The sequence below is a fragment of the Halichoerus grypus genome, chromosome 13 (assembly GCF_964656455.1).
Source record: "Halichoerus grypus chromosome 13, mHalGry1.hap1.1, whole genome shotgun sequence".
NCBI lineage: Eukaryota > Metazoa > Chordata > Mammalia > Carnivora > Phocidae > Halichoerus > Halichoerus grypus.
The window spans coordinates 33221923-33294011 of NC_135724.1; positions in this window are offsets into that span (position 1 = coordinate 33221923).

A 72089-nucleotide genomic window follows, 5' to 3' on the forward strand; every position below is an offset into this window, starting at 1 on the left:
ATATACCTGTTCACCAAAGTTGATTCAGATACCACTTTGTTTCAGATGCCATCCTGTGTACCAACAATTTTCAACAGTGATCCTCGTCAGGGACTTCCATTGACGGTAGCAATTATGATTATAGGCTTTCTATCTGCAAACTCTTTAATTCATCTCAAAGAGATGTTCCAGGATCACAAATACAGCAGTTGAGAACCGATGATAAAAAACTATTTAGAACTCTAGGAGCCTCCTTTATCCCAGCGTTGCTGTTCACCCACAGAACAGCCAGGCTGACATTATCCTCGGGAGGCATATTAAGGTAAAGATTAATTTTGCCATAATAGCAACAAAGGTAATTGGGAGTACTAAAGAGAAAAATCTGACCATTTCCGCGGCTCTGTTCTCAGGGTCTACTCTAACTCTCAGTACATTTTTGGATATTAATTATAGGGTGTAATACAAACAGAAGAACCTGTGGGTAGAAGGAGGTCATCAGAATAGATGTATTAGAAATTTCCCTAACTCCAACTATCTGAAAATACCTCTCCCAAGGGCACATCACTGGTCTGCTCAGTCTGTTACTGCATTGTGTGATGTCTGCCATGTTCTTTAGGCCTTTCTTATTTTATCTCACCCGCGTTAAGTTGCATGGGGCCTGATTGCTGCTGTGATGAGCACGGCCAACCACGACAATGCCATGTCTGGGATGATAGGGCTAACTCCTACTACTTCCACACTCACTAAATTGTACAGTCCCTCATCTGGGCTATTTTCTAAGAGAATAGGGAGATTGTCCCTCTTTGTCACATTTCTGCAACATTTCTCATGTTGACTTCCACAGGATTGCTGGTTCCTCATATGACATCAACAACTCTATTGGCTATACTCAGGCATCAGGTCATGGAGCTAAACAAAGTTCAGAAGTCATGCTGCCCTCTCTGTTTTCCTCTTTCCCTGCTCCTTACTGCATTCCCTCCCCTTACTCCTCAGGGGCCCATGTGCAAATTCCCTCCCTACTTCAGTCAAAACTTAGGCTTTTGAGCCTTCTGCAAATCAATTCAGATAAATGAATTGTTGTTATTTGAATCTGTTTGTATAGGAGATTGAAACTAAAGAGAAAATGAGATGTTATATTAGCAATGGTTTCCATATAGCTCTTTGTTGCTTACCAGCTAGCATGTGTAATGGGCATTTGACTGAGACAATCAGATGGGATATTTGGAAGAGCTAAACGAAGTGATTGATGTGATACTTGTGAAAATTAAAAGGGAAAACTTTAGCATTTAGAGTCAGGAAACCTGTGATCTAGGTACAGCTCTGCTACTAACTAGTTGTGGGACCCTGGGAAATATCATTTAATTTTCTGGGCACGAGTTTCCTCTTTCTATTAAGTGTACGAAAATGTAATCTCTCAGTCACTTCCAGATTCTGCTTCTAGGAGAATAAATTGGTAGGCTGATTCTTTGGTACCAAGCAGAGATATATTTTCTAGATGCATCCCCAAAGCCTTGCTAGGTCCTAAGGGGAAAGTCCACAAGCAGTCACTAAACCAGTTTTTAAGGAATACCTGCTTCAAGCAAGGCCTTATGCAAAATGCCATGGAAAATTCAAAGGCTTTTAAGACATGATCTTTCCTGTAAAGTGATTTTAAGAGATAAAAGAATCATGAATGTGATGAAGACAACATGTGACTCCTGAAGCCAAATGAGTGGAGTACACTCATCTGTGCTTTGGTGTGATTGACAGGAGAGGCTCTGGGACTTGAAATTGGACACAACAGGATTCCAGGTACAGGGAAGAGAGTGAGCAAATGCATTGGTGGGAAATTATCAACAGAACAAGTTGGTGGTATGCTAGCTGGAGGTGATTTTTCAGGAGAAGAAAGTGCAGTTGTCTTGTGGCAGTCAAAGAATTCCAAGGGAAGACATTTGGAGTTCATTCCATTCACCTAACAAGCAATCAGAGGATTCTGCTCTTACCATGGAGAGTGAACAACTGTATTCTCGAGATAAAGATTTCCCTGTGAAGATAGAATGTTGATTCCTTATTAACCTTTAGAATCTGAGGTGAAGCTGAGAAAATCTGACTTAAAAAAATAAAGCAGTGACATCACCAGAGTCTTTTAAAAACATCTATGAATGTCTGTAGTTTGAAAAAGCTCATGGGGGGCCTCTTCTCAGGCAGGAAGAGATGAAGAAACAAACATGAATATAAACTCTACATTTGGTTTGTGCCTTGAAGCCACTGGCATTAATTAAGATTCTATGGCTTCCAAACAATTATGACATAATTAAAGTAAGATTCTTTCTACAGTAAAACGATAAGAAATGACTTTTAGAAACCGTGGGAACCATTAAAACGGCACATCAGTATCAAAATGAGCAATATTTACTAGTATTAGCACTATTAAAATGCCTTTTGAAGACAAACTTGGGCAATTATTACTCAGAAAAACTCACATTTGGAGATATAGAGCACTGATAATTAAATCCCACACTCTATATATCTCTCTTTTTTGTGTTTGACAGAACAGAGTCTTTAAGAGAATCTATTTTAATGGCATTGAATTAGCAAGAAATTCAAACAGAGAAAGGGCACTTAGCAGGAGGTTGGTATTCAAGGAGACACAACTCTCATTATTATTATTATTTTTATTATTATTCTTACTCTTTTGGAGGTGCTAAAGCTCCATTTGTGGGATTGGTACATGCACAAGTAAGTTCAGCCTCTGGCTCATAAACTTTCTCTAATGGGTGTAGCACACCCTTAATTAAAATGGACAATGTGCAGCTAAGCTGGATGATTATGCAGGTCTAATAGATGGAGCACTTGAGACTTGGGTCATTGGTTCGAATCAAATGGTGAGCCTGTGTCCAGCTGATCAAAAGCATCTTGCAAAATACAGTCAGGGCTTCGAGTGAATTTTAAGGTTTTGAATGTTGGAAAGGCAAAAACATCACTCTGATTAAAGATAGTTTCAACAAAGATGAAACATGGCTTGTTTTCTTTCTAGTACATGTGAGTTTGAGCACAAACACAAGAACTAGGTACGTTGGGGCGGGGAATAATTAAAGTGAGAAATAGCAGACAGACAGTGAAGAGTCACTTGCTTTTCCACTCAACTGGATCATAGGATTCAATCATGGTGGCATGTAGGACAGATTTACTTAAGAGAGAAAGGGAACTCAAGTATCACTTGTAGCCCCCAACCACCATTTCCAGCATTTTTTCCAAAGACCATAGTGAGTTTGTTTCTGAAAAAGAAAATGAATATATTTCCTCCAGAAATATTAATGTCCTAAAATATATATGAAACATATAAGATATGAGCAGGAAGGATGAAAAGAAACCAGTGTCATTCTCAAAAATAAAGATGAAAGGGATGAGCGAGATAACATACAAACTACCCCCAGGGCCCAGTTGTGAAGTGCGTCCCTGTGTCAGAATGTTTCTATTTTTTTTTTTTTTTTTTGTCTGAATTAACTGGTCCAAACCATTGTGTATACAGCTACAATTTCCATTATACTATACAACATGGGAAAGAAAACACATTTACAGAACCATTTTCTATAGTTTTAAAGGAAATAAATTCTCAAAGTCACCTAAGACCTCCAAAGTTTTAACTATGGTGGATTTTAGATCATCGTTTTCTGCACTTTAAGTGTTTTTAACTGTTGTCAAAAGATGGCTAGACTGTAGCGGAAATGGAAATTTCAAGAGGCTAGAATCCAAACAAAGGGGGTATATCTCATTCTCACCTTTCAGCAGGGAGGGCCAGGAAGGTAGCAGTGCATGACAACTGTGGTGGAGGGTTGAAGGTGCCCTTACTAGAAAGCCAGGTGATAGATTTGAAATTACGATATTGAGTACTAGAAAAATAATCCACACTTGATACCATGAATTTTCACTCTTCGCATGCCATCTGCATACATGTTTTTCTACTTAGACCATGTCAAAGATAAACAAAGTTGATACTAGTGTAGTGGTAAGGACAGATTTTAATCAGTAATCTGCGATAGCGTAGTCGTAGTCAGGGAAACAGAACATTCTGAGTGCTATAGAAGCTTCAAGAAAGTATGAATTCCAAGTGGGATGGAATGGACCAGCAAAAGAGTAGAACATAAGGGATCCTAAGATATGGAAAAGGCAAGGCTGCAAGCCAATAAAACAACAAGCAAGAAATGTGTTGAGGCAGAAAGAAGATGGGTTTCACATGGACCAGTGTCTCCTTCTCACTCTTTATAATGTTCTGTTTCCCTGACTACTGAACCCCCACCCACCCCTCCCTATTCCTTAACTGTCTCTTTAAATTGCCCAGCCATTGGGTGTTATGCACAAACAATGAATCATGGAACACTAAATCTAAAACTAATGATGTAATGTATGGGGATTAACATAACAATAAAAAAATTAAAAAAAAAAAAAATTGCCCAGCCACCTCTGTACATTGAAGTTGAGTTCAGTTCACCCTGGACTCTTCTCCCTATCCCAGACTACTGATTAAAATCACTAAAATAACAACGCCCCAAATTTCAATGACCTAAACTTACAAAGGCTTACTCTTCATTTGCCCAGAGTTTCTAGCAGATCCTGCTTTCCCCAGGGCAACTGTTCTCCATGTGAAAGCCCAGCTTTGCACTGTCTCCATAGCCACTGAGGCAAGGGAGAGAATTATACAGGAGATTCTTGCACAAGAAATTATATATTTCTACCACTTCTTACATTTTATTGGTAAAAGTGAGTCACAGGGAGATGCCAAGACCAAGGGTTTGGGAGAGGCTGATTCCTTGAAGACTCAGAAAGGGGAGAACCAGAAATACTAATAATCAGTTCTAGTATTTACACTTACAAGAACCAGTATCAGACCTCAAATAGCAGAAAAAACACAGTCCTTTATGAAGAGCACGAAAAGCCAAAAATGCTGATGAAAATATGCCAGAGAAAGAATTTGGAGGCAAAAATACATATCATCTGATTTTAATAAGCACAGTTAAGAAATACTATTTTTAATACAAATACTTCGTTTATATTTTAGAAAGCAAAATCAAATGGATTATTACATTGAGGGTGAATCAAAAATGGGGGGCATATCAAGGGTATGAATAAGAAACTAAAAAAAAACATGTTAACAAATGAAATAAGTGCGACATTTGATAAGAGCGAGGCTGGTTGCAAATTAAATTCATGAAATAAAAAAGAAAGCTTTATGGAAAAGCAGAGTAGAAAAAATAGGCTAATTAGATGGTAACATAGACTTGGGATGAGCAGCATCTGACAAGGAAAGATAAGCAAACACCTTGAATTATTGAGTGTATACAAATCAGCATGTCTCCACTCATTCCTGTCAAGGTTACCAGGAGTCAGACAAAGAGATGAATGACACACACCTTCATTATTTAGGCCAGTTCTCCACTCTGGCTGTAGGTGATTGGCTTGCCCAGATAAACCACTTAATGTTTATCCCCAAGCAATGGGTCAGATAGCAATTTATCTCATTTGGTCTCTAACGGAACATAAGAGAGAGACAGAGAGAGACACAGAGACACAGAGACACAGAGAGACAGAGAGGAAATTGCAAGCTCTGTTATCCAACATCTGAATTCTGAGTCAGACTGATCTTTCACCACTAGCTTGATTGAACTCTGGCTAACCTTTTGCCTATTTTAAATGTTAAAGACATTTCTATATATGTCAATTTGGTCAGCAAAAATATCTAAACGTGGAATGGGGAGTGCCTTCTGGAGAGCAGTGAACATCATTCTATTAGGTTGTTTTTGACATAATGTCATGTCCCTGGAATAGCTTAAATATAGATTATTAAAAACAGAAGTGTGTATCCCCAGGAAACAACCTTGACGAACTGATTAATCTAAACACACTGAATATTTCTATGGCCAAGTCAGTCATGAATGATGTTGCTTATGGGTCACCAAATAGTGAAATAAAAATTGAGAATTTAAGATACTTCAAAATATACAGATTTCTGGTACCATTTAGGCTAACCATCCCAGTTGGTACCTGCATTTGTCTTCCTACTTTTAACCAGATATGTTGGCTTCCATATTGTAGCAAGTGGGTTTGCCTAATCATTTTTTACTGTCCTGCTAAAATATTGCCCTTTGGAATTTTTATCTACCTTTACTTTTAGCCTTAACAATTGTTCTGTTTGGATACTAATCATAGCTTCCTTTGAATTTAAGGGTGTTTTGTGACGTTTGTTTTAGCGAGTGGCTCTTTCTCAATTGAGTGGAAAAACCTGGTCGCGCCAACAATGAATCATGGAACACTACATCAAAAACTAATGATGTAATGTATGGTGATTAACATAACATAATAAAATTAAAAAAAACAACAACAAAAAACCTGGTTGAAGAACCATGTTTTCTTCATGTTTGTGCCCTACCCCTGACACAGCATCTAACACAATGCCTTCTACATCATAGGCATACCACAAAAGCTTGTTGTAGTACATCGACGGTTGACCCCATTGTGCATAAAGCCACATCCTGATATTCTCATAACATATATATACCACCATTGAACCACTTTTTCCCCTCACAAGACTGGTTATTTTATCCTTCTAAGGACATCTCAAGCACCTGTTTTGAGCTCATTCTCAAAATGGAGGCAACAGAGATACAAATAAAGAAATCTCTACCACTGCTCTAGAATGAGCAGGTAAGTTTTAAGACACAGTAAAAGTTAGAAATCAGGAAAGGCAAAAATTTAAAAGCAGTAAAATATGTGGTTCATAGCATATCACAAACACTATGGAAGGTTACTCAAGGAAGAAATTCATGTGAGCTGAACAGAAATTAGAATTCTTGACAGTAAACCCTCATTTAGAGACTCTGATCTCAGCCACATAGTTCAGAGGCGAATGTCAATGTTTAGCTACGCCCAAATATGTAAAAAAATTAACATCTGCAAGAGTATTCAACTATGAGGGAAGAAGAGAACTATTTTTGTTAAGATTATATCTTTCATATTCATTTCAAGAAAAGAGAGCAGAGAAGGTTTGTTCCACAATTTCATGGGCTACTTCATGCCAGCCACGTGGTGGCTTATAACTAATTTTTGCCAGGAATTCAGAGTCTAATTGACATGTAAATGTACACATAGGAGCTCAAGGAATCTCTCCTGTGGCCAAGAAGACTAGGGAAGGACTACTTTTAGAAACAGATTTATCACAGTCTAAACCATAAGTCCTGTATCAGTTCCATCTCTCCCTTCCATGATGGGACCTGGTGAGCTGTAAATGGTATAAGGCCTAACCTCGCATGGGCCATCATTCCAGATCTCTGAAAATAAACACTTTATTCTCTTTCTTGTGACAACTTTCTTAATACCGCATTTGGGGGGAGGGGTGGCTTATAAATAATGGAAATTGATTTCTCAGACTTCTGGAGGCTCAAAGTCCAAGATCAGAGGGCTCACATGGTCGGGTTCTGGTGAAGACCCTCTCCCTGGTTGCAGACTGCTGACCTCTCCTTGAAGCCTCATACAGCAGAGAGAAGAGGGCTAACACTCCATTTGGAGGCAGTACTACCACAGTTTGAAGAACACATTTTAGAATAATTAGACTAATAAGCATTGTCCCCCAGTCACGGATTTTCTATAAATGAGCAAATTTGTTTAAGTCACAATTTCTCTTTAGAATTAGGAAAAAAAAATGCTTGCACTTACACTCACATATATTTATAAACTAGGTCTGCCCTTCAGATGAGATAGATACATCCTGCATTTTTTTCAAATAATCAAGATAAAAAGCAAAATTGTATTTTAAGTAAAATTAATATATGTCTCCGTCTTACAAACTTTTGTCATGCTGTCCACCCCGGACACTGACACTGCTCTGGAGACCTTTCTCTGCGTGTCTTTCCTCCCTCCTTGATAGCGGGTGCTTGAGGGTGGGAACTATGGATTCTCTGTAACTCTTTATGGAATGCCATCTCCACAGCAGCACCAGGTAAATCCTTGTGGAATGAACTGATCCAAGGTGGACTGTGGCCTTGACTGATAAAGTCCTTGATCTAATTTGGTTTTCCTTCAGACACAAACAAGCAGAATGAAGGAAGCTGAAAGCACTGCTTTGAGTTGAAGAATGCCTAGAGCAGAGAAGACAAATTAAAAAATGAAATTATCACCACACCTCCAGCTGTTTCTTCCTCACCTATGATGAACCTTGGCTTAGAGAAGAAAAGTTAAATGGAATTTTTACTCCTTTCAGTTTGTATGCTCCAGTATATGATGACTAGTTTCTCACTGAATTGCACTCCGGCTTTGCATTTGTTTTCGTCTAGACTAACGTGTGTCCAGGCAGCTCTTAAAATAACCTGCTAGTCTGTGGCAGTTGGTTGTAGTCCCGTGTGACTGCCGTGGCCTGGCCACTCCCTAGTCCTTACTTCAGCAGTGCTAGTGGCCATTGGCCTCATCTGGTGCTCAGACCTACGATCGGTAGAATCCTGTGGAGGAAACCTAGTGGGTGTCTGATGTGAGGCGAAAATGTGTATCCTACTGTGTGTTCAGTAGGCGACATGTCCGTGTCCTCACTCTTCCAGCTAAGCTCCAAAGCTTCAGGGAGGAAGACAATGAAAGCCCATGCTGGTTTCCGGGGAGTGCACAACACCCCTCTTCCTTTTAGCTGCTCTTTTGGTTTGCTGCCCCTTGCCTTGTTCAAGCTGCAAGCTTCTCTGTAGCTTAGGTCAGACATGCCGTGCCTCTAGCCAGCTCCATGATTAGTTCCCATCCTTCCTCTACTCCTTTGAGTGGTTTTACTTTTTCTTAACCTGAAAACCTCATGCAATAAAAGCCTACTTTATTTCGTGTAACTTATTTGTGTAACTTTTAATGAATTGGGTTCTGTATGCAAAAATGCAAAAATAGCTAGAAGAAAAAAAAACAACAACAAATGAAAACAAAACAAAACAAAACAAAAAACCCAGCACCTACTTTTTTCCAATTAGAGCCAACAGTTTACCAGCATTGGAGCACATTTCTGGCACCAGCCAGCCTGTGTTTGTTTTTATTACCACTGTGCCTTGTCATATAATATAACAGCTTTTTATTTTCAATGATATTAACTGTCTGCAGGGAGAAAGAGGCAGAAGACCTCTCCAGGACCTGAGAGTCTTATAAATAAATGAGTTTTTTAACCTCTGCTGTAATACAGATATCTTTTCAATATAATATTAAGACCCTTTGTGACAGAATCTGTCATTTTAAATACAAAAAACACTATGCCCATGGAATAAAAATACTTACTTGGCAGATGAAAAATATTTTTGTTCCACTTTTACCTCCTGTGGCTGACAATACAGAATTCTTTGTTGTTCTATCCTGCCATAATCACAGGGAATAAATGAGAAGGTAAGACATGGCCAAATCATAATTAGGTGGGTGCCAGCCAATTGATGGTAAATCTCAGTGCCAGAAGCTCTTCGTATGCCTCATCTCTTTAGTCCTCCCTGATCTCCATCAAGGAGTATGAAATAACTGGATACCTCTGGAAATACTAAGGAGTTCTAGGAAATTCCATATAAACATGAAAAACATAATGAGCATCTGTAGGATTATAACTTAACTCACTTCTTAGTCTTTCAGAACATTTCTGGTTAGGAGCAGAATCCTTACAAAACACAGAAGATTCCTTACAAAGACCATAAACCTTAACTGACTACAGCCTTTGCTGGGGCATGGGATTGTCAACATTGGGTAATTTGGCCATTATTAATAATTAGACATTTTTTGGACAGTTATTATGTTCAAAGCCCTGTGCAAGATACTATTGTGAATATAAAAAATATCCTTGCTTTGAAGAAGTTTATACCAAAAAGTTCTTAATAAAAATTAATACTCACAAAAATGTAAATGTATTTCAAATTTTTATAGCAATTCAAAACAATATTATATGTGCCATGCACTGCCAAATGGTCAGTACGAATGTGTGTTGGGAATTCAGAGATAAGACAGACCTGTGAAGGTCTAACGATTAAAAAAAAAAGGAAAGAGAATAGTTGAATTATAAGAATTGGAGATTCTATGTATGAAATGACCATTACAGATGGACCAGTTAGCATACTAAAGGCATTAAGAAAGTGACTGTGTGTTCAGATACAGCGATTAGCTTGACAAAAAGAGTAACAACTGATATTTTTTTTTTTGCTAAAACTAAAGTGTATATGAATTCAATATCTTTTGAAATTATTATTCATGATATCCAGGGAAGTAAATAGGACTGATTTAAACATCTTTGATCTAATTATCACTGAAGGAACTGAGGCTAAGGTATTTTAAAGGACATTCTCAATAATATAGATGGTGGTAATGCTTGTTCTAGAAGATGGAACTTCTGATTTCTTATTATTTTTGTATCTAATACAATGCTATTCTAAATGAAGAACGAAGTATAATAATAATAAGAGGAGGAAAAAGAAGAAGAGGAAGTGGTGGAGAAGGAGGGAAAAGAGGAGGAAAGGGAAGGCCAAGAGGAAGAGAGTGAAACAATCTTGGATTGTTGGAGACACAAATCTTTGAGACACAAAATAATGTCAAAATCCATTAGCTACAGTGATGTTCTGGAGGAGAACACAGGAAAAAGGAACCAAAGAGAATCTATTAGTTCTTTCCTTGTTCCCTTTTTTTTTTTTTTTTCTGGTTTCACAGATTTGTACTGCTGGCATTAGCTCTTTTGACTAGATGTGATGAGAGCTTGTCTTTGGTCCACTCTCTTTCATTACCTAGGAAAGGAATAAACACGAAGTAGCTATCAATCATTGTTGCTCAGGGATCATACCTGTAATGTGACTAACAACATGGTATTTCAGCTCTTTTTGCTAGGACCCCAAACCAGCAGGTAAGTCAATTATTGCATGTCAACCAATGAGACTCCTGCATTCATGTGCAAAATGGTCCTCTGCTCATTGCAAATGAACAGATCTCTAGCAAAGTCTCTGAATGATTTCAATTCCTACCAGAAACACTGAATATCAAGCAAAATCAAAAGCAAGAGGCACATAACACAGGTTGTATATAATTCTCCCTTCTGCCCTTTGTCCATGTTGATCAGCTTCCCATAGGGCATTAAGTCCCTTAATGAAGTGAAATCCCCTGTTGTCTGGAGGCTGTGGTGTATGCTGGGTATACAGTCAGAGTATCATGTATCTGAGTTCTAATCCTGGCACCACCTCCTATCCAAGTGGTGGCCATGGGAAAATTATTTTACATCTTTATGTTTCAATTTCCTCACTAGTTAAATGGGTGTAATTACAATGCTCATCTCCTAGGGGCACTTAAGGATAAAAGGCTGTGACACATGCACAGAAGTAAGAACAGTGCTTTATATAGCGTTAGCCTAAGTTATTATCTGCTGTTACTATTTGGTTGCAGCATTTGAAGACACCTATTATAGCAAGAAGAGAATGGGATGGACTAAGGAAGCCCGGGATCTTCTAAGTCTCAATATCCTCATCCATGACCAAAATAGGAATGGTATTTCTTTCCCGACTGTTAGTCAGGGTAGACAATACCAAAGTTTTGTTAAGCACCAAGCCTCAGTGGTTTAACACAATACATGTTAATTTCTTGCTCTTTTAAGAGTTCAGGTCTTTGGTGGGAGGCTTTCTTTGCTGTGATTCATGGCCCAAGACCTTCCATCTTCCAGTTCGCCTTCGTTTATGACTTCCACAGCCTCTCAGTTCTGTCAGTGGGTGGGAAGAAGGAAACATGCAGACAGATTGGTTGGGGAAGTGTGTAGGACAGGTTGTGAGCAAACAGAACTAAGAAGACAATCCAGCAACTTCTCCATATGACTGAAGGATAATCTCAGCCCAAATTCCATATTAGTTCCTATGGCTCTGGGGTTCTTAAGACTAATAAAAATGGGAAGAGGAAGAAATACACTCTGGGAGCCTTTATGTTAGCTTTTTATTTAGAACCTGGTCATTTTGGACAGGACTATTCCTATAGGAACAACTATTTTTAAGCACCTCCACGAATTCTTTATTCTAAGGGAATGTTTAATTAAATTACTGAAGTTGGTAGGAACCTTAAACCAATCACCCTGCTGAGCCACCAGGACGGATGGGCGTTCAGGTTCACCCTTTCATTTTGCAACAGCTATCACTGCCAGGCCATCTTTTCACATGGACACCATGATGGTGGCTCAAATCTCTCTACACACCCTTTAGAGGCCAAGAACTGCTCTAAGTACTTTATAATTATTAGCCCATTTAATGCTCAGGACAACACTTCAGGCTGGTACTATTGAGTTTATACCTTTCTTGCAGAAAATAGAGCCCAGAGAGATGTATTAATGTGTCCAGAGTTACACGGAACTTAGGAGTCAAGCTGGGAATTAAACCTAGGCAGTCCAGAGCTAGAGCCCATGCTCTTAATCCCTCTACCATTCACCGCCTCATGACAACATCAGCTATTTATCCTAGTTATGATGCTAAGATATAGACAGAAAAAGGCTTTTATCTCTTTATTGCTCCCTTAAATTATTTCAAAACCCATGTTAAGTAAAAGTAAATAAAGAGTCTTTTATGTGATAGCTCTGATGAATCCGTATACCATGCCCTTCTCCTCCCAGTTTTCTCTGCTCCAGGTCAAACTGATCAAATCTTTCAACCATGTTTCAAACAGGATCAGGATCATGCTTTTGCCATACTGTTGCCCCTTCGTTGTCAATGCCACTTAAAAGGTTGCACCAAAACACAGGGGGAGGAGGAGGAGGAGGCGGAGGAGGAGGAGGAGGAGGAGGAGGAGGAAGAAGAAAAACAAACTCTCTAGAAGCAGTCTGACTTGGGACTATTGTCTCCATAGATCTGTTCACTAAATCTCTCTCTGTTCAGGTTCAGACGATATTCCTTTGCAGCAACTATGTGATACCGAATTTGCATCTTGTGGTTTCTTTTATAGTCTGAGAACTTTGTGGAGGCATTGTCCTTCATCCTCTCCCCTTCTAGCCCTCTCTCACCCATTCTTACTTTAAACATTTTTCTGAAGAATCACATCAGATTTTAATTTTAACTTGGGACATAAGGCCTTCTATGACAGGCTGTATTTTACACCCTCTGCTTGTATAAATGCCTAAATGATTCTTTTACTGCAATGACCTTTTTAAGCTCTTATGTTATTAAAACAGGTTTAAATAACTTTCTTTTAATTATTGTACTCAAATATAATGTAAAACCCAAGCTTATTTTCAATAGCTAAAATTGGAAGGATGTTTTAAACCTGTTAAATTTGGCCTTTAAAAAAAAAAAGACAATCTGCCAATTTTCCATTATTCTGGGCCTCAGATTGAATGGGTATTTTAAATCAAGTGTCCTGAAATGTCATCATGGACTGGGACCAGAACATGTGGGTCTGTGGCATGGTGGCTTACTCCTTTGTCAGCCAGAGGGGAGGGGAAAAGGAGGGTCTTGAAATGCATTAACTTGTTGTAAATATTCCTCTAGTACACAAATCCTGGAAGATGAAACTGACGGAGATTTGTGAAACCCTGAATAATCACTTTCTACCCTTTATCTGGTTGATTTGATTGGATTACTATTTCAAAGTTGATTTGCAGCCTGAAAAAAACTAAATTCTTCTATTTATTTAAACAACCAAACCAAACCAAACAGACACCAGGAAGTCCAACTAGTACCAGGAAGTGGTAGAATGAAGTTTGCCAGTAGCTCCTTCCCTGATAACCTTATGCTCCACCCTCATTTCATTCCCCTGTTTGGCATCATCACACCCAGGGATATTCTATTTATATTTTAATGCTTAACTCCCTCTAGAATTATCTCTTCCTGTAAGGCTGGGAGATAAAGACTTCTGCAAAGTCATTATCAGGCACTCACATTCCTGATTGCCCCTAGTTGTCAGTGCCCCCTTTAAATGTACCCAGGCCTCTCAAAAAGAAATAAAAATACTCTGGAAGTATCTAATTCAACCAGAATAGCATGAGTTTATTGTTTACATACGTCTGTTCACCGAGTCTCTGTTCTTTCAGCAAAACTGTACATTTCATTTTTAGCAACCGCTTGATACTGAATTTGTTGCTTATATTATAAATTGGGAACTTTCTAGAAGCATTACTCTTCATCCTCTTCCCCTCCCTCCATGCTATTACTAGAAAGATTAGGTTTTCAGATCAATAAAGAAGCTTTACTTGTTCTTGTATCTCCTCTCTACACCGAGCAGGGTAGGCACCAAACATAAGCTTTTGATCCCAGTATCTAGGGAAACTTACCTCCACATATTAGAATGATTGGAAATTCTGCCAATCACGTTTTCCATTTCTGTCCAGTGGATCCCTAACCTTCTAACTTTTCGGAGTCAAACAGTATTGGATTTTAAAAATCCTGCCTCTCAATAGATCCAAACTCTCCTTGACACAGGTACCAGGGAAGACATCTCTGACCACCTCTCCTCACCAAGTACTGGAACGCGACTCCTAGTGTCAGTTGTTTTATAGACATTATCTCAAGTGACTGGCAGACAGTTCCCCTCATTCCACTTTCTCAGCCACCAGAACAAAAAGTACATGCAACAAGCCACAGTGTTTGCACATCACTTCTAGAGTTTCCATAACACAAGCTCCCATTTTCATTTGCAGTAATGAGAAAAGCTCACAACAACAGTTCTTGCCACTTCCCTCCTTATTGTTCTTGTTTGGAAATGGGCTATAAAACTTTACCACCTCATCATTATAGATCACTTTAAAAAAATAAAATAAAATAAAATAAAATCTAATTTACATTTTGTTCCGACTGATTTTCTTGACTGACAGTTGTCCACAGCTCAGTGGCTGCTCTGTTCAGTGTACTTTAATTTTGAGCTTTCAAGTATTTCGGAAGCCCATTCAGAAGTAAATTCTCAGAGAAAATTGAGCTCTGTCATGGATGGATTAGTACTATAATAGTTGGTCACATATCTTGCATGAAACCTTTCAGAAGCAAGGCAAATGAGAAGGAAATGAAATTCATTTCATACTTCTTCAAGCACGCTAAGAGACTTTCTCTCCAAGTAATCTGTGAAGTAGCACTGGTTTATTGGAGGTTCGCATAACTACCATTACATTATACCTTGTCACAATCTCATGTATTGGGTGACTGCTTTTTCTGAACGGATGGTACCTGCAAAGTGCTCTCTGAAGGCACCGAACAGCGAGTGTCGTTTCTTTGATCAAAATGTATAGGTCTAAGGAATAGCATAAATAAAAGTACTTGAGCTAAATTGGAACATTATAGGTCAGAGGTGAATGAAATCTGAAAAGCAGATATATGGAGGAGTCATCACATTTGCTTTTTGATATATTGATAAGCCAGGGGACCGAAAAGGGAGGGTGACTGGAGGAAGGGGAGACAGAGAGAGAACTGTTGTTAGCTATACCTCATGGGAAAAGCAAAGGCTTTATTGCTTTTAGTAATACTGCAATATGGTGTTTGGTTACTTTGTCAATTGCAATAATGCCAGCATTTCATTGGAAATTGTGTGTGTGTGCGTATGTGTGTGTACAAGTATACTGCATATCATTTTAGCATGTGATAAATGCTTTGTGTTATCTAACAATGACATATTACGTTAAAATATTAATAGGAACAGAGAATGGAAACCTGCATGAGAATTTTATTTTGATTGATCACTTTTTGTTTTTCAGCAATGTTATTTCTTTAAGGACAACAAAACTATAGAAAAAGTGCAAAAGGTCAATTACTAGTTATTTTTCTCTTATAAACAATGACAAAAACAAAAAAAATGGTGTGATTGATTTTCTTTTTTCCCCTGCCAGAATTGATTAGCTCTGTAGGTTCCCTGCAACTTGCTGCCTCACTGTGGGGGAATGTAACCTAGCTGGAAAGTTTGACTTGGCAGCTCCTGAGGGACACATCTTCACGTACAGAAAGCAAGGACCAGAAATGAGATTTTTCCCAATCCTCTCCCACCCTGGCCCTACAGATGAACTGCAGTGAATCAGAGAGTGAGCTAAGTTGAACTAAGCTGGAATATAGGCAGGATTGGTTTGGCCACAAATCTAAGGATCTGGATGTATCTTCCCAGCAGATGGGGAGACAACATCTGTGTTGGGTGGTTTGGGAGGGAGTGAGTGATACCTCCACCTGAAAGGTGATATTTAATCCCTCAATGGCAATCACTAGGTTCACACTTCACCATTAGAGATTCTATCATTTCGGTTCTTCATGGCTGTCAGAGTAAAGGCAAAGTGTATGGGACTGGAGTATGCAGCTATCGAACAGAAAAGGGTTTTGAAGGGAAAGTGGGAGAATACTAAAAACAAATCTTATCACTTACATTTTGATGTAGACCTGTCTCATGGAAACAAGTTTTTAAAGTTAAGTAAAACAAAACAAAACAAAATAAAATAAAATAAAATAAAAAATCTACCCATTTTCATTCCACTAGCTTTTGCCCAGTTTGAAATGCTCTGGATAGGTTAACAGTGTTTTCCAAAGCCCAGGGACACATGAGACCTCTGGGCGTGTGCATGTCTGGACCTCTCAGCCAGCGGACTTGCTGCTGCCGTCTATACTTCCTGTCTGACTTGCCATTTCTTTCAGATACAGAGTTCTTTCTGGAAAGTGCCTCCCACTGCTTATCACCATCTTTTCCTTTAATCTGGGCTGTCTAGCCAGGCCTCTGCTTCTGTTGCCACTGTTCCAGATGAAAAGAACATTTATGGATATACCAGGTAATATTGACGACACAAACAAACAAACAAACAAATAAATCCTAGATTTATCTAGGGAAGAAGTTCCTAGAAGCAGGTCATTTTTGAGGTGCTTGTTAGATATAAATTTAGGTCCTGATCCCACATATTCTGATTTGGTAGTGTTAGAGTTTTAGACTATGCCTTTTTAATAAGCCCTTGGTGATTCCAACACCAAGAATCTGTAGACTTCCTCTTGAGTGACAACTAATTTGATTAATGGCAGGAGGCAGGAACTAGAATTCTAATTTATAAAGTCCATAATCCTCAGTTTATTCATAGAAAAAATGGGGTAAACTATCCCTGCCGTGCCATTTCCCAGGGTTAATTAAAGTACATGAAAAGCTGTGAAATAGTCCTACGTATGTGTTGAATGAATGTTAAATCAACTAATATCAGTGGAAGCTATTACTAGTGATGCACCAGTTATTACTAATATGCAAAAAAAATCAAATTGTTCACATCAACTATTCACTGCAGTATCAAGATACTTCAGTTGCAAGAATGTGTTTTATGTGTCTGTGTGTTCTCAAAATCATCAAAATAAAGAAGGATGTTGGCTCAGCCGCATTTTCTGCTTATTCTCCCATGTGACTAAAGTACTAGGACGGCTCGTATATTTGATTCATCAGAAATCATTTAACATAGCAGGTCAAGAATGGAAGCTAATCCTGTCATAGTTGAGCAGTGTTTTGAAGAAAACAAAACAAAACAAAAAATAAACAAAGATAAAGAAACAAAAAGTCACTAGAAAAAAAAGACATTTTTCTGAGCTTAATTTATTTGACTCTTTATGTTTGGAAACCGTGGTGAAAACACAAACATGTCAGCTTCCCATCTCCTTTCAGACTTTAGCGGGCTCATAGTTTTCAGTTGTGACATATCAGTTGGCCAAGATGCCTAACAGTTAAGTCTGCAGTGCAATCGTAGGCATTTATACGACTCTTGCCAGGCAGGACGCTGCTGTCACATACCTCTTTACTATCACGAAGTTATCCCTAGCAATGCAAAGTCCCTTCTGGCTGAAACGCTGCAAAAGTCTATTCACAGAACAAGCTTCCACTAAGAAATATTTTATTCATTTTTGGGAATATAAGCACAGGATAGTTTTTAAAAACACATTAGAATGTACTAGTATCCACCAAAAAAGTTATCTTTTGCAAATACTTGTGAATTTGTGCAAGTATTCTTTCCAGCTAGGAAATGTCACTGCAGCTGAATTTTAAATCATGTGTTCATATTTCTTTGGGGAGTTTCAGATCAGCAAAAGAAATGGAATATTTACAATTTGGTGCATAATTCATTTTCTGTGTGTAACTTCATTTTTTTTCTTTTTTTAGGCTGAATTGTGCTGAATTTTAGACGAAAATGGAGATCATAAATTATTAAGAATCATTCCAGAGGCTGGAATAAATAGATTATTATTAGCATCATTATCATTGTGGCTAATAAAAGAACTTAGTAGGAAAGAAAAAAAAAATAGGATCTAAGATTGCTGACAAAGGTAGCTTAATGTTTTAGTGCTTGCATATTTATCAGAATCCATGTGGGACAGGATTTTCTTGAATCACCACTCTGATCTATGTCTTTTCCAGCTGCGAAACCCAGGGCACATTTCAGGGCTGTCAGCCTACTCTCCTTCTCCCAGAACTGCCTATCTCCTTCAGAGGGCTGGCAGGGTGATAACATCTTTTAGCAGGTAGGTGTGAAATCAGGCAGGTTTTCACAACAACTCCCATTCAGTCGGGATTGGAATCCACCAGCATGGCACTGGACTCCCATAATCCCTCAGGTTCTTCAGTTAGGTATGCTGACATGTGAGCCAAATAGGATTAAATGTCTCAGTAGTTGGTTTTACCTTAGGATCCTAATTCTTTTTCCTTCTGATTCAGGCGCCCTGCTCTAAAACCTCTCCAGCACCAATGTATATCCCCACCTGAAATTCAGTCATTAGTTGTCATCCATTTCTCTTGGTGAAAGTGTTGTCCTCTATAAAAATGTTAATTCCCTTGCCAGGGAGCACTCACTGGGCTACTCTGTCCAATCACCAATGACCTAGTTGTTGACAGTCATTGAGTTGCTAGAACTCATGAAGTCTGGTTTCAGCTGCTCTGTCTGCTCCTCCTGCTGTAAGGAAGGTCCTTTGCTGAGTGTCAAAGAGGTGAAGCAGGCCTCATTCCCCTGTGTGACAACCACCCCCCCCATTTTCCTTTGTAGACTCCACATAAAGTTATATGGGTATAGCAGTCTTCAATGAAGATAAAGATACTGCAACAAAAGGAAATTAAAATTCAATGTGAGGAAGAGAATTTGTAATGTTTACTGACCAAAAAAAAAAAAAAAAATAAGTCCAAGATTTGGAAATGGATAAAAGAACTTCTTACTGTGCTTCCTTTCAATGGGATGATGGACATTGTCTAGCAGATACTTCAGGTGTTCAGAAGAACCTGTATGAGTGAACACCTTTGACTGTCTTTCCACTGTAGAGGCTATTACACAGTTCTATAGGGGAAGAATATGCAATATATACAATCCATTATTTTAAAAACTAGCATAAGCTCTATAGGTTTTTAAAATTTGGTCTTCTTGGACCCATGAGGAGTAACAGGAACATTAGTGGCTCATATGCATTTTTGAGTCTTCTCTTAGCTATACAAAGTGTAGAAAAAAATTGTGAGATGACAGTAAAATCACATCACCATTTTCTCTTCAATCGCTGGGTATAGAAATTAGGCCATTTTATTCTTCCAGCTGCATAACAGAAGAAGACCCAGGCAAAAACGCTTTAATGACCAAGCCACGAAGGACAAGTTGAGAATAAATATTTTTGTGATTGAACTTAGGAGAGTGGAGAGAAACTGGAGATATAGCATAGTATTTTGTGACTGTTAGTATTCTAGGTAATAGTCTAACCCATTGTTACTCACAGTGTGGTCTTTGGATCATAGCATCAGAAGCATGTGGGAACTTGCTTGAAGCACAGATCTTTGGGCTCCATCGCAGATCTACTTAACCAGAATCTCTGGGAGAGGGGGTGTCAAGGAATTCATGTTTCAACAAGCTCTCCAGTTCTTTCTGATGCATGTTCATGTTCGAGAACCACTGAATGCTAATACAAGTTTTTCTAATAGTATAAAGGGGAGACTTTAGGATTAATAAAGAACTATCTCAGAGTCCACTAGGGAGGCAGACCAGGGCAGAGGCTTAGAATAGGTAGGTCTCCAGACTTCCATCCATCCCCCTAACCACAACTTAACCTAGTAAGCTTAAGGTCATTTTCTAGGTTCCAGGCTCGATCTGTATATAGGATTGGCTTTGAAAGTGAGCTTCCATGCTAAATAAATAAATAAACAAACAAACAAAGTTTTCATCCTTCTCATTTTGTAGATGGACATAATGATTATAGGATCTGCTTTCTTTTCAGACTGATTTTGAATCAATAATGTAGCTTACATATGAAGAGAAAAGGGGTGCTCTGGTGAACAGCAGGAGGAGTTGGCCAAGAGGAGACCTTGTGAGGTCTTGTTATACCCTCATAGTCCCTCTCTTTCTGGGTGATTTTTTGTTTGTCTTGTTTTCCACTACTAGAAATATTCCTAAAATGTATTAAGAATAGATAGCAGTGCTTGAGAAAACATACTAAAAAGATAAAATAGCAAGAAAGAGAAAAGAGTAAAAAATAAATCAGATTAAGTGGCAAAATAAAAATTAAAAGTAAATAAGGTACATTAAGAGACAAGGTAAGACAAAAGTAAAAAGGAAAATAATTAAATGACATTATCATAGCATAATAAAAATAAAGGAGTAGAATTGTTAACTTGCATTAATTTAGCAAAACCGCACATTTAAAATGGAAAAAGTGATGTAATTTTTCTTTTATAGCAGCTATATAAAAACCAAGGGTTAAAACTACAGAAGGAGAAGGATTATAGCTTATAGTTAAGAACATGGTTTGGTATTAGACAAGTGGATGTTCAAATTCTATCTTTATGATTCATACTCTGATATTAGGAAAGTTCCTTTAGATGTCTATAAGATCAGTTACATAATTGATAATAATAAAAATAATAATAATTGGTAACAATAATTGTGGTACACGTTCTGGAGGAGCATGTCTTGATTTATTAACGAGATAATATGGCAAAACACGTAGCACAGTGCCAGATTCTTACTAATTTTTTTTTTTTTTATAAAAAGAGATCTTTTCTTCTTTGTCCCCGTCCCCCTTTCCTTCCCCTCCTAAACAACTCAGTCCTAAGTCTATTAGGTGGGACTGAACAGGGTAAGCAATAATATAGGGGTTGAGAAGAGCCACTAATGGCTCAGAGGAAACATAAGAACTCAAATAGGGTGAGTAGCGCATCCATAAAGGAGGGAAGTCCAACATGAGGAGTCAGAGCCCCGTGCAAGAGAGAAGGTTGTGCACATGGGGTGGTGGCCAGGTGAGGGTGCCAGAGCTTGAGCAGGGTAGGAAGGACCCCCACATAGAAAAATATCCCAGAATGGCTGTCAGAGCCTAAGTGTGATGAGAGAATCCCTGCTGTTGGGGTCCAAGCAGGTCTGAATGTGGGGCAGCCTGGCAAAAGGGGTTAAAGTTCAAGCAGAAGGAGCAGTGGAGGTAACTCCATATAAGGGTGCCAAATTCTGAATGGAATGAGGTATGTACCTGCACAAGGGTGGGGAGCATGGCGTTGGCAAGAAGATATATTAACAATAGTGCAAACCAGGTTTCTCACAGTGACAGAAGTACATTTATTTATATGGAGAAGAGTGCGATATACTGATTAGTAAAAAAGGTTTACAAAGCTCTTTCCAGGATATGATGTAATAGTAAAAGTACATCAAGTATGCACAAAACCCTTTCTAGAAGAATGCCCCAAAATATCAATAGTGGTTACCTTAGGGTGGTATGATTAGTGATTTTATTATGATATTTCTTCCTCTTTATTGTTATTTCTTTTTTTCTACAATAGTTATGTTTAATATCTATAATATTCTTATTTATCCAATCATTTATTGGATACTTACTATGCTTCAGAAGGGCTCTGCTGATACACACATGAATATTCTTTATCTTTGAGGAGTGCAGTAGCCAGATATTGCAAATTCTAAAAGAAAGGATGCCTGAATAATTACTATTAGTGGTATATGCTTAGATTGATTTAACATTCTTGCCAGCAGATTCCCATAGCTAAAACAAGACCAAGTGTAAAACACTTGTCATTGACAAGTAGAGAGGCATCTGTATATAAGTGGTCGGATGGCCCCTGACTGAGATGGGTATTTAAACCAACCTTAGGGTTCATGCTATGCAAAAGAAAGATCATGGTAATGCAAACAAAAAAACGTACTTTCTGGTAGATCTCAGGAAGATAAATGTAATAATAACCCATTAGTAGCCATTTTTTGACATCTTCAGACTTCATGAACTTTTCTGTAAATATGTGATAACTTTGAAAGTTGAATCCACTTTTCCACAGATTGATAGGTTGCCATGCATGGGCTATAACAGGTAGAATCACCTTTGGTTATGTCTATAGGACATAAAGTGGAGGTTTGGGAGTTACTAGGGTCTAATTTGATCTATGTAGATAACCAATCCAGATAATAAGTCCTTTGGGTGAGTTATATGTACTGAATTATCTGGTTTGACCGTCTACATGTAAACATAGATCAAATTAATAGGCTAATTGTCAAACTTGTTCTTCACCTTGTGGTGTGTGGACTTGCTCTCAGGACATAATTGGTACTCGGGGAGAGTTTAGCTCAAAACTGAGTAAACAGTAACAATAACTAATGGAGACTCTGCTGAGTCTAGTAGAAAATGCAACTTCCGAGTATCGGTATATTCAGAATTGTTAAGGCAAGTCTGTGTTCAGTGGTATGTCCTGAAAAGTTGCCTAATTCTACTTGTGTTGCTCAAAATCAAACATGAAAATGTCAACTTTAATTCTGATTCATAGAGGGAAGGACTAACAAAAAACGATTTTTAAATGCACTAGTAAAAAAGAAATGGACACTATAGAGAGGTCAGTTAAAACACAACTTTAAATAGCATTAGTTAAAAATTTATTTTTTATTAGATAATTGCCCTTCAGAAGCTTGACTGAGAAAAATGGGTTTATGAAAAGCATAATAGATGAATACAATAATTATGTCCTCAAAAATGACATTTATCAGCATTCAGATCTCATTATGTATTCTCTGCAAAACACAAAAATGAGGGAGACTGTGTAAGTGATAAGGCAAAGGCAAGATTTTCCATTATAGAAAATTTAGAATATTCAGAGTGAGTGTTTCCAAGGCAACTGTCTATGTATTACCCTGCAAATAAGCATGAGGAAAAGTTTGTAAGTATCATTATTTGAGAGATCTTATTTGATAGATATGATAATACAAATATCTACATATGCTCACCTCCATTTCCATATAGTAATCTGAGTTCACACACAATAGCTGCTCTGGGTGGAGTTGTCGTGAGAGGTGGAAGGTGCTGGGAGAGAAACAGCCACCTTGCGCTCAGTAAATCAGTCTACCGATCAACCAGTCAAGTAAAACACATTTCCTAGACACCTGCTATTGACTGTCATACCATGCTACTAGCTGTGGAAAATTCAAAGAATAAAAAGAAATATTCGTTGGATTCAAGGGACAAAATGACTGAGTAGGGAATTGGGCATATACAACAGGAACATCAGCTAAGACCAGGGGGAAATGTTTGTTGCGTGCCAAAGGAGTGCTGTGGGGTAGCCAGTGGTGCCCAGAGCACGGTCCTTAGATCAGCAGCCTCAGGATCATCTAGAACTTGTTAAACTGCAAATTCCCAGGGCCCATCCCAGATACTAAATCTTAAACTCTAGGGGTGGATCCTAGTACTGTGTATCTAACAGGCTCTTTGGGTGTAGACTATAAATCATGGAAGGATTTAAATAAGAAGGAGATCATTGTATGTGTAGAATTATGGAAGAGGAGGATAAATTTGACCTGAAATTTGAAAGATGGATATCAGGATCTGGGAGCCTGGAAAGGAAGAGAAAGTATTTCAGGCAGAGAGGTAGATGTGAGAAACAATAGCATTTCATTCATATCCCTGTTGGAGAAGTCATCTGTTTTATTTTATGCATATTTTCACATGCTTTTGTCCTCTAACAGACTGTAAAATTTCTGAGTAGAGACCTAATTTTAATTATCCTCTCATTTCAGTGCTTCACACATAGAGAGTGCTCAGAAAACACAGGAGAAGGAGAAACTGGATCAGAAAAAGGAAAGACAAGGAAGAAAAAAAAAAAAAAATATATATATATATATGCTTTGTGATAGGGTGAGAAGTACATTGGATTTAGAGCCAAAAGACAATATATTTAAATATGTTTGAATCTTACCATATTACCTACAGTATTCCTTTATCCTAAGTTTTGGTTTCCTTATATATGCAATGATAATGACAAATTCCACCTCAAAGATGTTGGTGCAAAATAGGCTATCTTATGTAATTTGATAGTTTCTGGCATTATGTATAGTCTGTGATGTTGCTCAGTCAATATTTATTAACACTGAAATAGTGATTTTTTTAATGGTCAAGAGCATGGGGCCCCCTGAATTCTCTCTTCCTTTGCTCCTTCCTTTATTCCTTTAGTTTTTGCTATCATTCCACTGCCTTTTATAGTCTTTCTCATGCTTTTCATTTATATGCACATCTCTGGATTCCTATTTAATCAATTTTCCTCCTCTTTTTTTTACTTAAATTGCTAACACTTACAGGGCCCTTAATAAGTGCCAATGGAAAGGAAAGGCTAAATGTTTTTGCATGATCTTATTTAAAAATCTCAACAGTGCAAGGATCTTAATCATTCCTATTTTGTAGACAGAATCCAAGCTTTTAGAAAGATTCAAATAAGATTTCCAGCAACACTTGGTTATTTAGTGCTAGATGAAGTTTGAGCCCAGGCAACTGGAGGCTCACAACAGTGACATGACTGCTACATTTTAGACTGCTTCTTCAATCCCAAATCTTCCCACTATGCTCCACTCTCTAGTAAGAAAAAAACAAAAGTTCATCAAGAATGGTATCAAACGATTTAAAGCATCTTCAGCTGTATCCCTTTTAATTTTAGGAATGCCTTTGGTTTATGCTGCCTTGTACTTGCGGTGTTTATGTAGGAACCTATTGACTCTTTCAACTGAGGGCTTAAAGTGTTTCCAGGTGTCCTCGTGTTATCCTTATGCAGAAGACAGGGAAATGTTACATGAATGCGGTGGAGAGCCCAGGTAGTAGTTTCTTGGTCACCTTTCCACAGCAGAAGATGTGTTTGTTTGTTTAATCAAGAGAGCTACCAAAGTACAATCATACTTATATACTCTGTTTAAAAAGGCGAAGGGATTGGTAATATATTTTAAGTAAGATAACCATTCACAATGAATGCATTTTAAAAATGAAACATTTTGTGCTCAAATGGTAAGTTTTGGTGTTCTGGAAAATTCAGTTATTTGTAACTCTTCCTTCCCAAACAAAGCCCAATAAATAACAAGTTGTGCACATCCCTTTATTGTGGGGCTATTGCCTCAATTATCTGTACAATCACTTCATTTTGCAACTTCATTCTGCCTGTGTAGGGCATTGCCCCGGTTGGTAATTGTGTGGCCTATTGTTTGCAGCACATGGATAATTATTATGCTGTGAACATCAATTTGTCCTATTGTGCCGAATGGCTCTACTTCCCAAGGGACGTGATGGTAGCTGTGATTCTCCTCAGTAGGGGGTGGGATGTTGCTCAGGGCTAGAGTTCTGCCCAGTAATTCCCTCTTTACAAGTAAGACTATACATAGTACATCCTAGAAGTCCTTCATTATAGCATTTGTTTTCTGCTTGTTAACATCATTTCACGCTGGATGGGCACTAGTGTAATTTTCCATTTTATTTCATCAAATTAAGGGAAGAAAGGAGACTGTCTTGCAAGTCTTTTATTTTATAGACAGTTGGTCATTTCATTAACACTTTTCATATTCTTGTTTGTCATGATGACTGACGATAGTAAAAAGATTTTCTCCCCATTAACTTATGAGAGAACAGCACTTTTATTTATTTATTTTAGGGCTGAGAAGTATTGATCGACCAAAGAGGACATTTATTAAAATGTAACCAGCATCTTGGCACTTGCAAGTGGTGCACACTTTAACCGATTAAATAGTCATGAAGAAAGAAATCAATACATCTTGGATTCCTCTACTCTGGTCTCTGCCTGCAAAGTGGCCTCACAAATTAAGAAAGAAATAAACAAATGTGTTTATGCTGAATGTTTAAAGCACTTTGCACTTTAATCAGGAAGTAAAAGGACATTACTAATATTGGTTGGGTAGGTGGTTTGGATGTGGTTACTTCTCTACAAACCTGATGATAAATTGATAAATAAGAAATTTACTACTGAAGTTCCCAACCACAACAGGAATAAAGCATATCCACGGGAATAAGGTGACTATGGATGGTTGTCCTATGAAATGCAAGAGGAAGGTCACTGGAAGTTCATAGGGGTAATTTCTTATCAAGTTTCTGTTTGTTTTTGTTTTTGTTAATTCCAGTTTTCATGCCAAAGTGTTCTAAATCTTTCAGCCCTAGGGTTGGGTAGGCTCGTGACCTGGAAATGATTCAATTTACCTAGATGAAAAGGCAACACTAGTGATCTTAGAGGCTTCAGTAGATAGTCATAGCTGATTTACCACCAAATTCCTAATTCTTAGCACAAAATTCTTTAAGTATCATCCAATGTTTGGATATTTTCAGAGACGCAGAGATCATCGATTAACAAAACACTCATTTTAATTGTTGACATCGTAGATTTTTTTAAACCTTGTGATTCTTTTGAGTCATCTATTTTAATCCCAAGAACCCTCTAACTCTTTACACATATTCTTGCCAAATTTCATCTTTTCAGTTTTCATTTATCATTTTAGGATATTGTGATAGTCAATATCCCTGCCAGGCTTGTGTCACTTGAGCATTTCAAGAGTACTACTGACCATCAACAGAATACAGAATACCAAGAACAGGGATTCACAAAACTCTAGTGCAGGGTTCATTCACAGTTAGCTTTTGCTCAAAGCTTTTTTGACATTATCATATACTTTCACCATCCTGGATATGGAAATGCTTTTCTCCAAGGTAAGACCATGCTTTCTAGCTTTTTTTTTTTAAATTAAAACCTCTACTTTACAGTCCAAACTTATATATACAAACATCAAGAGCACTTGATCCAGCATTATATCTTAAACTTATTTATTTGTATTATTTTTAATCTGAAGAGAAGATTAAGATATTTTGTTGGAGGGGGGCAATATTAGAATTATATACATACTTAATATATTCTCAGGAACACAAGGTGCCATTAAAGACTTTACGTGAACAGTCTATATACTCCATGTGACTATACTGACTGCATCTATTCCTCGGGGGGGAATGCTCTGTATCAGGCTGAAACAAATTGTTGTTATAGTAGCACAGATAAAATGGACGTGATAGATTTTTATTTGATCATATTTACTTAGCCTTTTTAAAAACAGGCACATTAATTGTGATTTTAATGTTTTATCATAAGATAGCTTATGAAGGTTAGGTTTCTTGATTTTGACCTACAGGGTGATTTAAATCCAGTGTTATATCTTAGTCGTGATTATTATTTTTCCCCCACCAATTATGCCTATGAAAGGAATTTTAGGGCCAGCAGTATCAATATAGTGCCCCCTTCATATAACCATGTTCTGCATGCTTTCTTTGCTTTCCACAGTGCCTTTCCTGACAGTGCTGACACATGTGATAATCTCTGTTCTCTCTGACTTCCATAACATAAAAAACCTCCACTGCACATTATGCACTTTATTATATTCCTATTAGATTAATTCTATTCCGGCTTTATGTTTTCAAATCTGGGTTCTCCAGATAGATCATAAGTTCTTTTGGGGCCAGAGATAATAAATGTTGATTATATTTTATCCCTTGATATACTTAGCACATTTCTGGGCATAAAGTATATGTTCTATATGTTTTTTGCATTTGAATTCAGGTTAATCAGATCATCAAGTTTAAGTGTTGATTCTTCATTCAGAATCTTACCCACACAAGGCCTTTGGTTTTGATAATTTATGCATTGCCAACTTCCCACTTAGGTTATCCTCTAATCTTGGAATTATAAGCCATTCTTGCATTTCATTCCATTTATTGTTATTCTCCTGGTTCACTGCCCTTAGAGCTAAGGCTGGCTTATAGACACTAACTTGTGATATGAGGAAAAAAAAAAAAAAAGACAACCAAAAAAACCTGTGCCGATTCTGAAACAGATGAGTCAGCTTTATTCCAAAAAATCATCGCTTTATATGAAATAGTAACACTGGCAATGTATAGACCAAGATTAGGGATGTATGTGTATCTCACTGGTGAAGAAACAAGATGTAAGGCAGTTATAGACACATCACATGTTGTTACATTAATTCAAAATTATTTTGTTTACAAAAAGGACCTGCCAATTTAGGTCTTTGTTGAAAGAAGTTGTGTTTGGGTGGGAAGGAGAATGAATATACGGATATCACTAAATGGCCAAAACAGTCTATGAAAATAAATTTCAATTGTTGTTAGTCTCTAAGGGAAAGCTGAACTAACAAAGGAGGAGAAATAGAATTTCCATATGCTTTGGACATTTTTTTTTAAGTCAGCCAGTTAACAATGAACAAAGAAGAGACTCAAAGAAGAAAAAAAAGTACCAACTCCTGAAATCAGTAAAGATCTCATAGCCCAAAGAGATACGAAGAAACAAAACAAAGCAAGAAAAAAAGTCATTAAACTCAAAGAACAAGCTGAGACACAAGGACTGTGGAGATAAAGGGAAAATATGTACAGAGTGAGGATCTTATCTCACTTAAACAGAGGAACAATGGAAGCAGGCTGCCTTTCCTTTTCCACTAGATAGTATTAGGGATGGACTGCAGAGATGGAATGGGTAAGGAGTGGGAGGGGGCAAAGGCTGCTGAACAAGCTTTGTTCTCATTGTTAGGTTCTCCATGAAAGCTTTTTCAGGCCAAAGTCAGTGTGTACATGTGCGTGTGTGCACGCGCACACTCACACGCATGTATTCGTGTGCATATGTGAACTTATTCTCTAATATTTAGTAGCACTTTCTATTACATTTTCTAGAAAGTCATGCAAGGCAGCTGTCCATCCGTGTCCCTCACAAGAATGTACAGAAGGCAGAGAACAGCAGCATGGGTTTGACTGGGCTTAAGCTGTACTTTTCATTTTCTTTTCATGGTTTATTCCCTCCATGCTGTCCTTCAAAGTGTAACTATTTCCATTTGAATGATTATATCTACAATCATTATCGATATTGGAATATGTAATAGTATATATAATATGTAATATATATAACTTTATCTAGTCCCTCAAAGGGGGTTCTGTAAGAACAGAACCAGGTACACCCGTCTCTCTGGTTTATTTAGTACATTCCAAATGTTGAATGACCTTGGTTCTTTTACCCAAAGTTCCATGTCACTGAATTTCATAGTATATTAGAAATTCAATAATTATATTATTATCTATTCAATGGCAGGAAAGACTGCTGAAGAGATACAACATATTCCAAGTACATCTAGTGAATAAGCTGGGAAGAGTCCTGAGAACTGAACTCAGACTAGTTCTTGTGCTAATTCTTCCGAGTGTAGGTGAAGGCCCTTATGTTTGGGACTGGGAAGCCAACTCGATTGTGGATTCAGTCCCACCCATGTGTTCTTTATTCAGATACTCTCACCCATGGAGTGATAACTAAATGGCAAATAATGGCTATCTCCATGATTTTTCTTTAGTTATATTTGAGTGCAGCTACTTACTCAACATATACCCCAGGTAAATAGTATTTCCTTTGTTTACATTATGTCATTTGTTCTGGTTGCTGAGGGGGTAACACAAGTGTCGGACATTGTTTCTACACAAAATGAGACTACATTATCCAGAGGGAAATAAGTCGTATCCAAGTTACGTGTAGATTCTAGTGCAATAGAGGCTTAACGAAGAAACTAGTCCAGGTTAGAAGGGTTTAATGGTCTTCCAGAAACACCTTGGTGGAGGACTCCCACTATGTCAGCTTGTGGTTTTTCTCTTTTAATGTAACTTCCTCCTTTTCATCTTTCCAATTATTCAATATGTTCAAAGTGTAGTTTGTATAAAACTAATACTACACAACATGACTTCCAGTGTAAGATTTGTACTCATTCCAGCGGTATGTGCGTAAGGCATTAAATGTCATTGAATCACATAATGAGAGATTTATTCTCTTTTCAATTCTCTTTCAATGCCGCTGATTATGTGAAGACAAGTCTCATTTGGGGTTTAGGAGGTCACTATATCTGAGTTAATATACCTTTTTAACAAAATTGAAGTAGACTTTAGATTCAGAGCCTTAGGCAGACAATAGGTAAGAGCTCCAATTTTCAAATATTGTTTCATTTTTGTTGTCTTTGTTCTTGTTGTTTTAACATCTTAAATTTAGGAAAAATATGAAATATATAATTTACATAAAAATTGATTTCGAGGATATGAAGTTTCCTGATTAAATTGATTTAAGTTAACAGCACTCTTTTTATTAATAGAAAATAATCATACAGGTGGCAGAAAATCTGAAATTTGGAAAACCTCATGCCAGCCCAAATTCCCTGCAATTCAAGTTACCCCTGTTCTGGAAGCCTTCTTTGATAACATGGACTCTCACTTGGCTTCCATACCTCTAGCATTCTTCTTAGCCTTTTAATATGTCCCCGTAATAGTGCCTAGCAAATGAAATGATGCTCATTTGCTACATATTGATTAACTGGGGTAGATATCAATCTAGGCAGTCAAAGTGACAAGGATTTAGGTGCTGGAGAATAGGGAGCAGGGCATTCAGAATCAGTAAAATGGGAGCACGTAAGGCCTAGATACCAGCATGTCTACCTTTTGTGTTCAGAGTGTGGTACAACCACCACAAATAACCCAGTGCTCCATGTTCTTAAAAGAATTGCAGGAAATAAATCTAAATAGATGACTAACAGCTGCAAATAATCTGTGTGGTGTATGTTGCTCTACTTTGAACCTGCCTTTGACCCTGCCACCTACTTTCTGCTCAGTCATGATCCACAGATGCTACCACTGACCCCAAGACCTCCCTTGACCACCACTTAGATTTTAATATAATTTTAGCCCATCTGCTGAAGCAGCCTTTCCTGTATTTCTTTTTTTTGGTAAGTCTCTAGATTCACAAAAACATCATGCCTTGATATTAAATCCAAATTTTAACAGGCTCCAAAGTTCTATTCATCAATTTTACCCTTAAAGTACACCTAGAACAGCCTGGTTATTTTCGATGCTCTCACCTAATGCTCAGAGCAGCAAGTAAAGATAATGCAATGAGATCCCTTTGGTAATAGTTAGCATCCTATTTCAAATCACCATGATCTGCCCAATTTTCAATGTAATGTGAAAGTCTTAAAAAAACAAGTGATAAAAGGGGAAACCATGACACCAATAAAAGCTCCATGCTTGGAGGATGTGTTTAATAGTTCTAACATGTATAACATTAAAATTTTATCAACAAATCAGGGAGAAAACATTTTGTATACAGAAATCAATTTACCTAGCAACTATCTGCAAGACTTGCTTGTAATTTATTTTGCCTCAAAGAATACACTGCTTTTAAACCTAATTCTATTGCATTTTAGTGTGTATGAAGAGAAAGGAATGTGAACATTTTTGCTCAAAGCAGAAGTAAAAGAGAAGTATTACAGACAAAAATAAGTACTTTGGTGAAATAAAATGAAATTTTGTGGCACCAGCTTTCCTGTGTGTTTGAGCCTTTGTTTAAAAATTTTCTCCATATATATGAGCTTCTTTGTTCCTTTGACTGATAAGTCAATTTACTTATAAAAGGAAAGCAAGGGTGCCACAGGCTAAGCCAGGTTTAGGAAAACCAAGGGCAGTGGTGAAGATTATGAACTATTGGTTCCGAATGAGTACAGTTAGAGTGGGCCCCACCATGCTACATCCGGGGAAACAGAATGCAAAATAAATGAAACAAACACAAGGTTGCAAGTGACATAAACCCGAGCTTGAGTGTCAGTTTTAATGTTCACTGGCTGACTTCGACTAGGTTACTTCTAAATAAGCTTCGGTTCTATTACCCATACAATAGGATAATTTGTTGTACATAATCCATGTGATTGTTGTGAGGCTTAAATTATACAACAACTGAAAGCTCCTGGCATAGTGTCCAGACCATACCAGACACTTAACAATTGCTAGTTGCCTTCCTGACCTTAGCCTATTACAGGGAGACTTCAGATAGATGACCCTCCAGGAGCCCCACTGCTAAGATCTGTGCCATTGTTGTGTTCTTATAGCAGTGAGCTAATGTCTGGCTCTCTCACTGTTCAAGTAGTTTTATTCAAAGAACAGTAACCCCCATCAAGGAGATGCAGGACCTAAATGCAAATCATCTGAACATAGTACATCCTTGGGATGTACTCCAACCAGCCATCCTGGTGCTTCCTTTATGTTGGTGTAACTAGCTCCGTGCTCGAAACAAAGCCCCTCAGAGTGGTACCAGCTTCTAGTTTTGCCCTTCTGTTTTATAGAGGAAGGCCTCAAATAACAGCAAGTAGAAGACTTGCCTAAAGCGTCACAATAAGCAAGTGGAAGATCAATAATAAGCCCACAATTTGCTGACACCCTTTTATTTGTATGATGTCTGCTATAGCCTTTGGAGGGAAGAAAAAGTCTCAGTCCTTAAGCAACTTGGGATTTTGGAAGAGAACCAAGGTACAAAGAGTTAGGAACCTTAGATAAGTACACTTAGGGATGCAAACCAATGGAGTGGTCCATTCAGGAACTCTCTGGAGGAAGGGTATCCAGAAGCTGGAGCTGATCACAGGGATAGACAGGAGGCTTCAGATGTTGAGGTGATACTGAAGCACCTCCCTCAACTTGGCAAAGGGGCTTGAGGGGACTGGTACAGGGGTACCTGAGAAAATAGTTCACCAACCATGCATGTGAAGAACAGACTTGAATGCTAAGAAGAAAATAACTTTAAAAAAGACCCTTTTATGGGATTATTTACTTCAGTGTGAATTTAGGTTACTTTGAAAAAATAACTAGTCCCATTAATTATGTCAGAATATTCAAATAGGTATAATCCTGTAATATTTTATCTCATTATAATAGGACTCTAGTTTAGATGAATGCTAGATCTTCAGGCCTTATTGCTCTTTTCTTCAAGTCACACACACACACACACACCTTATATATGTGTGTGAGTATGTACATACACACATACACATATATATGTGGGTGTATCTACACACCCACACACACAAGCATGGGATGCTTTGTCAGGCATTTGATTTTATGTGTCAGAAAGTAATTTTACAAAGTATACTGCATTTCCAAAGTGCTATCACTTCTCTTCATTATTCCTCATTAAAGAAGCTGTCCGAATGGAATGGTAAAAGTGTGGGCAATGGAGCCAGACAGGCAGGGTGTGAATTCTAACTTTGCTATTAGTTGCGTGACCTTGAGCAAACTATTTAACATTGTCTATCTCAGTTTCCTAACTATGAAATGGCAATCATAAAAATACTGTGTCCTTTATTTGTTGTATGCAATGAGCTAGTGGATCATTTACAAAGTGGGATCTAAATAAACATTAACTCGTAGGTGTGATATTATGATTCTGGTTTTATTAATACAGAAGCTGGTTGGAAGCCAGTTATTATGTTCTTGGTCACTTGGTAATACATAGCTATCTGGGTTAGGACTATAAAAGGAAGCAACTTATAAGTAAGCATTTGAAATACAAAAGGAAGAAGATAAGACATCTCTATTTATTTTAAAGTTACAGAACTTATAGACAAAATGCTACCTCATTGGATTTGAAAATTAAGCCACTTACTGTGCATATTGGAACTGTTATCCTCCATATGTCCAGAGGGAGGTAAAGCAGCTGGGACCATGAGCTCAGCTGTGTGCTAACAGTCTGGTCAAGGGAAGCCTCAAGCTATGCACAGCTCCACAGAACACCCTTTGACCCAGCTCCCCAAACCTCACTGCTACTTGGGAGACAGAAGGGGCTCTCTGCATGATGGACATTGGCTGTGGACAGTGAAGTTATAATATATGTGTGTTCTGAACCCTCCTGATGGGTTACTGTTCTACACTAACTACACTAACAGGAATAGCTCCCAATCCTGGCTGGTAGGTACAGACTGGTCTAGAAGGAAAATGGCAGTGGAGAGCTACTCAGAGCCCCTTAGTCACTGCCTGCTCTGTGCCTGGGTCTCAACTCAGGAATTCGAATTTGAAAACAGAACTGGGAAGGCTGAAAAATGTTTTAATCACTATTTTTCTTTTAGATATGGCCTAAAATCAGAAAGCACTGGGAGTGTACACTTTCAGCTAAACACCATTTGGTCCTACTCATAAATGGTTGAATTCAGAGACACAAGCAGGTTTTGTTTTTGTTTTGTTGTCTCTCTGTTTAATTTTATAACCAATAATACATTTTTGAGTGATTCCATTGATTGCTTTGCCATATTATAAATTAACATTTCCAAAATTTTGTTTCATGTAATATAAGTCAATTATCAAAAATGTTTTTATAACAAATTTGTATGGTTAACACCAATTTAAACAAAAGTAAATTGGTGTGTTTCCTGGAGGACTTCTATAGTACAATAAAAGGAAATATATTTGGTCTCTGCCCTGATTTCTGGCACAGAGCTTCAAAAGCCCTTGGAATATCCTGAGTGATAGGAATGTCTCATTATATTAATGAAGTGACTCTTGAGGCCCCTAGACAGATTCAGTGTGGGGATTGGTTGCCCGAAAATAACAGACAATTAGAAGGTTAGAACTTTCAGTTTCACCTCCAGACCTCGGGGGAAAGGAGAAGGGCTGGGGACTGATCAGGTTCAATCATCAGTAGTCACTGATTTAATCAATCATGCCTACATAATGAAGCTTCAACAAAAATTCTTGAACAATAAGGTTCGGGAAGCTTCTGGGTTCACAAACATGTCTATGTCTTTGGAGGATGGAGCCCTGGAAAAGGCATGGAAGCTCTGTGGCTCTTCCCACTTCCCCTGTCCTATTTATTGCTCCCATTTGGTTATTCATGAGTTGCATCCTTTATAATAAAACTCTAATTTAAGTATAGCACTTTCCTGAGTTCTGTGAGTCATTACAGAGAATTATTGCACCTGAGGGTGGGGTGTCATGGGAACCCTCAAATTTGTAGTCTGAAGGGCAGAAGTGTGAGTAACCTTGGGATACCCAAGAATTGTGGCTAGTGTCTGAAGAGAAGTCTTGTGGCAATGAACCCTTAACCTGGGGGTCTGCATGAACTCTAGGTATTCAGTGTCAGAATTGAGTTGAATTGTAGGACACCCAATTGGTGCAAGAGAATTAGTTTTTGTTGGAAAAGATGTAACTTCTAAGATATCTTGATATATTAAAGTGCATTCAAAATCTTCAAGAGAAGGACACTTAATTTTCGAAAATTATCATTTTACTCTAAGATTCTTTACTTGGGGAGAACATAATGGGCCTTACAATTTTAGCAGACACTTTAGAAAATCATTTTATAAAACTGTTTCAACATATTTACCACAATATTCTGCACCTAACCTCTGAGTTAGGCACTGCAAAAAGAAGACAAAATTTAAATGCAAGTGGACCTTTTATTGTTCTCTTTACTATCACAGCATCTCAAGCCCCTCTGCTTGCTTCTATTTCTAGTTTTAATCTGAGGTCTTAGCTCTTCTTTAGAAGACCACCTCCACAATCCTTGCATTGGCAAAAATCATAATAAGCCTCAGCAGGAGTCACTGGGTTAGAAGTAGGTGTCAGGGATAAAGAAGATGTCATATATATATACAATGGAATATTACTCAGCCAAAAAAAAAAAAAAAGAGTGAAATCTTACCATTTGCAACGATGTAGATGGAACTAGAGGGTATTATGTTAAGCGATATAAGTCAATCAGAGAAAGACAATTATCATATGAGTTCACACATATGTGGAATTTAAGAAACAAAACAGAGGATCATAGGGGAAGGGAGGGAAAAATGAAGTAAGACGAAATCAGAAAAGGAGACAAACCATAAGAGACTCCTAATCGTAGAAAACGAACTGAGGGTTGCTGGAGGGGAGGTGGGTGGGGGGATAAGGTAACTGTGATATGGGCATTAAGGAGGGCACATAATGTAATGAGCACTGGGTGTTATATAAAATTGCTGAATCACTGAACTCTACCTCTGAAACTAATAATACACTATATGTTAATTAATTGAATTTAAATAAAATAAAATAAAAAATAAGTAGGTGTCAGGGGGTTTTAGAGTCAAATAAAAACCAATGTGAGTGATCTTGAATGAACCCAAGGCCTCAAACAAGTTTCACAAACACAAAGCCAACAGAGACCAGTCCATTAACAAAAAAGGAAGTAGTTTGGGAAGTGAACATGTCCATCCCAAGATGGGAACTGTTCTTTAGCTTGAATTATTGCCATCCAGTAATCTAGGCCCAATGTTGGCACGTCCCCTGAGTTGTCAAGAGGCAGACATCTGGATATTTTGTCATTTTCTTTTCTTTCTTTTTTCTTTCTTTCTTTCTCTTTCTTTCTTTCTTTCTTTCTTTCTTTCTTTCTTTCTTTCTTTCTTTCTTTCTTTCTTCTTTTCTTTCTTCTTTCTTTTTTATGACTAATTTTAGTTTAGAAAATACTGTGTGAGCAATTAAAAAAAAAAAAAGTACATCTGCTATCTGAATTTGGGCCACCATCTGTAGTGCAAAGATCTCCTTTTGGAATATAAGATTATTCATAATCTAGCCCCTGAATACCTCTTGAATCCTATTGCTAATACTCCAGCCTATTTATGCTCTTTATCATTCTGAATTACATATACTTCCTTCTGATTATTTTTCTTTATGTATCTAGAATGTGTGTTGGATTCTCATAACACCTACCAATTTACTACCTTTAAAAAAATTTTGCTCGGGCGCCTGGGTGGCTCAGTTGGTTGAGCGACTGCCTTCGGTTCAGGTCATGATCCTGGAGTCCCGGGATCGAGTCCCGCATCGGGCTCCCTGCTCAGCAGGGAGTCTGCTTCTCCCTCTGACCCTCCCCCTCTCCTGCTCTCTGTCTCTCATTCTCTCTCTCAAATAAATAAATAAAATCTTTAAAAAAAAAAATTTTGCTCAAGCATCATTTCCTTGTAAAGCTTTTCCTAACACATTTGTCTTTTGCCTCCATGCTAAGCTTTGCCACTTCCTTTTTGGCAGATCCATCAATATGCTTCCATCACAGCCTCATAACTTGTCTTGAGTGCATACTTTTCCACACCTATCTTCCTCTAAAGGATTATGCACAGACACCAAGAACAATGCCAGGCACATAACTGGAATGTTATCATTTTTTGTATGAATGAACGAAGGAAAGGAAAATGAACATTCCGGCTCTAAGTAAGGACCCTCCACCACCACCTGTGGTCTAAGATGGAACTCCTTAGGGTGCCACATGGCGTCCCTTATGTGTGGCACATCAACAAGAAGACAAACTTCTTGGAGTCTCTGTCTCTGACTAGTTGGGCAAACTTATATAAGATACTTAATGCTTTGCATTTATTTTTATCCAATTTCTTGTCTGTGAAACAGTGATGATAATAATAGATGCCTTGTAAAGATTAATTAAAACTTTATTTGAATAATAGGAACAGTACTTCTACCATAGTAACTGCCACAGAAGGGGCTCAATTTTTAATTTCCTACCTGCTTACTTTCTCTGATTTATCACCAGCACTAGCCTATGCTATCTGCTACGACAGCTCCTCATCACAACATCTATTCAGCTATATTAAATTTCCCTGTTGCTATCACACAGCTTCTTATTCACATACTGCTCTTTCCATCTGGAATGTGCTCCATTCCTTGTCTTCCTTGTCCTTCAAGGCTCACTTCAAATTCTATTTCTTCCTCATATCCCAGGGAGAGTTAGCTCTGCCCTGACTTTGGGCTAGCATTAAAACAGAGCCTGGCACATATTAGGTGGACATAAATATCAGCTTATAGTAGTATTTTCTCTTAGATTCTGAGTTCTTTAAGGGCAGGGAGAATGCCTCATTCCCTCTGGAACCTTGTTGCCTACCACAATGCCTGGGAAAACATCATGTTTCGATATACATTTGATGAATGGATGAGCAAAACCAAACTGAACTTTGGGAACTGAAAGGTAAGATTATGGCTACTCTTAGCCAGCAGCACATTCTTTACTACTGGGCAATTCTCTTAAGAATTAAATCCTACACAGCTTTCCACCTACCAGAAAACATAATCCCTTCTTTACTAGCAAAAATATTTGTAGATTTACCCCCAAAGGCATTAGAAAATGTGAACCTTACTTTCTGTATTATAGGACTAAGAGTAAAATTTTTAAGGTAGAGATCCAAGGTTATACAAACTTTTCATTTCTGATGATACAGGTAAAGGAAGTATATCTAGAAAACAAAGGGCTTCTTTTTTTTTTTTTTAAGAATTTATTTATTTATTTGACAGAGATAGAGTACAAGCAGGGGGAGCAGCAGAGAAGGAAAAGCAGGGTCCGGCAGAGCGGGGAGCCCGATGCGGGACTCGATCCCAGGACCCTGGGATCATGACCTGAGCTGAAGGCAGACACTTAACGGACTGAGCCACCCAGGCGCCCCAAGAAAACAAAGGGTTTCAATCCTGAATAAATGTGTACCTCTTAAATGACTGAGAGAATTCTCTTTTTTATTTGTACACACACACACATACACACACACACAGAGACACAGAATTCTAGGAATATGCAATCATACGTAGATTCAGCTATGCAACATGAACTAACAAAGAAATACCAAAATCATTTCCTGCTGTTAACACCTTAAGTAAGTTTTGCTACAACTTTTTCTTACAGTCTTATTTATGTTGCTTTGTCAAAGTCTCCAATTTCTTTAATTTTCTGAGTCAGATGCCTTCAGTGTCAGTGTAACAATCTTTTGACCCCCACATCTGACATGTTTGGAAGAAGTTTAACCTTTAGTGGATTCCCCTGAGCTCCACTCCCCAAGTGTGTCTGGTGATCTCTAAGGAATATTTATGCATTCCACAAATCTAACCTGCCTGTTAGGTAGATCTAGATGGGTAGGTATTTTGCTGCTCTATTCCCTGAAGATCCTAATTATGATGACCTTTTACCTGGTTTCTCCATTCTGTTTATCTGTCTCACTTTTCAAATTTGTACCTGGGCTCTGTGAACATCCCAAGGCAGAGTTCACACCATGTCACTAAAGGCAGGAAAGTTCAAGACAGTTTCACTGAAGATCTGAGAGTAACAGAAGGAAACTGGAAGGCAGGAAATCAAACCATTATTGATTACTAGATATGAGTGTTGCTAGAGCCACAGACCACACTCCTCCCAGAGATGTCCCTTACCAACCACCCCTCAGCTTTGCCTGGTTGTTTCCATGTCTGAAGCAAGCCTTCTCCTAACGCATGTGCCTCTAACTATGCTCCCATACCCAGGGTTTGAATTCCCTTTCCCACTCCTTTGAGGACCAGTGAGAAGGGGAAAAATACACTTTCTTCTTCATTTTTTCCCACTCACCAGTCCCTGTCTCTCATGGGAAAAGCAAGTCTTTTACATTTATTTTACAGAGAATTTTTATTATTTCTTTCCTAGAATTTTCCCAATTCGAAAGAGAAATTCCTTCTTCTTTGTATAAATAATAGAGTCACTTAAATTGCTTTACCATCCATCTTCCTACAACAGTGGAATAACTTAAGTTCACAGATCAAACATTTATTTAGAGGAACTAAAAAGTTGCTGCAGTCTTAAATAGCAGTTTTGGCCCCATCCTAACTGACTACCTCTCTGCCACATCACACATAAGCTTTCTAAAACACCAGGTTCAGATTCAGTTATAGAATTCCATTAAAATCCTATAACTTATGTGCAATAAGGAGAGACAGCCAACTACAAATCTGAATCACTGAGGAAAGAAGGAGATAGTTAGAAGTGTCATCCTAATGTTTAATACTACATGAAAATAAGATTTCCAATCTCATTAGAGGTATGAGTGAGAAAGTTGAAAACAGTGCTTTGTTTTATTTTAAAATTATTCTCAGGAGTTCACTGCAGTGGTTTTAGGTACTATTCCTGAAGATGATCTCCAAGGAGACCATGATTCAAATACACTGTCAATAATTTCCCAACTTCACAGCTACCATTAGCATATAGTATTATTCCGACAACCCACTTGCAAATTAACAATAAGGTACTGACTGGAGCTGAGTTCTCAAATATTCCAGGAAGAAACCTTATCTTAGACTATACTTGATGTATCAAACTATTTAAAAGTAATTGGCATAGGCAGTGAACCATCCACCTGCAGGCTCATGAATATTACAGACAGGAGAAAGAATGTGCAGGTGAATTTTGTCCAAGGCAATAACTGCAGGTCAAATGCTGCTCTGAAGTTTCTAGTTACAATTCATAATTTCTGGAGGTTCAAACTCTGTTAACTTCTTATTTCTAGAGAATGGGCTAAATGGCTTTGGAAATGGTGTTATAATGACACTGGAAATAGCAGCTATATTTATGTACGTATATGTATACATATATATTTGCATGTTCTTCATGGAAAAACTAGTAGAAACACGAGTAGTTACAAATAATAATACAATGTGACATTATTACTATATCTTAAAATTTTACCATACTGTTGATTTGTATGTCTTATCTTTGACAAGGAATACCAAAGATTAGGTGGTTTAAAATCAGTAGCGCAGCTAACTGTCCCTTGTACATTAAAATATAGGACTCATAGCAGAATTAAAGAAATATCTATTTCTTCTCACATCATTTCTTGAAATTGGTTATGTAATCTTTACCACTAAAATACAAAACTGTATCAGTATATGACATAAAAATCTTATGAGGAAGAAGTATACAGACATTATATTCCTCTTTTAAGATATTTTTTCTATTGGGGCGCCTGCATGGCTCAGTTGGTTAAGCGGCTGCCTTCGGCTCAGGTCATGATTCCAGAGTCCTGGGATCGAGCCCCGCATCGGGCTCCTTGCTCCGCGGGAAGCCTGTTTCTCCCTCTCCCACTCCCCCTGCTTGTGTTCCCTCTCTCGCTGTCTCTCTCTCTCTGTCAATTAAATAAATAAATAAAATCTTAAAAAAATATATTTTTTCTATTATAAAAATATTGTTTTTTCCCGGAAACCTGGAAAAATTCACAAATGCAGAAAGAAGGAAATCCAGAAATAACTAATGTTACAAAATTGGTACATTTCATCACAATAATATGTGAGCTTTATTGTTTGCATTTGAGAGTATACTGCATATTTTATTTGATAATGAGCAATTTATAGACTGGATTTTGGATAAGAGACATATCTATGGTTATTAGTCTACTCATTTAAAAATTCTAGAAATTCTTAGGTCATCCAGTATTTACCTTTAAAATCCTCAAAGTATTTCTTAAATTCTTCAGCCTTAGTGGAGCAAAAATTATTATTATTTTTTGTTTCTTTGGAATTTTCCTGCTGAAAGAACCTCATTTCTGATTCTAGGAAAGTATCAAAGAAGATGAACCTAAAGTGCCAAGCTTCTCCCTAGGGCTATAGAAACTACTTTATAATCTATAGTACAATTCGAATGAATTTCTAAGCTGAAAATTAAAAAAATTACAAATAGACACACAGAATTTTACACCCAGACAGCCCTGATCTTGAGCTCTTAATCTTGTTTCACTTTTCAGTCAACTTAATAATTATTGAGTAAAGTTTTAAAGCCCTCTCCATTCTTAGTGTTTAATTACCTTGCAATTTTCTTCTATTATTTTATAATTTTGAAATACAAAATTGTCATGATTTCATGAAGTGTAACCTTTATTCTGTTATCTTCCAAAATTTAATGTTGGAGAGGAGAAGTCTGGGACCAAACAATTTTTTTGGTCTTCTTTTTTTTCTTCTACATGGCTATTTGTGCCGATGTTTTTAGTTTTGTAACTAAAATCACAGTCAGAATCTATGAAGTGGTTTCTTGTTATTGATTTCATGGGATTATGGTAAAAACTCTTTGATATGGATCTACATGCTCAACCACCCTCCCTCTGATTCAGGAAAATTTATTTCGTTTTTTAAAATAAGGGTTTTTTTGGTTCATTTTAGTTTCTAAAATACTCCTTTTTATAAGACTTGTATTACAAATGTCTCTCATCTTTGTAATCTATTTACTTAATTTTATTGTATATTCTGAGATAGTCAAATTCTGCCCATCCATGAATTATATTCTTATCCTCTGTGAATATTTTCATTCTTTCTTGCATGACTAGTTTACTTTAAACACATCTTTAAATCACCTTTTTTCTTATTTTCATTTTATTTTATCCTACTTTTCCATCTCAAGAGTTATCTCCTTATACATTCTGCTTATATTTCACGGAGGTCAAATGATCTTACAACCATTTGAAATCTTCAGTTACCTAATTTTTTCCTGATTTCTGCAATAGATAAGTTTTAGGAGTCTGCTTTAGTATGAACTGCATATTTAAACCACCTTAAAATTTAATGAACAAGCAAAAATTGGTCGTCATCACTCATGCATCTGTGGGTTGCCTATGGGTACTGGCCAATCTAGACTGGAATCAAATGGAGTAAACTGGGTGAAGAGGCTTTGCTCTACTTATACTTTATCCTATTTTTGACCAATTGGCTTGCTCAGACATATTTTTCTCATAGTCACAGTTATGCAAGAGAGGAGGTCAAAGCATACAAACCCTCATAGACCTAGGGTCAGAACTGGTATACATACTGTCATATTTACCTCATTGGTCAAATCAAGGGATATACTTTGGACTAGATGAAAGTCAAAGGGCAGGGAAATATAATATGCTGCCTTTGTGGAAGCGGTTCTATACATGGCAAAAGACATGTATATGAATAGAGGTGAAAAATCAGGGTCAGTAATACAATCTCTACCAAGGGTATGTCTTTTCCAAGTGTTTGTATGTGATTCCTCTTTCTTTATAGTAAAGTACATCTTTCATTATACCCTTTTTTCCTTTTTTAAAAATCTCATATCTGAGCAAGATATAAACAGATTTAATGGTTATCAACAGATAGGTAGTAAGACTTTGCCTTGGTTATAGTCTCTCCATGTGTGTATTGGTAAAATCCCCCTGTCTTATCCATTGGAGGATTTCAGATTGCAGGCTGCAGCTCCTCACCCGATTCCTAGTGTGTACCAGGCATGCATGTAATGTGGCATGTGGTTTTGTGGAACTGAATTGCAATGCTCACCATCCTTCAATTATCTGGCCGTCCGTCTTTTTGAACAGACAGAGCTCATGAGATATTACAGTACCCAGCATATTCTGCGTCCAGGATTCTCTTTGTTTCTATTATGCTAAACTACATTTAGGTGTAACATCTTCCAGAATGTAATATAACTCTACCACATCTCTGTGCTTCTTGATCATTACACTACTACTTGCTCTTTTGTTTTCTACAACTTACAGTTTTAAAGGAGTAAATCTTCATAATCTTAGATTTGGCAATTAATTGTTAGATATAATACCAACAGCATAAGTAACAAAAGGAAAACAAATAAATTGGACTTCATCAAAGCCAAAAACATTTGCTCATTAAAAGACATAATCAAGGAAGGGAAAGAAGAACAACCTATAGAATGGGAAAAAATAGTTGCAAATCATATATCTGATAAGAACTTAATGTTTAGAATATATAAAGAACTCTTACAACTCAACAACAACCCAATTAAAAAATAGGCAAATGGCTTCAATGGATATTTCTCCAAGTAAGATATATAAATTACAAATAAGAACATATGAAAAAATGCTCAAGATCACTAATCATCATGGAAATGCAAATTAAAAGCACAACAAGATGCCACTCCACACCTACTAGAATGTTTATAATAAAAAGAAAAAAGGAAAATAACAAGTGTTGGTAAGGGTATAAAGATATTGGAACTCTTGTGTATTGCTGCTTGCAAGGTACAATAGTGCCACTGTTGTATATAAATTTGGTAGTCCCTAAAAAAGGAAGTCATCGAATTGTCATATGATCCAACAATTTCACTTAGGTATATATCCCCAAGTAGTAAACAGAATCTCAAATAGATATTTATACACCCATGCTCATTGCAGCATTATTCACAATAGCCAAAAAACAACCTGTGTCTATCAACAGATGAATAAACAAAATGTGGTATGTAAAAATAATGAAATATTATTCATCCATAAAAAGAAATGAAGTTCTCATACATGCTAAAACACTAATGAACCTTGGGGTACCTGGGTAGCTTCGTCGGTTAAGCATCTGCTTTTGGCTCAGGTCATGATCCCAGAGTCCTGGGGATCAAGCCCTGCATATGTCTCCCTACTCAGCAGGGAGTCTGCTTTTCCCTCCCCCTCCACCCCTCCACCTTGCTCTTGCTCTCTCTCTTGCTCTTGCTTTCTCTCTTGCTCTCTTACTCGCGCTCCATTGCAAATAAATAAATAAATAAATAAATAAATAAATAAATAAATAAATCTTAAAAAAAACCCACTAAAGAACATTGAAAATGTGCTATTTTGCTATGTGTAAAGAGAAAAAGGACATTGTACGATTCTACTAATATGAAACACCTAGAATAGGCAAATTCATAGATATAGAAATTAGATTAGAAGTTACCAGGGAATGGGCAGTGGGGCAGGGAGTTATTGCTTAATGGGTAGAGTTTTTGTTTGTGGTGATGAAAAGTTTTGGAAATATACATAGGTAATGTTGCATAACATTGTAAATGCAGTTAATGGCACTAAATTACACACTTGAAAATAGTTAAAATGAAAAATTTCGTTATGTATATTTTATCACAATTTGAAAACTGAGATAAGGGTAAGATGATAAGCCTCCAAAATTCTGCCTAGGCTTAGACTTGAAAACTAACCATGAATTCTTCTAAAGTTATCTCTTCATTTTAAGTTGGGCTAACAATAGAAACAAGTCACAATTTCTTTCACTCTGCTTCCAGTCTTATGCATGTATTTATATGAAATTACATATTAGATTTAATTGTAATAATTTGCTACTTTATTTCATAGACTAGGTACTCCTTGATAACAAGAAACTTACAAAGTAGCTGGTTTGAGGAAGGTCTTGAATTTGATAAATGTGAATTGGTGGCTGTCTAGTTGTTAAATGAATGACTATGTGTGGTGATTAAGATATTTCTACATAAAGGAAGTGGGTAGGACTACATGGATTGCTGGGATCTGCCAATATAAAGACTATCTGATTCAACGTATTTTGTAAATTTGCCTTACCTAACATATTTTCAAGTTAAATTAAACTGCATAATTTGCAAAATTATATAGTATGTATATTCTAGAGCGGAACAATGGAGATATTGATTTATAAAAACTCAATCTGAAAATATTAGTAAAACCCTATACTAATATATTTTCTACACCTTTCTATAAAAAATTTCATGTATTTATCTAACTCAATCCTATAAATAACTCCATCAGATTAGTAGATTATGAATTATTACATCATCCAAAAGAGTAACTTAAAGTCAAGATAATTTCCATGATTTATTAAATTCATCTAGCAAATTAATGTCAAAGGTAGGGCAAGAACTCATGTAGTTGACATGAGATAACTTGCTGAGAGTTTCTATACTTTAACGGAGGTGGTGGAGTGTTTATGACGAGGAAGTTGCTGTGAGGGGGAAGATGGCACTGTGCATGAGTACCCTTCTCCCTGAGACGTTACCACATGACCGGTGTGTGCAGCCATCAGGAAAGAGAGTGATCAAGGAAGAGCCATGGCACGCGGCACATATGGAGCATAGACACAGCATGCTTCTCTTTGCAGCTAGCATCAATTACGGTGAAAAATGAGGTATTAATTGGTGTTCCCTGAGCAGTCTAATATTCTCCTCTTTGAGATCTGTGGCACATCTAGGAAGAGGGGAATGAAAAGGAGGGGGGTGAGAATGTAACCCACTGGGGAAATCAAAAGGGGCCTGTGTAAAATGGTTTCCAGGTTCTCGGGCTTAAGGTAAGGCATTCTGTCAAATCACTCAAAGCTAAGTATGAGGTCTTAATTCCTTAATGAAGGTTTAGGAACCACATCTTTTTTTTTTTTTGTTTTTTAATATAGTTGACACACAATGTTATATTAGTTTTAGGTGTACAACATCTCTATACCTTATGCTATCACCACAAGAGTAGCTACCATCTGTCAGCATACAACGCTATTAATATCATTGACTATATTCTTTATGCTGTGCCTTTTATTCCTGTGACTTATTCATTCCATAACTGGAAGCCCGTATATCGCACTCCCCTTCATCGATTTTGCGCATCGCCCGCTCCTACCCCTCTGGCAACCACAGGTTTTTCTCTCTGTTTATAGGTGGGAGCCACATCTTCATCCCAGACTCTCCTCACTAAGGCGAGGAGCAGAGACAGTGATGGAATTACAACACTTCCAGAACCCAGTCGTCTGCTTTCAAATGCCAAAGCCAGCTTCCTGAGTCCTCTGCCACCTACATGATAGGATTCCATGTTGCTCCAAATGATTGCCAATGGCAGGAGAGTCTAGTCTTTCCCAGTATCACTGGTATTTGACTCGTTCCTCTTCTTGTTTTTACTTCCCCAAGTCTTCTCTCTTACAACCATGCTGCTCAGCAGCAATCGTCTCCTTTATGTTTTATTTTCTGCCTTTTTCCTTCCTCTGTATAGCTCTGTACCTTCTTATAATAAGAAAGCTTTTGTCTAATTACCAAACAATATAAAGATCCCTTCCTTTCATTTATGAAGACACACAGTTACAAAGGCACCCTTGCTTGCCTACATTGCACTTTTCAGCTTTCACCTTAAGTGGTCATGCAATGTCTCGTGATGATCTTTTTTCACCTTTACACACCAATGTGGTTGCACGTGTTTGTGAGTGCTTACATCAGGATTATTCACCAATGAGTGTGGCTCTCTCCAAATGGTCAGGATCATCCAGAAAGACATTTGTATGTACTATCTACATTATGCCTTCTTTTGAAATCATTTCCAGCCTGATGCCCATTGCACTTAAACTTCCCGTTAAATTATCATATGCTTTTGTCTCTAAAGTGTTGCCTGCTATCAGCTATTTCACTGTCTACATCAAATTAGGTGACATACTGGATAAACCTAGGCCAATATGAAGGAGATGTTACTTGAAGATGAGGCTGGAAGATGCTGAGTTAATGACACAGAAACTCTCTTCAGATGTTATTATCCTGAAATAAGAAGTCAAGGTATAGGGCCAAGAACAACTGGCCTGAACCAACAGACCTTTTCTATTTGTTTAGCTTCCTCAAAACTTAACAACATAAGTGATAACAAAAAGCTGCCTCTTTCTAGGCCTCGGCTTTAGCATCTGTAAAATGAGAGGACCTAGACAGGGAGATCAGGGGTCTTCATACTGTTCTGTAGGGTCCCAGTGTCCCTCAGGGGTGCCTCAGGGTGTGAAGGGTGAGTGAAGGGAGGGAGATAGGGTGCAAGTACATGGCTGAAATTCAGGTTGTACTGCAGTCACCCGGAGCAGGGTTTATATATTCTGGTCTCCAGGAAGATCTTCTTTGAGAAGAACTGCTATAAAGCAAAGTTTGTAAACCTAAGACAAAATAGCTCATGGTGTCTTGCCCAAACATATGAGCTGAAATAAATTGTTTTATATAAAAATATTAATTTATAAAAAAAGATTTTCAAAAGGTGCTGCCAGAGGTCTCTTTGTCTGCAGTATTCCAGAACATTAAACCTGTGGGTGACTGGCTGCCTTTACCTAACCTCCCTCTCTGGCCTATGTTCCAGTTTATCATGAAGGAGAAAGATAAAGCAATTCCAATCCATCTATCCCAATCCTATTCACAACCAAGCAATAACAATTATCTCTGTCTTTACATTTTCTCCCATCTCTTGCTATTTCTTGTACAGTAATGAATTGTAACAGCTACTTCTTGCTGACTTCTCTCCCGTATAATTAATGTCCTAAGATATTCTATTTACTGGTGAAGCAGTTTGAATCAAGAAGTGATTACTTTTAGAGTAAACAGAGCTGCTAAACCCTCTCCACAAACAAAGCTGACAGCAGTTTTATTTTTAAAATAATCAAATTGAAATCCCAAAAAGCTTTAAGTTTGGGACTTCTTATTTATTATGTGTATGGAGGTATTTTGTGTGTGTGAAAAGTATATTAATATTTAGAGCACAAGATAGGAAAAGTACATAGATCAAAAAGAATGACTTAAAACAACAACAGATACCAATGTCACTAGCCCTGCTTCCTTATTTGGCCTACACCATCAACCTTCATAGAACAGAAGCGGTTTGTTTTAAGAGTTCAAATTCAATTCTTAAAAACATTAAAATTAGATATTGAACTTTCCAAGTTGGGGACAAAATGTTGTTCAGAATCAAAACCTCCACAATGACTGAATAGAAAGGAGGAAAAAGGAAATGCCGTTGCCCAAAACTTGGCAGCGTCGATTGTGTTGCAGTTTTCACAGTGGTTTTTGCAGTTCTGCAACATTTTGAAATGTTGCAGCAAGGAGTCAAGGCTTCCCTCTACATTGAAAGGAGTATTAGCCACAGTATTAGCCACAGGTATGGATCAATTAATACATAGTAACTAAGTGAGCTGTTGATTGGCCTAATGACCTTCACATCTTCAAGTCGAGCCCTTATCTCTGTCAGTACTAATCTATTCCCTAATCTATTCCCACAGCTTCAACCCCCCCCCACCCCCCTCCCCCCGCTCCACCCCATATTCCTTTATAATATCCTGGGCCTTTGCCTCCAACCACTCCTTCAGACCCCTTACTTCAGATTTCTACTTCCTTAGGAATATCTTAAGCGTGTCAAATTAATTGTTAAACTTAAAACTTAAAAACTAATTTTGGATTTCTTCCTTTCTTGCCTGCTCCTTATCTGATAGCTAATTCATGTTGATTCTTCAACCTTTTTTTTCCCCATTTCCAGTCTCTCTATCCACGTTCATCTTTTCATCAGCTCTCATGTGGATATGGAAATCACCTTCTAAATGGCCTCCGTGTCACTCTGCGTTGCCCTCCTTACTTCATGCAATGCCTCACTGCTAACTTAATCTTAAATCTTCTCTAATCAAGCATCAGAACTCATGACATTCAGAAAATGGAGAGATCATTGAGGGTAGAGCAGTTAGGGAAGGTGATGCTGAGGAGATGGGCCTCAGAGTATGAAGGGAGAGGGTGGAGATAATCAGAGCTGAGGTCGGAAACCATTCTCAAAAAAAGAAAGAGCATCAAGATAGCCATGGATGGCAAGCTTCAATCGCAGGTCTTGGATTGTTTCCAAGTCTCCTGTCTGCCCAGACTTAACACAAATTCAACTCATTTACAACTCCCTGACAGACATGCTCTTTTGCAAGGACAGAGAAATGGTTTGACAGCTTGGCTCTTTCGAATGCCATCATTGCCCCCACATCCGACCTTGTCATATTTGCATACTGTTTCACAGGGAACCTGAACTTATCTTCTAAACTAAATCCTCTGCACCAGTTACACTAGTCTAGACACACGCCCCCAAAACATAACCTTCTCGATCATGCTGTTTCTTCATCTACAAGTCCTCCTTGTCCAAATTTTACCCTGTCTTTATGAAGTTCTTCCTCAGGCTGAAATCCCCTTTCGTTTAGCTCATCTGTGGATCATGTGTCTCATAGATTGTATATATGTAATGCTAGAAAGAGAAAAACAAGTAGCAGACCCATTCACATTTCCAAACCAACCATGTTTTTGCTTATATTAGATACTTTCTCTTAATTATGGCCACGAACAGGTAAAACTGTCTATATTACAGAGGTGTATTTTTTCTTACTTTTTAACTTTCTTTTCTCTGGTTTAACAGAATAAAAGATGTTTATTTTAGAAAATTTGCCAAGTAGAGAATGACAACAATCAGGGGAAACAAACAGAAATTACATACAGTCATCAGCCAGAGGAAAAATAAATAGATTTTGAAAAAAAATGCCACAGATCTATTTGAATTTCTCACCTTTACTGAAATAATTCCCTGTCAATATTTTATGCTTTTACTAAATATTTGTTGTGCATATTTTAAGTGCCAAACATTGTGCAAAGATAGCTATGACATATTTACTGTTCTAAGACATTATTGTCTGAAAGGAGAGAAATTTCTGTAAAAAATAAATTTTGACACAATGTGATAAGCTGTACAATATAGGTATGCCCCTTGCCAGGATACTACATGCATTAAAGAATCTTGCAGATGCCATGTGGGGGTGAGATGCAGAATCTCAGAAATGATGACACAGAAGTGATTACTGCCAATTTACAAATCTCAATCATGTGTTTTTTTTTAAAGTAAAATCTGTGTTTAACTTAGAATTACATTTCACTAGAGTCCTTATGCTGCATATCAGGATCAACCATATATAATTCTTCAATGTTTCTAAAACTGAAATTCATCCTCAGAATGCTATAGGATATTCAAAAGAACATTCCACTGGCCCTAGAAGCCTCTGCAGCTGTACAATCAGGAAAGGGATTGCTTTGCTTACATATATCTGGACATTAAAGAGCAATTTAAGGTTTGGTTGTAACATACAACTTCGTTAAGAATCAGTTCAGAGAGACATTTTTAGAAAGGATTTCTACAAAGAACCTAACAGCTTCGGAGAACTTAGAAACCAGGTTTCCTCAGAGTGAATGGCACTTTCAGAAGAAGGGAGAGTGGGGTTTTGGTGATCAGTGGAGGGAGAGGCCAGGTGGGAGGCTGGTCTTGGTAACAGGAGGAGCGAGAGAAGCATTCACTTTCCTCAGGGTTCCTTCAGCTTCCTCGGTCACCAAACCAGTAATAATTCCACATCACCTGCTGCCAGCTGGAGAAGATCTGATTAGAGATTGGATTGGCCTAATGAAGACCCTTTCCATCTCCCAGCCTCAGCAGTTCTGCAGGTCACATCGACTTCTTTATGGGCAAGTCAAGCAAAAAGATATCCCCTGCATAGGGAAGAGGCAGGCTCACCCTGAAAGACTTGCATCTGAGGTCAGAGAGCAAGCCTTGCTTTCCAGGGCAAGATTAATAGGTAAGGGCAAAGTGCTAAACAGTCGGCCAGATCCACAGCCATGTGTCTCAAGTAGAGAAAAGTGAAATCAAAGGCCAAGGGAACTTGTACTCAGCCAAGTTAAGGGTGAGATAAGTTTCGAGGCAAGGCAATCTAAATGTGATTTGGAATTCCAGGCACAGATTGATCTCATGGTCTGTGCGATGGCTGCCAAACATTTTACCCCAAGTCCCACCTGTAAAGTGGAGGGAATGATGCCAATACATAAATAAACTAAAGAGAATCATAAACATCGAGCGCTTGTTGGAGCTATATAACCCTTTGTGGCAAAAGTACTATCGAGGGATAAGAATGGGAAAACCAATAAAGGAGGGAGAAAATGTAGAAAACATAGTACCGTCCAGCTACTGATGCCAGCTACAATGATAAATTGAATTTTCCTAACAGTATAAAACATCTCTTCTATGGTGTGGATCCATTATATATTTCCAATCTGATTTTTCCATAACTTCCTCTATAGACCAGATGGTGTCCTGCAATCCCTCCATAATTTCTAACCAGTGCTCTCCAGAGACACTTAATTTTTCTCCAGGTTCCAATTCTTTTAGATCCAACCCAATTCTCCCACACCTTCTGCCCCTTCAGTGAAGCCTTCTGTAATTATACCAGTCAATAATAGCCCTCTTTCTTGAATTCCTTTGATATTCATTGTTTGAAAAAGTCACTTTGTGATTATTACATTGACCCAACATCTTGCTCAATACAATTCTGTGCCGCTTGGTGGTCAGACCCATGTCTCATGTAAATACTTATAAAACCTAAGATGCAGAAACCATATTAAAAAGAGCAAAATATGATTTACTGACAACTTACCATGGTATTTTTATTTTGTGCTATACTATTCAAATAAGTTATATTCAGATATAAATTTCTATGAATTTTTATTTTAAATGTTATTTAAGTCATTCCCTTACTTTTAATCCTATTTTAATTATAAATGCAAAATACAATAAAAATCTTTTTTAAAATTTTAATTCCAGTATAGCTAACATATAGTGTTATATTAGTTTCAGTTGCACAATATACTGATTCAACAATTCTATACATTACTCAGTGCTCATCATGATAAGTGTACTTTTAATCCCCTTCATCTATTTCACCCACCTCCTTTCTGGTAACCATTAGTTTGTTCTCTATAGTTAAGACTCTGTTATTTGGTTTGTCTCTTTTTTTTCTTCGTTCATTTGTTTTGTTTCTTAAATTCCACATATGAGTGAAATCATATGCTATCTGTCTTTCTCTGACTGATTTAGTTCACTTAGGATTATACTCTAGATCCATCCATGTTATTGCAAGATCTCATTCCTTTTTTATGGTTGAGTAATGTTTCATTATATATACATACCACATCTTCTTTATCCATTCCACTATTGATGGACATGGGCTACTTCCGTAATTTAGCTATTGTAAATTATGCTGCAATAAACATAGGGGTGCATGCATCTTTTCAAATTAGTGTTTTTGTATTTTTTTTGGGGGGGGTAAATACCTAGCAGTGGAATTCCTGGATCATATGGCAATTCTTTTTTAATAGAATTATAAATCTTGCTAGATGTAATTTCAAGAGATTTCCTGGCTGTCCCACTTTTTTGTTAAATGAGAACTTGTGGTGTACTTAGTATAATCTCTTTTTCAAAATATGTGTTCAGCGAACATCAGTAAAGATTTCATTCATTCAGTCAGATGTAGCTCCTTTGATGAGCGGCCCCTGCATGCCCTGATGGCATATAAAAGGTACAATTTGCAGCTTGTTCTCTGACTTGGTTGCCTAAACAGTCCCCTCTCACTCCTTGGTTATACCTCTCCGAACCTAACTCTACCTTTCTTTCCTCATATCTTGCCTCTTTGGCACCATGTCCTTTATTATGGTTCCCAACTTCAGTCTTGGCTTTCTCCTACACCCTGATACCTAGTGCTGCTTCTGTAAGCCCCCCATCCAGAGCACAGTACCCAAAATGGAGGTAGGTCTGTGGGAAAGTGATCACTGGCCAAGGCTGGAGCTACAAAGTTGCTAAAGGACTGCATATGCTAGATGCATGGTTGTGGCAGTGTACCACAAGATGTCCTCACACCCACACTGCTGACCAAACTTTAGGGTGTCAAAACCCAGCAGCAGAGCCCCTTCCTCCTGCACTGTCCCTTCAGCACACTCTCTTTAGAAAGTTTCACATTACCATGAGAGAGGCGCCTGGGTGGCTCAGTCCTTAAGCGTCTGCCTTTGGCTCAGGTCATGATCCCAGGGTCCTGGGATCGAGCCCCGCATTGGGCTCCCTGCTCTGCTGGGAGCCTGCTTCTCTCTCTCCCACTCCCCCCGCTTGTGTTCCCTCTCTCGCTGTGTCTCTCTCCGTTAAATAAAGAAATAAAATCTTAAAAAAAAAAAAAAAGAAAGTTTCACATTACCATGAGAGACTATGGACTCTGAGAAACAAACTTAGGGTTCTAGAGGGGAGGGGGGTGGGGGGATGGGTTAGTCTGGTGATGGTATTAAAGAGGGCACGTATTGAATGGAGCACTGGGTGTTATACGCAAACGATGAATCATGGAACACTACATCAAAAACTAATGATGTAATGTATGGTGATTAACATAACATAATAAAATAAAAAAAAGTTTCACACTGTGCTACTGTAAAGGAGAAAGGCTGGTAGAAAGCCCATCCATTGTTGCAGAGCATGTATTGAAGGATAAATGTGGAGTTAAGAGGAATACTTTGATAACTGGAACATTCTTGCACAGAATGTTAGAATATGTTTCTATCCCAAATGCAATAGGTACTTTACTCAGGAAGTATATGTCAGTGGATTTCTTATAAATCAAAACTATTTTAACCACATTAGTAAATATCTGTCATTTAATTAGATTTGAAAATAGATTGTTTTAGAATTGAGGGAGGTCTCTCTCTCTCCCTCTATCTTCTCTCTCTCATATAATATCAAATTATATATTAATATTATATGAATCAAATATTTACATTATATATATAATCAAAGTGTAAATATGTATGTGTGTGTGTATATTTATATATATAAAATGTATAATATGAGCAAGAAGAGAGAAAAAAGAGATAGAGATCCTGACTCAATAACTCTTTTTCTACCTCTAGAAATAATACTTTTTTCAAATTAAATTAATAATGATTAAATTTATGTGATTACACAAGAAGCTTAGACACATTAACCTTTAAATGGTTTCATAAGCTATATAGATATTATCAACAAAAATATTTTATTATTTGAAGAGTATGAACTTTTTAATATAGTATTTGAGACTATTAAAAGTAAAAACCAAAACAACTGTTCAAAATACAAGTGACTATAGAATTATGAGAACCATAAATGCTTGGGGTTAAAAAGAACCTCCTTTATGAGGAAGTCAATATATAAAAAACATACTGGAGTGTACATGGAGAAATACATTTTTTTAGATAGTTCTGATATACATACAATGAGAAAGTAAATTGATTCCATTTTGGCCAATAGCTGTTTACCCATACTCAGCTCTTCGATCAGGGCCAAACTAACTCAAAATGTTTTGTTCTCAACAATGGGTACACTTGGGGAAGTCTAGCACAGCTACCTCTGGGTTGTAGGTAATTATGGACTTTGTTCTGGAATTCAGAATTTTTGCCTTTCTCCAAATTTCTCTTATCCAAAGAAACCTTAGAATAGACAACCGATCTTGATTCTGTCAGGTATGTACACTTGTGGAATACAGTGGTGATTCAGAATCTCTCTTATTATCCTAGAATTAGCAACTAGGTCCCAAATCTGGGGACAAATAGGTGTAATTTGTCAACTCTGATCTCACAAGAGCTGCAGTAAAAAATTAAGGCCAGGCATTCTCCAGAGCCTATTGAAAGGTGGCAGAGTGGGCTCTGCCGAAGTACTCAGAAAGCCTCCTTACTTCCTGTTAACATCAGAAAGTTGTGGAGGGGAGCTGATGGAATAGTGGCTGGAAGTGCCGTGTTTGTGGTTAGACCTTCCACTCTTCATGGAGAGATGCCTAGTGAGGATAGCCTTGGGGGAATTACTTATAGAGACTGGCATCTATGGGCTTTTTGAGCTATGGAAACTGTAGCCCCAATCCCTAATGGAGAGGAGTATGTGGAGAAATTTTTTAACTCCTAAAGTGATCCTGAGAGTTTGGTGGTTTATGAACATATAGAGGCTGATGCTGGGTTTGAGGAAAGAATAGAGGTCCCAGTAGTTGTCTGAAAATGTTCAATCAATACCTTTTGGTAGGATCAACAAAGTACCAGCATTAAAACTTACAGAACAGGTATCTGCAGCTTAGGTGAATATTCTGAAGATAACAGTGAAGCACTTTTATTTTTTTAAAGATTTATTTTATTTATTATTTTAGAGAGGGGAGGAGAGGCAGAGGAAGAGGGGGAGAGAGAGAATCTCAAGCAGAGTCCCTGCTGAGTGTGGAGCTCAATGTGGGGCTTGATCTCACCACCCTGAGATCACGACCTGAGCCAAAATCAAGAGTCTGACACTTAACTGACTGAGCCACCAGGGCACCCCAATAGTAAAGCACTTTTAGAGAAATGAAAATCACTAGCACTGGATGACAGAGAAAATGATATTAGAAGGAAAACATGGACACTGATGACTGAACGGAAAAGTAATTCAGAAGATTCAGATTCTGAATGGTAAAACATTTTAGTACTACCTTAGCCAATGTATTTCCTTTGTATTTTTGTTTATATGTATGCACAAGATATATGTGTGTATATACATATACATGTGCATGCATACATGTAAGTCTAAAGGAGTTCTTTCAGTAAATATAAAAGTAAGTGTGTGCACGTGTGTGAGATTAGAAAACATTAAGGGATAGTTTAACTGCTATAGACATATAATTGTATGTCTTAGATTTGATGAAATCAGACATATTAAGTGTTGATATCCAGGACCAGCCTGGTTCTTCGAAATTGTGTTGGGTAATTCAAGCACCTTAGTTCTACCCTGTGAATTTTATTATAAATTTACAGTTCTGTTGGATTTCTTTCAGAAGGCATCAACAAATAATTGTGGAGAAATTCAATCTTATAATATATAAACTTTAATAAAACTTCATAGTTTTGTCTATGACGTTCTGGCATATTTTCAGATAAGAGTAATCATAGTTATCTTAGATAGTATTTTTTTATTTTATAAGGTATCATTTTTAAAAATTATATTTTCTAATTGCTGGCATATATGAGTGACACTGATTTTTATATATTGTGTCAGAAACAAGCAGCCTTGATGAGCTCTTATGTTAATTTTTTTTTTTGAATTCTAGTTAGTCAACATACAGTTCAATATTTGTTTCAGGAGTAAAGTTCAGTGGTTTATCATTTACGTGTAACACCCAGTGCTCGTCATAACAAGTGCCCTCCTTAATACCCATCACCCATCTATCCCATCCCCCACCCACCTCCCTCTATCAACCCTCAGTTTGTTCTCTACAGTTAAGAGTCTCCCATGGTTTGTTTCCCTTTCTCTCTCTTTTCCCCCCTCCCAAATGTTCATCCAATTTGTTTCTTAAATTCCACATGAGTAAAATGATATGGTACCTGTCTTTCTCTGATTGACTTATTTCGCTTAACATAATACACTCTAGCTCCATCCATGGCATTGCAAAGGACAAGATTTCATTCTTTTGGATGGCTGAGTAGTATTCCATTGTACATATATACCGCATCTTCTTTATCCATTCATCAGTGCATGAGCATTTGGGCTTTTTCCATAGTTTGACTATTGTTGATAATGCTGCTATAAACACTGAGGAGTATGTACTCCTTTGAATGTGTATTTTTGAATCCTTTGGGTAAATACCTAGTAGTGCAATTGCTAGATCATAGGGTAGTTCTATTTTTAGCTTTTTGAGGAACCACCACACTATATTTGCAAATAACATATCTGATAAAGGGTTAGTATCCAAAATCTATAAAGAACTTCTTAAATTCAACACCCCAAAACAACTAATCCAGTTCACAAATGGGCAGAAGACATGATTAGACATTTTTCCAAAGAAGACATCCAGATGGCTAACAGGCACATAAAAAGGTGTTCAACATCATTCATCATCACGGAAATACAAATCAAAACCATGATGAGATACCACCTCACACATGTTAGAACGGCTAAAATTAACAACACAGGAGACAACAGGTGTTGAAGAGGATGTGGAGAAAGGGGAACCCTCTTGCACTGTTGGTGGGAATCTTATATTAATTCTAATAGTGTGTCCATTGATTATCTTGGATTTTCTGTATAAACAATCATAATGATAATTTTTCCTACCTTTCTGATTTTTTAATGCTTTATTTATTTTTCTTATATGACTTCAATGGCCAAGGCCTTCAGTACAACATAGTGGTGATAGTGGACCTTTGTTTTTGCTTCTGAAATGAAAGTTAAGATTTCTAGACTTTTCATCATTAAATATATTTATTTAACAGATTTTGGTAGATGTTCTTTATGAGGAATGGTTTGTTAAAAGATACCATTTTTTAAACCATGAAGGGTTGTTGAATAGTATGAAACACTTCTGAATTTAAAATAATCATATAGTTTTTTCTCCTTTGATCTAAGTGGTAAGCTAAATGGTGAATTTCATTCATAGATTTCTAAATCGCGAAACATTCTTATATTCCTAGTATATACTCCAATTGACACGTGTGTATGTTTGAACACACTGTAAGATTCCATTCACCGCTATGAGAGAGACTGTATATTATAGTGGTTACACAGATGAATTCTAAAGTCCTACTGGTTATTGGGTTCCAAGACTGGATTTATCACTTATTAGCTAACCAACCTTGAATCAGTTACTTAACCTCTTTGTAGTTCAGTTTCCTCACATATAAAATAGGTATGATGATAATAACAGCCCATCTTTCATAAGAGTAGCACAAGATTTATGACACCATGTTTTATACCCTAGGAGGGTGACATACATACAGTAATTACCACATAATTACTAAGTAAAGTAAATCATATTTTCTTCAGGATTTTAACTGGATATGCCTATTGTTAGTATTTTTTTTCTTAACATTTATCATTATCCTTTTCTGGTTTGAATAAGAGGTAATACTAAAACTTAAAATGATTTGAAAAGTATTCACTCTTTTTTAACAACTGTATAGAGTATATTGGCATTCAACAAGCTGTACATATCTATAAGGTACAATCAATTTGACAAGTTTTGAATACGTATACACAAATTATCACCACAATCAAGATACATCACTCCCCCAAATTTCCTTGTGCCCCTGTGAAATTCCTTCCTCCTGTCCTACCGGGCTTGTCTGATCCTTAGGTAAAAATTGATCTGCTTTCTCTCACTGTAGATTAATTTGAATTTTCTAAAATCTTATGTAAGTGCAATCATATGCTATGTATTCTTTTTAATTTGGCTTCTGTCATTCAACACACTTATTTTGAGATTCATTGATGTTGTTTGCCTCAATTCATTTATTTTTTTATTCCCAAGTGGTATTCCATTGTATAGATATGCCACAATTTGTTTAACCATTCACCTTTCAAGGAATATATGGATTGCTTAAGCTTTTTGGCTATTACAAATAAAGCTGATACGAATATTCATGTACAAGTCCTTGTGTGGACATATGCTTTCATCATTTCTCATGGGTAGATACTTAGGAATGGAATGTATTGGCTATATAGTAAATGCACTCTTAACTTTTTAGAGGACTGCCAGATTGTTTCCCAAGTAGTTGTACCATTTTTTCATGGCTCCACATGTAAGGTATGAGAGTTTCAGTACTACCATGTGATTGATCTTTTTCTAATTTTAGACATTTTAATAGGTGTATAGTGGTTTCTCATTGTGGTTTTAAATTGCATTTTCCAAATGACAAATGGTGTTAAGCATTTTTCCCTGTACTCATTTGTCAACCATATATCTTCTCCTGTGAAGTGTGTATTCAAATCATTTGCCCATATTTTTACTTGTGGTTCCATTCTTATCGAATTCTAAGAGTTGTGTGTGTGTGTGTGTGTGTGTGTGTGTTTTCTAAATAGAAGCCTTTTATTAGAGATGTTTTGCTTTTATTTTCTCCCAAGAGAAAATTGGGCTTATATTTTCATTTTCTTTTCTTTTTTTTTTTTTTTTAAGATTTTATTTATTTATTCGACAGAGAGAGAGACACAGCGAGAGAGGGAACACAAGCAGGGGGAGTGGGAGAGGGAGAAGCAGGCTTCCCGCTGAGCAGGGAGGCTGATGCGGGGCTCGATCCCAGGACCCTGGGATCATGACCTGAGCTGAAGGCAGACGCTTAACGACTGAGCCACCCAGGCGCCCCTATATTTTCATTTTCTTACAGTATGTGTCGAAGAGTATAGTTCTTAATTTTGATCAAGTCCAATTTAATTTGTCTTTTATATTTTGTTCTTTTGTATTAAATCTAAGAAATTTTTGCCTAATCTCAAATCAAAAATAAGTCTTTTTATGTTCTAAACGTTTCATAGTTTTGTATCTTTGTGTCTATAATTATCAGAGATACTTATTTGTAGTTTTCTACTTTGTAATGTTTTTGTCTTGTGTTATCAAGTAACACTATCCTCATAGATGGAGGTGGAAAATACCCAGTCCCTCTCAACTTTCTATTAGAGTTTGTGTGAGATTGGATCAATTCTCCCTTGAATATTTTGGTAATCACCAAAGTAGTCATCTGTGTCTCTAGTTTTCTTTGTGGGAAAGTTTCAAACTACAAATGTAATATTTTTATTATAAATAAGACTATTCTCTTTTGAGAAACTTTCGGTAGCTTGTATCTTTCAATGAATTTTTCCACTTCATCTTAGTTGTCCAATTTATAGGCATGAAGTTGTTTATGATATCTCCTTAATATCTTTTAAATATCTGTAGAATGTGTAGTGATGTTATCTCTCTTATTCCTAATATTGGTACTTTGGGTCTCCCTTCCCCATCTTCCTTTTCCCTAATAAGTCTGCCTAAAGTTTTATTCATTATTTTGATATTCTCAAAGAGCTAACTTTGGTTTATTGTTGTTTTTCTCTATTTCATTTATTTGCATTTTCATGGTTACTCTTTATTTCTTTTGCTCACTTTTAAAATAATTTGTCTTTTTGTATGCTGTTTTAAGGTGAAAGCTTAGTTATGGACAGTTTTTTTAATACAGTTGTTTAGCACTCTGAGTTTCTTCCTAAGTCATGCCTTAGTGACATGACACACATTTTGATGTGTTGATTTTCATTTAACTAAAAGTATTTTATAATTTTTATTTTATTTTTTTTCTTTGTCCCTTGGGTTGTTTGGAAACATGTCATTTAGTGCCCAGGTATTTGGGGAATTTTCAGACATGTTTCTGTTATTGATTTCTAATTTAATTCCATTGTGATCAGAGAACATAATTTATATGACTTGAATTATTTTCCACTTATTGAGACTTGTTTTATGGCCCAGTGTATGGTCCATTTGGTAAATGATCCATGCATTTGAAACGAATATCCACTCAGCTGTTGTTGGGTGGAATGCTCTACAAATATCAATTAGATTAAGTTGATAGGTTGTGTTGTTTAAGTCTAATTGATATTCTATTTGTTCTTTCAATTGTTAAGAGTAGTGTATTAGGATATCACTATGACTGTAGTTTTGTCTATTCCTCCTTGCGGTTTTATCAGTGTTTGATTCCTGCATTTTGGGGCTCTCTTAGGTGTACAAACATACATTATCATTATGTCTTCTTGGTTAACTCTTTGATTATTATTATTATCTCTAGTAATACTGCTTTGAAATACACTTTTTTTTGCTATCAAAATGGTCATTCCAGCTTTCTTCAATAAATGTTCATGTGGGAGAAGTACTCTTATTTTTTTTTTTTCAAAATAACTATCATCTCTGAACCTTGACCCTCACATCTAATAGTGCCCCTAATCATTGTGTCGATCAAAAACACCACCACAAAAGTCTGAAGTGTCCTAGGGGATGGCATGGTTATCTCTTACAAACTACTCATTTAGATATTGTGTGATGTCTTTTAATAACATTTTATAAATTAGGCCAATAGCCCAGAATTTATTTTGATCTAAGGGAAGATAATCTCAAAGAAGCTAAGCAAGAGGAAAAGGTCAGGGTTTGGCATTAGAATTGCCCTCTAGAGAAGGACACATTCAGCTTGCAGATGTTGCCAAAGAGGTGGAGTTGGCTGGGCTGGTACTGTATGGCATGTGCTGGTATAAATCTAGGCATGAGTGTGAATGAGAGATTCCTAATTGAGTCCCAACATTACCCAAAAAGCAAGAGGAAACAGAGAAGGGATGGGCAATTTAGAAAATTAAAAATTCGCAGAATTGTACAGCTGGAATTTAAGGATTAATGTTCAGATTATTTTATCTCAGTGAATTAACTGAAGCCCAAAGAGATTAAATAATTTGGCCAAATTTACTAGGCTGAGTAGGAGTGGGAGACTAAATAGGCTACCATGTAAAGTTCAATCAGTTAACTTTCACAGCATATTCCAATTAAAAAAAAAATGCTAATTCCCAGGTTGGGGGGTATCTCAGGAACTAATATACAATTTGCAATTCATACAAATTCACATAACCTCAAGAGATCAACAATGAATTATGATGCCTTTGTAGGTTTATCTGATCCGTGTTCTGTGCGCTGATGCAATAAGATTTAAAAAAAAAAGAAAGAAAGAAAAAGAAAAAACCTTCAGAGAAATAGTATTTCATATCTGCTCTTTTGTATCTTGCAATATCCTTTCTGGTCAAGTACCCTATCTCGGGAGCAGGTATTGATTTTTTTCCAGCTACAGTACAATGCTTCACCCTTACCCACCACATTCCAACGGTTTCTAGCTTGTAAGTATAAAACGTTAAAGGCACAGTAAGTCATATAGTTTCCCATACTTGTTTATTGTATTAAAAAGCTAGCCACACCTTAGTAATAAAATAATATTATTGACAATAATGAGTTGCAGGAGAGAAGCAGCACCCTTAGTTGGCCAAGCCATTTAATGCCTTTCCACAGACAAGAAGGCAGTCTGAAGACAACAACTGGATTACTCACCATTTGATTCATAAAACTGCATTTTTTCCTGCACAGATCCTGTGCTCCTGAGATTCCCAAAGCTGGATTCAAGGTGGCAAATGCAGTCTACCTAGAAGAGTCCTGTATCCGTGTCAGAATATCTGTTTTCTAGTTCTGAGTCTGTCACCAAGTGGTGCAGTTACTGTTGCCCTAGCTTCAGGGGGAGCTGTGGGGGAGACCCGTTTTACTCTCTAGGAGTTGGGAAAAAATACTTTCTCTAACCATCTCCAAAGCTTTTATGGGGAGCAAATATGAATACTTTTAAAGAATGTGGGATTTGGTATTTTTTTCATTTTTCTTGGACGTGATTTCCAAAAATTTGTTTTTATTGCATGGAGGGATATTTTACAAATAAATTTTAGAAAAATGGACCGACGTGTTTACATTTTTGGTAGGTCATAATTTGATAGTTAAGTATGAGTGACATAACTCAGAAATGGTAAGATATGAACGGGTCCTTCCTAATTAAAAAGTCAGTGAGTACCCTGACCCTTCTACAGGGGACAAGGGCCTTTTCCCTTGGGAAGAAAGGAGCTTTTCCATATGGAGGTTTCCACTCTGTTGAGAACAAGAAAACTAATTCCCAAATGCTTTTACCTAACAATGGTGCTCATTGGCATTCTATGGGAATCTGCATTCTTGACAGTTTAGTGGGGAAAAACAGCATTTACTAATAATAGTAAGCTATGAGAAAATAAGCATATAATTCCACAGTAGCAAGATGGAACTTTTTCTGTCATGAACAGACTGCACATAATGAACAAAAATGCATTTAATCATCCAGATATTTAGTCTACATATCAATATATATGAGGAAATCGGAAATACTGCTTTTTTTCCCCTCTTTCCATTCAGGGTTGTTTTCCAGAACTTTCTGTCACGATGAAAATATTCTATATCTGTGTTATCTAATAAAGCATCCACTTGTCATATGTCACTAGTGAGCACCTGAAATGTGGCTACTGCAACTGAGGAACTGAACCTTTAATTTTATTAGTTGATTTACATTTAAATAGCCTCATGTGACCAGTGGCTACTGTATTGTTCAGGGTAGATCTAGATATTTGTTTTTAGCCTCTATTAGAACTTCAAAGAAACTTATTGTAAAAAAATCCTACCTAATGGCTGATAAGACAATTGTTACTTTCTCTCATGCTCTTTTTTAATTTCAAATTCAGGAAACAAACAACTATTAGAATGAACTCCTCTCTGATGTTAGTTCCATCATCTAATCCGATTATGGAAGATTAATCCCTTTGAAAGTAGCTGCTTTTATTGACTTAATAATTATAATTTTTATTATTTTCAGTGTAAAATTATGATACTTCACTAATAAAAATAAAAGTTGGCAAAAAGCCTCTGTCGCTCACACATAATCTTATCATTAAATATTTGAGATATGCAATGGGAAAATCATCCATTACTCCCACAGGCGGAGGAACTACCTGCTTCTCCACATCAGATGCCTTTCAAAGCCGGCCTCTGTTCGGAATGCAATTCATCACAGTTAGCCCAGGTCACCACGTGTTCCTCTGTGTCATTTCACACAGGAACACGACATGACATGATGTAATTAAAGGAACGCAATGTGGTGGCTCCCGTTAGAAAGAAAGGACGCATTTTCCAGATCAGCTCCTAGGTCTCCACTCCAGCTGCCACAGAGAGGCTCTGAAGCTTCTGTGATGAAAGCGGGCCGGGCTCATGTGTTCAAATGCACAAGGTCTCCACATGTCTGCCCATTTCTATTAAAAGCCAAGTCAACCACTGTCAGCAAGTGTTACAGACCTCCTCCCTCAAACGGTGATCTTGTCAGATCTCATAAGCCAAACAAGGTTGGGGCTGGGTGTGTACTTGGATGAGAGCCCTATTGAGGAAAAACGAAGGTATTCTGGTTAGCTCAGGAACCCACTGCACCTTCCCAGTCCAAATGGGATCACTTTATGACTAGCTCATCCTTGTTCCTAGTGCCTTTGTCAGTGAGCCTAGATTGGGAACGTGCTCATGCATCACACATAGCATTCTCCTTCCCAAAGTTGGGGAGAATTTTATCTTGCTTTCCTGGCTCTGTTCCAGTTCAGCTAATTGCTTCCTCTTGCTTTAAATTCCCCCTGCAGTGTCTATTGAAGGCTGTCTTCTTCATTTATGATTCTAAACTGTTGTGCCATGTTGCTGTGTGCTGGCAAGCAGCTGTTGCTCTCCATTCCAGCTGTGGTGGAATTTTTGTAGTGGCCAGAGTGAATTGTACACATGCCATACTCAATTGAGTAGAGAGAAGTCGTAAAGTCCTGGAGCTCATCCCAATGATGCATGCCATTTCAGTGAAAAATTATTCTATATAATCATATAGATGCAAATGCAGATATATACTCCCACAGTCTAGACTTGTTAACTCACTACCATCTGTCTGAGACATATTCTCAAAAGGAAACCAGGGTGGTGAGGCAAAGCGTGGGTTGGAAGTTGTGAAATTGGAAACTCTCATTTTCATGATTCTTTATTTTTATTTTTTGCTTTAGCAGGAAGACTCTAAATCAGTCATTGAAAAAAAACTTATCCATGTCAGTTTACAGAAATTTGTTTAAACACTATTTCTCTATTTCTTGATTTTAAAAAGGGGATACTATTTTGCCACCCATGAAAATAATTTGTACTATCATAGAAGGCTTGGCTTGGATATATGTATAAGGACCTGGGTAATCACTGAAATGATTGTTTTGGATAAACATCTTCCTTAGCTCTCTTCCCACTTCCTTTTATTCCCCATTCCCACAATAATTATAAAATCTTTTGATCATCAAGAGTTTCCCACTATGACACCCCTCGTTCTAACCTATACTTCCTTGCCCTCCATAGTACCTCATGCCCCTGAACAACTCATTTATCCATGTCCTTTCCCTATTTTAAAATCTCAATTTTCTCATTAATAAGTAATCTATTTTATTTTAACAGAAAATAGCCTGTGTAAAATACTTTCCACTAATATGAGCATCTCTCTGTCTGTCTGTCCTGTGATCATTTAATCCAGTCCAACACACCCCTGCATGAGCTTTGGGAATTTTATTGCAATTTCACTACCACTCCCTCATTTGCTCCAAATCTGTTCTCTTTCTAACCCAATTTCCACTAAACATTGAAATCTTTGAAATTTCTAACCTAATCTTTACTAAACTGAAATCCTGGTGCAATCCAGAATTGCAATTCTGCTCCAAGCAGTTTAGACTTGTGGTTCCATGTACTTGGCTTTTGAGTCTTGGGCTTCTACCAGCTGAGGCTGGGTGGGGTTGATTCTTCCAACTCTCCTCACATTAAGAAACAGATTCTTGTTGTAGAAACCTGTCCTCAACATTAGCCTTCTAGGCAGTGCTGTGGACAGGCTACCTCTGACAGCCTTCTATAGAGTGGAGGAATGCAGCAGAGGGAGGACTGAGGACTAGATTCAGACATAGAATTGCCTTTAACTCTCCCATGCTGACTATATTTAGAAGACAAGTTTTGATTAAAAGTCAAGAGATCTTCTTCCTTCCTTCTTTCCTGCCTGCCTGCCTTCCTTCCTTCCTTCCTTCCTTCCTTCCTTCCTTCCTTCCTTCCTCCCTTTCCTTCCTTCCTTTGTCAGAGAGAGAGAGAGCTCAAGCAGAGGGAGCAACAGCAGAGGGAGAAGCAGGCTTCCCGCTGAGCAAGGAGACTGATGCAGGACCCAATCCCAGGACCCTAGGATCCTGACCTGAGCTGAAGGCGGATACTTAACCAACTGAACCACCCAGGCATCCCAAGAGATCTGCTTTCTAATCCAAAAATTTTACTTATTTTTTGTGTCCTTGGATAAGTGAACCAATCTTTTTTTTTTTTTTTTTTTAAAGATTTATTTATCTATCTGAGGCGGGGGGTGGGGGGAGAAGCAGAGGGACAGAATCCCCAAGCAGACTCCTCACTGAGTTGGAGCCCGATATGGGACTTGATCCCACCACCCATGAGATCATGACCTGAGCTGAAACCAAGAGTCTGACACTCAACAGACTGAGCCACCCAGGTGCCCCAGTGAGCCAATCTCTTTAAATGAAGAAATTGTATCAGAATCATACTCTAAATTTTGAAATTATTGGAGGTTTTTGATAAAAATACTCATTCTATGCAGGAATTTAGGGGCTATACCCAAGACAGATTCTTGTCCAGATTTACGAACACTCAGAAACTTGATTGTTTTAAAACTTGATGAGGATTAAGAGGAAAAAACTTCCAGTTATAAAATAAATAAGTCATGGGGATGTAATTCTCTGCACAGAGAATAAAGTCAGTAATATTATAATAACTTTGTATGATGACAGATGTTAATACATAAAATATATATAAAAATATCAAATCACTATGATGTACACTTGAAACTAATAGGATATTGCATGTCAGTTACACCTCAATAAAAATTAAAAAATAATAAAACATATGACCTATAATAAATATTGAAAAAAAGGGAAACTTGATGGTTTTGATGTTCTTGACTTTAAAGACTCTTAGTCAATTCCTTCTTTGACAGATTTCCAGGCTAAGTAGGAAACTGGCTAATACTTATGAAGCCTCTATTATTGTTAGGCTATTTGTGTATGTTATTTCACTTTACCTCACCATTATCTGTCACAATAGATGTCATTTATAGAGAGTAAAGCCGAGGCAGAGATTTTAAATAACTTGCCCATGAGACTACAGAAGTATGGACGAAGGCTTTGAATTCCAGTCTGTAAGTCTGATCTCCCTCCCCACTGAGGTATGCCACACCAGCTCCGGACTCTCCCCCCCCACCCCCCCACCCCAAGCAGATACAAAATCTACAAAGAATTCTGCCCTTGTTTGTGTTGGTACTTATTTGAGAGTGTCAGTCACAAGTTAAAGAATCAGAGAACTCCAGGGTTGTAAAGCCCTTTCAGATGCATTTGGTTTAGCTTCCTTGTAAGATCTGCATGATTTTTCTAGTCATTCTTGTCCTTATTAATAAGGGATGTTCATCAAGCTACCTGGCCAACATGAAAAAGCATATGCTGCTATCATGCTCTCTGAAATTGAGGTAGAACCTTCTACAAAATGCTTCAGATTTTTTTTTTCTTTCTAAAAATAGAGATCATTAGAGGTAAAAATAACAAGTGCTAAAAAAGAAACAGTTCTGAGATTAATGTTTCCATTTCACTCTAGAAATATGTGGGTATGAGTAAGGCCAAATAGGAAAAAGAAAGTTTGAGTGTTGTGATTTGTACTGTTCTGTAATCAGGTAACCATAATATTATGACTTCATTAGCATTCAATTAAACTGGAGTGGAGATAGGAGACCCAAACACACTGTACTTTCAGTAGGCTAAACCTAATCCTCCAAGGTCTTCACACTGTTCAGCTTTGGCTGCTGTAAGTTGCACCTAGGTTTGGATGGCCACTTCAGGAGTCAGATGAGACTCTCCCAACCCCACCTCCAGTGGAAGACCATCTTTATGCTCACAATGACATTCCCTCATTTCTCAGCCTAGTCCACAGGCCTGGGATTTCTACCTTTTCCTTTTGCCTATCAATCTTGCTGATTCTTCAAGGCCAAGTTTCTTCCATATATTCCTTTCTGACCATATCTACACAGACGGCTGTATCTTACATTTGAAATCCTATTTAGACTCACATGAACATTTAATTTCATTGCTTTAGTTCTCTGCTTTCTTGTTTTCCTTTTAACATATGATATTCAAGGACAGCATCTATCTATGTGGCATTAGCACTTATCACCATGGTAAACATTATCACCATGTGTAAACATGTGAAAGGTACTCAATGCATTGTTGCCAAATAAAAGCCACACATTTCCCTTGCATAGGTGTTATCTTTCAGTGAAAACCAAGGAAAGATCTAAAATGGGAAGACAAATTTGAATAGACCAGTGTTTCTAAATACAAACCCCCTTGTTTTGTTTAATGTATGCGACATTTGATGAAATCGAGAAAAGCACTGCCCTGGTCTTTCAAGGCTGCGGTCAAGCATCTAACCAATAACTGCCCAGGTCACGAAGAGAAATGATTCCCCAGTATCTGAGTGGTATATTTCTTCCTGGATCAGCCTGTCTATTTAATCACTTTCCAACAGGCTCCTCTATTCACATGTCCACTTGATCTACATTAATTATTTTAACCGACATCCTTGTTAAGTGAAATTGTTTTTCCTAGCCAGACTATAAATAGCCTCCACCTTATTCATCATTTATCTCTTTGGAGATCACACTGGCTGCATTTATAAAGAAAGAAAGTCATGACTTGGCCAAGATACAGGAAGCAGCCCTCTCTAGGGGCAAAGGAATTTCACAGTTATTGGAGAGACACAGCTTATTTTTTTCTTGACAACACACCAGGACAGGGCATCGGTTTTCTTTTAAGTGTGAAAGATTGCTTTTTGTAGTGTTCTTTCTCTGCTGTCCAAGGAGGAGGCAAAGGAGAAACACCAGTAATAAGGGAAAGCAGAAGGAATAAGTAAAATTAATAAAGCCTCATCTTCTGTCACCTCTTCTCATTCACACACACAAACAAGGTATTTCAAGGTTAAAATTTATTTTAAAAGAGAAGCACAAAAAAAGGAATAAGCTTACTGTGACTCATGTAAAAGGGTTAAGAGTAGTTAACTTCTCAAAATCTATAGTCCAATGAAAAAAGCAACAGCTAAAAAGGAGATAAAGTTCAGTGCAGAATATGACCAACAGATTCTAGTTCATATTACTGCTTTTCTGCTGAGAGAGGGGGATCCCTTTGTATCCTTCAGGGCTTGATTATACTATAGTAACAAACAATCCCCCAATTTCAGTGGCTCAAAAAAACCAAAATTTTATTTCTTGCTCATGCTATGTCCCCACCTATGGTCAGCACGGTGTTCTGTTCATGTCATCCTCATTCAGGCACAAATGGAGACTTCACCATTTTGAACATTGCTAGTCACCTGCAAGGGGACAGGTAGACAGCAAGTCGCACATAGATTTTGAAGACTTTTGTCTGAAAGTAACATGTCACTTCTGCTAATATTTTATTAGCCAGTGAAGACACGTGGCCTGGCCTGGCTTCAGGGGTGCAGGAGAGTACAGACTCGCCATGCTCCTGCAAGAGGAGTAGCAGACATGTTGGTTAAATAGCATATGTGGCTCCCATGAATCATCTCTCTAATATTTAATGAATATTAAATATTCATTTACAGTTCTTTCCTATAGTCCTTCTTCCACAGGAGAGATTATTTTATTTTGTTATTACTTTTTTAGGAAAACCATTTTGAAGTCCCTTCTGCTGTAGCTTAAAGTCCAGGATCTCTTGGAGATGTGGGGTAGTCTCTATAAAGTTTGGGTATGGCTGCACTTGATCTAGACACCTATGAATTAAAAAGAAAAAAACAAACAAAGAAAAAAAACCCAAGTCACTTTGCATGGGCATCATATTGACTATTCAGAGGTGACCAGCAAAAAAAAAAAAGAAAAAAATCAATGAGGTTGTCACTTCCTCTTGTTAAAACAATTCTGCTGTCAAGTTGGTTATTTCTCTGATCTTAATTAACAATTGAATTCCATGGGCCAATCTACAGTCTACTTGGTTATGTGACAATTAGCTATCATGACCATTGGGAAGATGCATTAAACAAAATAAAGAAAGCAAAAGCACTCTCTTTTGACTGAAAAGGCCTTACAGACAATATCTGTGCATTATTTCAGTTTTTCTTCTGAGTAGCTTTTGTTTTTTGCTTTTTTTCAATAGGTTTAACATTTCAGTTTTGTTTTTTGCACAGGTAGGGTGGGTGGAAAATTGAGTAATTTCTAGCCATATTCAAGGTTATGGTGTGAGTTTTATGAACTCGGAGTCAGCAGCTAGAATTACTGATTGTTACCCCCCTTCACTCTTTTATATCACTTCTACTTCTCCTTTGTTATCTAAACACTTCTTAGGTCTCAGGATTTATTTTTCAGCTCTTTTTACCTTCCTCTTATCTACTGCATCTGAAATTCCAAAGTGAAACAGATCTTGGAATTTTCTCATTTATAAAAACTCAGATTTACTATGATTTTACAAGTTTATTTCAAAGAAATGGAAGTTCCCATTAATAGTCAAAATTCTTTCAGTAGCAAGCAACTCATTCCTGACTTAAACTAGGTTATATTTTTAAAAACCTATATATCAGCTATTGGTCTGTAACAAACCACTCCCAAAATTCAGTGGCTTAAGGTAACAATCATTTATTTTATTTCAAGAATCGTTGGGTCAGCTGGTCTCAGTTGAACAGCTCAGCTTAAAGTTGTAAATATAGCTGGGCTTGGCTTCTTACGATGGGTTGGGCATGTGTCTATTCCATGAATATAAATTATGAAGTGCAGGCTGAAAAGACACGTAGCACTTTTCAAGGTGATGAAAGAGGCACCAGAGAATAAGCCCAATGGTGCAAATACATTTTTAAGTCTCTTTATATCACAACTGTTAACTTCCCATTGGCAAAGCAAGTCATAGGGAAGAACTCAACAACAAAATAGAGAAGTATACCCCTCCCATAGGTAGTGGTAGAAAGGGAAGGAGTACTTTTGAACAGTAATCTAAACTTCCACAATGGACATTATATTGGTTTATGTATCTAGGAAGTCCAAGGGCAGTAAATTAGACTGTGTGCATAGACAGATACAGATCAGAGCAAAACCTTTCTTTCTTTTTTGCTCTCTCTCCATCTCCCCGCTCTGATCTCTCAATGTGTTGGTTTTATTCTCAGGCAGATTTCCCAACATGACTAAAAATACAGCCTCTGGTAGTTTGAAGCTTATACTCTAATGTGTTATCACCCAAAGGAAAAGAGAATTTTCCTCTTCGTGAATCCATACATCAAACCTCAGAGAAGATTCTGATTGTTTAGCTGATTAATTTAATGTTATTTTTTACTGATTAGTTTAATATGCACTGCCCCATATCAATCACTAAGATCAGTATATATGACTGATAATCCTAAATGAACCCATGTGTTGAGAAAGCGGGGCAGGAGACTTGACAATTTCAGTAGAATTATGTGGAGTTAGGGCAAGATGGTACCACAAAGGCAAATGAGTGGTTGTTATAAGCAAAAAAAGCAATTAATGATGAGCAGGCTCAAACAGGAGATGTCCACTACAATAATACTGCATAATGAATATACATACATATTACATAAACTAGTAATTACGTGATTCCACAAGAGTAAATAGAAGTGGAATGGAATTTAATGAAGTTTACCCATTTGAAAAAGTTCAGATTGACCCTTCACATAAGTCTTCAGAAAGGGAAACCATTCCTTGAGCTCCAGAGTGCAAAGGTATCCTTTCATTTAAGATTCAAGGCAAAAGGGGCACCTGGGTGGCTCAGTGGGTTAAGTGTCTGCCTTCAGCTCAGGTCATGATCCCAGGGTCCAGGGATTGAGCCCCACATCGGAACCCGCTTCTCCCTCTGCCTCTACCTCTCTTTGTCTCTCATGAATAAATAAGTAATATCTTAAAAGAAAAGATTCAGTGTAAAAAGTAATTATTTTTACTTTACCATTAGATATTTATAGGAATAATATCTATATCTTAGTTAGTTAAAATGTTTGTAATGAGATTCTGATAAAATTCTTGAGCCAGAGAGCTTAGGCGTCACAGAATATAGCACATTCATTTAAAGATAAGAAAAGGGAGGTATCAAGATAAAAAGTGATTTTGTTGGGGCACCTGGGTGGCTCATTCAGTTGAGCATCTGCCTTCGGCTCAGGTCATGATCCTAGGGTCCTGGGATCGAGTCCCACATCGGGCTCCCTGCTCAACAGGCAGCCTGCTTCCCCCCTCTCTCTGCCTGCTGCTCCCCCTACTTGTGTGCTCGATCTCTCTGTGTCAAATAAATAAATAAAATCTTTTAAAAAAAACCTGATTTTTGTCAAAGCCATAGCTAGATATTGACAGGGCCCAGCCAGACCAGACTATGTAAGTTAAAATAAACAAACAAAAAGACTAATCTGGGATTAGATTCAACCAGACCCATTGCCTAAATAGAACAAAGTAACAGTGGAATGGGAAGT